Source organism: Stegostoma tigrinum, assembly GCF_030684315.1.
Source record: "Stegostoma tigrinum isolate sSteTig4 chromosome 24 unlocalized genomic scaffold, sSteTig4.hap1 SUPER_24_unloc_2, whole genome shotgun sequence".
NCBI lineage: Eukaryota > Metazoa > Chordata > Chondrichthyes > Orectolobiformes > Stegostomatidae > Stegostoma > Stegostoma tigrinum.
Window position 1 is genome coordinate 1 of NW_026728042.1, and position 67,500 is coordinate 67,500.

General features: G+C 47.8%; 1 protein-coding gene across 5 annotated transcripts; it reads left to right on the forward strand.

Annotated features, from left to right (window-relative positions):
• The first annotated feature begins 6,077 nt into the window (after positions 1 to 6,077).
• Positions 6,078 to 45,655, forward strand: LOC132207540 (utrophin-like). 5 transcript variants are annotated; one of them, XR_009443523.1, is made up of 5 exons: positions 6,078 to 6,235; positions 29,020 to 29,156; positions 30,934 to 31,092; positions 37,997 to 38,265; positions 42,372 to 45,655. XR_009443523.1 is itself a non-coding variant. In XM_059643496.1 (4 exons), the coding sequence occupies exons 2-4, from the start codon at positions 29,084 to 29,086 to the stop codon at positions 42,531 to 42,533; spliced, it is 504 nt and encodes a 167-aa protein (XP_059499479.1). In that variant the 5' UTR covers positions 6,078 to 6,235; positions 29,020 to 29,083; the 3' UTR covers positions 42,534 to 45,655. The 5 variants fall into 5 exon arrangements, 4 of the variants coding, with proteins under 4 accessions (XP_059499479.1, XP_059499478.1, XP_059499477.1 ...); XM_059643496.1 differs by lacking the exon at positions 30,934 to 31,092; XM_059643495.1 differs by lacking the exons at positions 6,078 to 6,235; positions 30,934 to 31,092 and adding an exon at positions 12,247 to 12,965 and having other exon boundaries at positions 37,997 to 38,269; positions 45,440 to 45,655.
• Positions 45,656 to 67,500: the final 21,845 nt, after the last annotated feature.

Consider the following 67,500-nt stretch of genomic DNA (forward strand, 5'->3'; position numbering starts at 1 on the left):
TCCTCCTCCTCTCCCCCCACCCTACAGCGACTGGCCCCCTGCAGGACTGTCGCGCTCACACGGACTGGCCCCCTGCCCCCCTGTCGCGCTCACAGGGACTGTCCCCCGCAGCCCTGTCTCGCTCACAGTGACTGGCCCCCGCAGCCCTGTCCCGCTGACAGCGTTTTGCCACCGCAGCCCTGACCTGCTGACAGGGACTGTCCCCCGCAGCCCTGACCCGCTGACAGCGATTTTTCCCCGCAGCCCTGTCCTGCTCACAGGGACTGTCACCCGCAGCCCTGACCCCCTGACAGGTATTTGCCACCGCAGCCCTGACCCGCTCAAAGGGACTGTCCCCCGCAGCCCTGACCCCCTTACAGGTACTGCCCCCCGCAGCCCTGACCCCCTTCCAGGGACTGTCCCTCGCAGCCCTGTCGCGCTCACCGGGACGTGCCCCCTGCAGCCCTGTCACTCTCACGGGGACTTGCCCCCTGCCGCCCTGTCGCGCTGACAGCGACTGACCCCCGCAGTCCTTTGTCGCTCACAGCGACTTGCCCCCCGCAGCGCTGACCCGCTCACAGCGACTTGCCCCCCGCAGCCCTGACCCGCTCAGAGCGACTTGCCCCCCGCAGCCCTGACCCGGTCACAGGGACTGTCCCCCGCAGCCCTGACCCGCTCACAGGGACTGTCCCCCGCAGCCCTGTCTCGCTCACAGTGACTATCCCCCGCAGCCCTGACGCGCTGACAGCGATTTGCCACCCCAGCCCTGACCCGCTGACAGGGACTGTTCCCCGCAGCCCTGTCGCGCTCACAGGGACTTGCCCCCCGCAGCCCTGTCGCGCTCACAGGGACTTGCCCCCCGCAGCCCTGTCGCGCTCACAGGGACTTGCCCCCCGCAGCCCTGTCGCGCTCACAGGGACTTGCCCCCCGCAGCCCTGTCGCGCTCACAGGGACTTGCCCCCCGCAGCCCTGTCGCGCTCACAGGGACTTGCCCCCCGCAGCCCTGTCGCGCTCACAGGGACTTGCCCCCCGCAGCCCTGTCGCGCTCACAGGGACTTGCCCCCCGCAGCCCTGTCGCGCTCACAGGGACTTGCCCCCCGCAGCCCTGTCGCGCTCACAGGGACTTGCCCCCCGCAGCCCTGTCGCGCTCACAGGGACTTGCCCCCCGCAGCCCTGTCGCGCTCACAGGGACTTGCCCCCCGCAGCCCTGTCGCGCTCACAGGGACTTGCCCCCCGCAGCCCTGTCGCGCTCACAGGGACTTGCCCCCCGCAGCCCTGTCGCGCTCACAGGGACTTGCCCCCCGCAGCCCTGTCGCGCTCACAGGGACTTGCCCCCCGCAGCCCTGTCGCGCTCACAGGGACTTGCCCCCCGCAGCCCTGTCGCGCTCACAGGGACTTGCCCCCCGCAGCCCTGTCGCGCTCACAGGGACTTGCCCCCCGCAGCCCTGTCGCGCTCACAGGGACTTGCCCCCCGCAGCCCTGTCGCGCTCACAGGGACTTGCCCCCCGCAGCCCTGTCGCGCTCACAGGGACTTGCCCCCCGCAGCCCTGTCGCGCTCACAGGGACTTGCCCCCCGCAGCCCTGTCGCGCTCACAGGGACTTGCCCCCCGCAGCCCTGTCGCGCTCACAGGGACTTGCCCCCCGCAGCCCTGTCGCGCTCACAGGGACTTGCCCCCCGCAGCCCTGTCGCGCTCACAGGGACTTGCCCCCCGCAGCCCTGTCGCGCTCACAGGGACTTGCCCCCCGCAGCCCTGTCGCGCTCACAGGGACTTGCCCCCCGCAGCCCTGTCGCGCTCACAGGGACTTGCCCCCCGCAGCCCTGTCGCGCTCACAGGGACTTGCCCCCCGCAGCCCTGTCGCGCTCACAGGGACTTGCCCCCCGCAGCCCTGTCGCGCTCACAGGGACTTGCCCCCCGCAGCCCTGTCGCGCTCACAGGGACTTGCCCCCCGCAGCCCTGTCGCGCTCACAGGGACTTGCCCCCCGCAGCCCTGTCGCGCTCACAGGGACTTGCCCCCCGCAGCCCTGTCGCGCTCACAGGGACTTGCCCCCCGCAGCCCTGTCGCGCTCACAGGGACTTGCCCCCCGCAGCCCTGTCGCGCTCACAGGGACTTGCCCCCCGCAGCCCTGTCGCGCTCACAGGGACTTGCCCCCCGCAGCCCTGTCGCGCTCACAGGGACTTGCCCCCCGCAGCCCTGTCGCGCTCACAGGGACTTGCCCCCCGCAGCCCTGTCGCGCTCACAGGGACTCCCCACCCCCCGCCCCTGCAGCCCTGACCCGCTCACAGCGATTTGCCCCCCCAGCCCTGACCCGCTCACAGCGATTTGCCCCCCCAGTCCTGACCCGCTCACAGCGATTTGCCCCCCCAGTCCTGACCCGCTCACAGCGATTTGCCCCCCCAGTCCTGACCCGCTCACAGCGATTTGCCCCCCCAGTCCTGACCCGCTCACAGTGACTTGTCCCCTCAGCCCTGTCCCGCTGACAGCGACTGGCCCCTGCCGCCCTGTCCCGCTGACAGCGACTGGCCCCTGCCGCCCTGTCCCGCTGACAGCGACTTGCCCCTTTGGTCCTGTCCCACCCACAGGGATTTGCCCCCGCACCCCTGTCCCGCTCACAGCGATTTGCCCCCGAATCCATGACCCGCTGACAGCGACTTGCCCCCGCAGCCCTGTCCCGCTGACAGCGACTTGCCCCCTGCAGTCCTGTCGCGCTCACAGCGACTTTGCCCCCGCAGCCCTGACCCGCTCACAGCGACTTGCCCCCTGCAGTCCTGTTGCGCTCACTGCGGCTGGCTCCCCGCAGCCCAGTCCCGCTGACAGCGACTTGCCCCTCCTTCCTGATCTGCTCACAGGCACTTGTCCCCTCCGTCGTAACCCGCTCACAACGACTTGTCCCCTCTGTCCTGTCCCACTCACAGCATCTTGCCTCCCATCCCTCTTGCACGGGTCACCCCTTGCTCAGAAACGGTCTCAATTATCCATGAGCCGGAAACCCTGCCCCCTGTGCCAGCTCGTTAACCATGCATTCGTCTCACCTATCTTTCTATGACAACTCTCTAACATGCGGCACTCGTGGCAACCCATAAGTTGTTACCCTCTGGGTCCTGCCTTTCAGCCTCTTTGCTAACTCCTTGTCCATAGTCCGCAGGATGTCTTCCCTCTTTCTGCCTAGGTCATTGGGACCAACGTGCACGGTGGCCTTTGGCTGCTCACCCTCCACCTTAAGAATTTGTTGCATCCACTCAGACATGTCCTTGACCTTGGCACCAGGGAAGCAACACACAGCCCTGGTGTCTCAAATATGGCGACAGAATCTATGCCCCCAATGAATGAGTCTCCAACCACGCTCGCTCACTTGGATTTGCCTGACCCTGTCCCACAGCAGGGTGGTTTGTACCATGGACCTGGCTACTGCTGGTTATATAACTGACCCCGTTTAGTTTTAGATCAGTGTTAACCTTGGTTTAGTGGATAGCCAAGCACCTCAGTAGTCTACAATACAGGAGATATACATTCTTAAGCTCACGGATTCTGTGACAGTCAAAGACAAGCACTGAATTGTTCTAACCTGATTTCCAACACCTGGCCCGTGGCCTTGCATGGCTTGCATAGCACTTGCACATTTGAAAAAAAAATAAATGTAAGGATGATGTGAGTGTAAGGACGTGGAAGTTTTTGGATATGGTCATATTCTCTCTTGTTGGAGCTGATTGCTGCTTAGCACTTGTATGGTGCCAATGTAACTTATCCTTTATCAGGCCAAGCCTGATCGTTGTCCAAGTGTCACTGGATTTTCTCATCGTTGACTTAATGTTGGGTCTAACCAACATTTACATACCCTGCCTATTCTGAAACTCTACCACTTAATATTAAGTCTAATAAAGACAAGTATCCAATGTGCCTTCCAAACCACTTCAACGACCTCGTCCATTACATTGGGGGATCAACAGGCATACACATCAAGATCCTGAGATCCCTCTGATCATTGGTGCTTGTGAGGTCCCTATGATTCATCATGGGCTCCAAAATCTGTTAGTGCTGTGTCACCTGATCCTTATCCCGTTTGTCCTTACATGAAATAATGTTCTCAAACGCTTCTCAAAAATTCTTCCCAATCCTACTTTTTGCAATCATGATACAAATGAGCATAAAACTTGGAACACTACAGCAACAGGAATGTGCCCTTTGGCCCACCATGTTGGGCCAAACATGACAACAAATGAAATAATCCCTTCTGCCTGTCCTTGATCCATAGTCCTCCATTCCTTGCATATTTGTGCACTTAACTAAAAGACCCTTTTAAATGCTTTCATCGTATCTGCATCCACTACCACCCCGGGCAATGTATTCCACACTTTTAACATGCTTAGTGTGAAATATTTGCCCCTCACATCTCGTTTGAACTCCCCCCCCCCCCCCCCCCCTCCTCCCCTCAGCGTAAATGCATGCCCCCTAATAGTGGACACTTCAACTCCGGGGGAGAAATTTTCTGACCGTTAGCTGTATTTATGTATCTCCTAATTTTATAGACTTCTATCAAGCCTGCCCTCAGCTTCTGCTGCTCTAGAGAAAACGAAGAGTTTTTCCAGCTCCTCCTTCTCGTTCATACCCTCTATTCCAGTCCGCATGCTGGTAAATCTCTTCTGCACCCTGTCCAAAGCCTGCACATCCTTAGTGTAATGTGGCGGCCAGAATTGAATGCAATACTCTGTGTGGTCTCAACAAAGTCTTGTAAAGCTGCAATGTGACATCCTGACTCTTGCACTGAGTTTCCCTCAGCATAAAGGCAAGCATGCGATATGCCTTTTTGACCACCCTATCTACTTGTGTGGCTACTGTCAGGGAGTTATGGTCTAGGACCCCAAGATCCCTCTGGACTTCACTGCTGTTTGGGGTCCTGCCATTAACTGTGTATCCCTTTCCTTAACACTTGGTCTCCTAAAATGCAACACCTCATGCCTGCCCAGATTAAATTCCATCGGCCACTTCTCCGCTCGAGTTTGCAATTGGTCTGTATCTTGCTGTGTCCTTTGACAACCTTCCATGCTGTCCACAAGTCCATTGGTCCTTATATCATCTGCAAACTTACTAATCCCCCGTCTACATTTGCCACCAAGTCATTTACATATATCACAAACAGCAGAAGTCACATAGATGCGGAACACCACTCGTCACTGAGCTGTAGCCAGAAAAAAAGCTTTCCACCACTGAGACGGCAAGAACTGTAGATGCTGGAATCAGAGTTCACCAAGTGTGGAGCTGGAGGAACGCAGCAGGTCAGGCAGCATCAGAGGAACAGGAAAGCTGACATTTTTGATGCTGCCTGGCCTGCTGTGTTCCTCCAGCCCTACACTGTGTTATCTTTGTTAGCCTTCCACCGCAACCGTCTGCCTTATATGGGCAGGCCAAGTCACCATGGATCTCATGGATCCTAATCTTCTGGATGAGCATACCATGAGGAACCTTGTTGAAAACTTTCGTAAAATCCATGCATATGTTATCAACTGTTCTACCCGAATTGATCACCCTTGTCACCTCCTTGAAAACTTCAACTGACTTGGTAAGACATAACCTGCCCCGTATAATGCCATGCTGGCTGTCCCTTATTAGCCCATACTTTTGAGACATGAGACACTCACCAGTCTGTAGTTTCTTGGAAGGTCCCTGTTTTCCTGCTTGAACAGAGGAACGACTTTATCCACTCACCAGTCTCCGCAACCCCTCCAGTGCCTGGCAAGGATATCAGATCCTACTGCAAGTAGTGTGTTGATGCATTTGTGTCATGATTGTGTTTTGTTTGAGCCCTAACATTGAAAGCAGTGTAAGAATGTCTTTGTGCAGCAGGCGAGGTGTGATGAGACTGAGCCTTCATACAATTGCAAGATGTTGAAAATATGCCATTATTTATGAAAACAGTGATAAATTTCCATGATCAACATTTCTGTTACACTGCAATGATTATCCCATGGCGTGTAAAATCAGAAAGATACGATAAAATGAGATTGGGTCATATGCAGGGAGAATGTTTGCCTTTCATGTCTACAGAAGTACTGAAATATTTCCATGAATCTAAGAGTCACTTTTCCGTTCATTGAAGGACACAATCATCGCCTTGGAAGCTTCATTACGATACTACTTTGCATTTCTGAAGAGGGAAGAAGAAATCAATGTGCAAATTCAATTCCATGGTTTTGGAAGTCCCATTGAGAACACGATTCATTTGCGCCGGCATAATGCTCTGACCGAGAAAGAATTGAAGGTGAGTTTGTAGTTTAGAAGATCGCAGCAATTTATGCATCAACTTCTTCATCGATAACGTTCCATTGCTTTCAAACTGCATTTTCCACTCTGCGAGATAATAACTGTTAGAACAAGCAACAGCATCGGTAGATGGTCTATGGGGAATGCAATGTTACAAAACCCGATCCATTCAACAACATATTTCAGATATGTCAACAAATTAAATATTCCAGCAGAGGGATAAAACAAGGAAGATGAGAGTGAGGAGGCAATAGTTCTGATGACAAAAGAACAGAAATTTACCTTTATCCATTCGAGCAAAAAAGCAGGCACCCAAATAAATAATCATCTAACAATGCACATGTGCAACGGAGGCTACAGGGGGACTAAAAATGCCGATTTGTTGTCATGCGTATTGCTGAAAGGGTGATTGAAACAGAATCTGTGGTAAATTTGAAGAAATACAGATAATGCATCTCAGGATGTTGGAGAAAGAACATTTACGGACTGAGGCAAATTGTATTGCCCTTTTCAGGAGTTAATAGGTTCATAATGAATTGAAACACTTCCTTCTGTGCTGAAAGCTTTAGTTGCAGCTGGATCACAATTTCTGTTCCTGGTAGTATTTAGCAAACTGTTAAAAGTGAATGTCACTGCACAGAATTCCAAACATAACTCCAATCAGGACAGAAAATATCCAAGGGGTATGATGCGCTGTATCCTCTCATGTTGAACAACGCAGCTACGGATACAATGGAGGCACTGATGATAATCTCCCAAGAATCCTTAGATTGTAAGATTGTGAACATAACACCATTATTACAAAGATCCTTCGACAAAATAGTAAGCAAGTATTGCCAATTTAGGTCAACCTGGGTAGATGTTCATGCCGGCAATGAAAGATGAAATAACAGGGTATTGAGTGTGCTATAACATCCTACAGAGTTAACATCCTTTCATAAAGGGGAAATAATACTTGACAAACTTGCTACAGTGCTTTGAGAAGGAAACAAACATTACTGATGAAGGACCACCAGTTGATGTAGTACATTGAGATTTCAACAAAGCATTTGATAAGGTTCAGCTCATAAGGTGTCTCAAAAGAAAAGAGTCCGTGTGTTCAAGGATAGTATGTTCGGATGGACAGAGGACTGCATCGTAAATAGAAGTAGAGTCGTAGCAGCAGGATGGTAACTTTACAAGTCATGTATGGCCACAGAGCGAGTGCTGCGGAGGCCGAACACCTCATGTTGACTGGGTTGATTTCGGAAATGGCGTAGGGAATTGCTATGCTTAGGAAAGTTGGGCTACATTCATTGGAGTTTATAAGATTATAAAAAAACTTATTTTTTCGACATTTAAGATTCTTAAGAGGCTTGATAGTGTATATCCATAGAGATTACTCCCATTTGTGAAAGATTTTACGACCAGAGGCCACATTTTCAAATTGGTTGCCTATTAATTCAGGGAAGAATTACTTCTTTCAGGTTGTCACAATTTATTGAACACTTAAACCAAGAGTTCAGGCAGACCCTCGAATAAGAAACACCACCTCTGTATTAATTCTCTAGATTTGACAGAAGATCGGCCCTGTGAGAGGGTCAGTACTGAGGTATTGAAGCTTTGTCAGAAGGCGAATAATGAGTGCGGGCACTGAAGAAGTGCCTCATTGACAGGGGTTCAGTCCTGACCCCTGTGAGAGTTCATCATTGTCAGGTGGTCAATACTGAGACAATGCTTCCTTGTAAAAGGATCAGCACTAAAGATCTGCCACACATTTTTAGTGTCAGTATTGAGGAAATGCAGCAATATGAGAGGGTCCGAACTGTGGGAGTGCATTATTGTCAGAAGGTCAAGACTGAGGCAGCACCTCATTCTAAGGTGAGGCAGTGCCATACAAATAGAAGGTCAGTCCTGAGATATTGCTACTGTGAGAGGGTCAGAAATAAAGGTGCCTCCTTGTCAGATGGTCAGAACTGAGGGATTGAAGCATTGTCAGAGCTTCAATACTGAGGCCTTGCTTCGTTGTCAAAGGGTCAAATCTGTGGGAGTGCGATATTGTCAGAGGATCAATGCTGAGGCAGTGCCTCATAATAATGGTGTGTTTTTGATGACAGCATGCATCGAAGTGGTTCTTTTGTGATTCTATCAAGTGCAGTTAAAGGAATGCTTGCCAATTTTCTGAAAGATGAACATTTATTGAGGAAATAAAAGATGGAGAAAGAGTAATTAAAAAGAGTAACAAGTAGAGAGTAAAAAAGAATAAGCCTCATGTTCTTGTGGCCGTGAGGGACCCCTCGATCAATGGCTGGCCTGGAGGCTGAGGTTGTTCCTGGCACCGTTCGCGGTCTCGTTCCGAGATGACGTCCAGTGCCGAGGAACAAAATGCTCCCTCTGCTCTGGTGTAACAAACAACTTGGCAAAGAAAAAAACCAGTTACAGAAATAAAATTAACTGTAAAACAGGAATGCTGACAGGACTCATTCAAAGTCAACCATTTCTCAAATATCAAGAAATTTTACCCTTCAGCCCATCCTATTCATGGGGTTGGAACTGCTAGTACCACACGAATGCAGCATCACGACTGAGGCAATGCAGCACTGTGCGAGGGTCAGTCTTAAGGGTCAGTTTTGAGGCAGTGCCTTGATGTTATGGAGTCAGAACATTATTGCCACATGTTCAATACAGACAGTGTGTTGACCCTCTGTCAATGCTTCAATGCCTCAGTGCCTACCCTCTGATAATGAATCACTCCAACAGTTCTGACCCTATCTTGCAAGACCTCAGTATGACCTTTCTGACCCTATTACAGTGGGCCACTGCTGCAGAATTGACCATCTGATAATGACGCAATACCTCAGTTCTGACCCTCTGACAGTTATACAACACCTCAGTCCGCACCCTTTCATCATTCGGCACTTCCTCAATTATGAGCCCTTTGTGAGTTAGTTGTGAGACAAGACTTCATTGCTGCAGTGTCAGTGCTGAGAGTGGGCCTTTTTATTAGCTCATCAGTACCTAATGCACTGGCTAATTGTCAGCAGGTCAGTTCTGAGGCAGCGACTCTTTGCCCGAACCCTGACTCTAAACCCAGGCTCAGCCCTAAACCCATACAAACGCTCGCCTCGGGCTAACCCTCACCTCAGCATTAACCCTAACCCTAACCCTATCCTCAGCGTAAACCCTCCCTACCCTCAGCCCTAATGCTGATCCTCAGACCGAACATCTAGTCTCAGCCCTAAAGTGAGCCTCAGCCCTACCACTAGCTATGGCTTCAGCCCTAAAATGAACCGTAACACACAGCCCCAATTAACGCTTAGCCTCAACCCCAACCCTCGCCTAAGCTCCAAGTCTAACCTCAGCTCTAATCTAACCCCCAATATTTGCCTGCCAGAGAGTTAGTACTGAGGAAGTGCTTTAGTTTCAGAGATTTAGTCCTGAGAATGCGCTTCGTTTTCAGAGTGACCATCTGAAACAGCGTCTCATTGAAATGGGGTCAGAATTGCTGGAATGCCACATGGAATGGTGACAGATTGTAGGACTGTCAGTGGGTCAGATCTGAGGTAGTGCACCAACGGTGGATGGTCAGTCTTGAGGGAGTTCAGAGGATCAACGAAGAGGGAATGCCTCAATGCAATGGTGACAGAACTGAGAGAGGGCCACAGGATTAGAGATATGCCACATGATTGGAGATGGTGGGAAGTGCCTCATTGTCAGCAGGTCCGTTTTGTGGCCGGTTGCCATAGCTGGAGAGTCAGTTCTGAGGCAGTGCGTCTTTGTCAGAGGGTCTGTACTGAAGCAGTGCCTCATTATTCGAGAGGGTTTGGTGTGAGGCAGTATCTGATTGGTGCAAGGTCAGCCCTAAGGGAGTGCCTCTTTGTCAGAGGGTCAATACTGAGTTAGCGACTCATTGTGAGGAGTTCAGAATTGAGGGACTGCCACGTGATGAGAGGGTCAAAACGGAGGTAGTGTGGCTGTATCTGACAGTCCGAAGGGAGTGCCATTGTGAGAAGGTCAGTTCTGAGAAACTGCCTCCATGTAATGGCATCAGCATTGAAGCTAACCACGTGACGAGCCGATAAATCTAAGTTATTGCAGTAGCATCAGAGGGCCAGATCTGTAGGAGTGCATTATTTTCAGAGGTGAATACTGAGGCACAGCCTCAGTGTAAGGGGGTCAAAATTAAGGGAGTGCCACACAATTACAGGGCAGTACGGAAGTATTACAGCACTGTGTGCGGCGCAGAATGGATGGAGTGCACCATTGTTATACAACCACAAGTGAGGCAGCGCCTCATTGTAATGGATCAGAATAGGGTCAGTACTGAGAGTCAGTACAGAGGTCGTGCAGAACTGTGGAGGTGTCAGAACTGAGGGAGAGCACCATTGTCAGCTGGTCAAAAGTGCCCCATTGTCGTAAGATCAGAACTGAGGGTGTGCCGCACGATGAGAGGGTCAATATAGAGGAAGTGACTCTTTGTCAGTGTTAATACCGAAGTATGACCTCATCTTGAGGGGATCAGGCTTCAGAGAATGCCCTGTTGTCAGAGGGTCGGGCTGTAGCAGGGCTATGTTGTAAGGGGGTCAGAATTGAAGGAGTGCCACCCATTTTAGAAGGTCAGTACAGAGGTAATCTAGCACTGTCAGAGGTAAGTCCTGATGGAGTGCCTCATTGTCATTGGGTCAGTTTTCAGGCAGTACCTCTTTGGCAGAGCGTCAGTACTGACTCAGTGCCTGATTGTAATGGGATCAGAATTCAAGGAGTGCCACTGCCTCACTGAGGTACTGCAGCTCTATCAGAGGGTCAGTGGCCTATTGTCAGAGGGTCTGTTTGAGCCAGTGCCTACTTGGCAGAGTGTCAGCAATTAGGGAGTTTGCCTTTATCAGAGGGTCAGAACGAGAGAGTGCATTTGTAGCAGAGTGTCAATACTCAGCCTTGTCCGCCCAAGTCCAACACCAGCACCTCCACATCATCCGCCCACCCTGAGGACTGACCCTCCACCAATGAGCTACTGCCTCACACTGGACTGACCAACAATGAGACACTATCCCTCCAGACCCCCTGACAAGAAGCAGTGCCTCAGTACTGACCGTCAGGCAAGGAAGGCTCTCTGTCAGTACTGACCCTCTCACAAGGAGACACTGCCTCAGATCATGACCCTCTGACAATAATGCACACCCACAGTTCAGATTCGATGACGCTGTTGCCGTACCTCAGTACTGAGTCTCTGTTAGCGTGGCAGTGCTTCAATTCTGACCCTTCTATAATGAGACACTGCCTCAGTATTGACAGTCTGACAATAGTTCACTCCCACTATTCTGATGCTCTGACAGTGCTGCTATACCTCAGTACTCACTAATTAACAATGAGGGTTAGCGTGAGAGGGTGGCGAGGGTTAGGGTTTGGGTTAGGACCAAGGCTAGGGTTAGGTGTGAGGATTGGACGAGGTTTTGGATGAGGGTGGAGTTAGGGTGAGGGATGAGACTTGTGTTAGGGTTACTAATGAGGTTCAGTTTGGAGTTCGGGGTAGGGCTCGGGAGAGGTTTTGGGTTAAGGCTGAGGTTAGGCTTAGGGCTGAGTCTATGGTTAGGGTTAGAGCTCAGACCACATTTAGGTTTGGGGCTGAGGCTTCTGCTTAGGTTGAGGGTGAGTGTTAGGCCTGAGGCTAGCCTTAGGCCTGAAGCCACGGTTAGGTTTGGGGTTGGACTGATTAGACCCACTCTGACCCATTACAATGAGGTACTACCACAGAACTGACTCTCTGTCGATAAAGAACATGAGATGCTGTCAGCTTGTCCAAACAGAGGTCCAATATTAAGGAAATAGTGCACTGTTGGAGGGTTGATAAATACAATATAATATGAATGGAGTGCTGCACTGTCAGAGGGTTAATGACGTGGGAGTGCTGAAATAGCGCAGAATCAGACCTGACAGAGTGCTGCACGTTCAGAGAGTTAGTACTGAGGGAGTGCTATAATGTCAGAGGATTGATATCAAGAGGCACCGCCGAAGGATCAGTAGCGCAGTACTGTCCGAAGGCCAATATTGAGAGAGTTCTGATGCGTCAGTGGGGGTCGATATTACAGAATTGTGACACTATCAGTGTATCGATGTCAGACGGTCAGTTCTGAGGGAGGGCTACGCTGTTGGAGGGTCAATATTGAGTGTGTGCGCGACACTCAGATGATCACTTTGTTGGAGTTCTGCACTGTAACGGAGTGCCACACTGGCAGCGGGTTAATATTAAGGGAGTGCTGCACTGTCAGAGGGTGAAAGATGAGGGAGGGCTTCTCCTTGTGGGGGTGGGTATGAAAGAGAACCTCCCGTTCGGGGATCAATATTAATGTTGTAGAGTCAGTAGAGAGGCAGTGCTGCACTGTGGAGGGTCAATAAGAAGCATGTAGCTCCACTGGCAAGGTGCCAATGATGACAGAATGCTGCACTGCCAGAGCATCAGCAATGAGGGAAAACTGTTTTGTCAGAGTGCCTTCGTCAAGAAAGTGCCACTCTGTCGGAAGGCCAATATTAAGGGAGTGCTGCACTGTCACAGGATCAATATTAGGGGTATACTGCACTAACAGAGGGTCAGTGTTGATTGAATGCTTGACTGTTGCAGAGCCAGGACTGAGGGAATCCTGCATCGTTACGGTGTCATCATTGAGGGAGTGCTGCACTGTTGAAGGGCCGATAGTAAGGGAGTGTGACACTGTCAGAGTGTCATTACCAAAGGTGGGCTACAGTATCAAAGGGTGAGTAATGAGGGAATGCTGCGCTGTCGGAGGGTCAGCACTGAGGTGGGCTGTACTGTCAGATCGTCAATATAAATAATAATGTTAGGGGAGTGCTGCATTGTGAGTTGGTCCATATGAAGGGAACGCTGAAACTGTCAGTGATGCTCAGGGTGTGCAACACTGTCAGAGGGAGTGTCAGCACGGAGGCTGACCTTCACTGTAATTGTGTCAGAATTAAAAGACCGGTCAGAGGATATAAACTGAGGCACTTCAGAGCCATCAGAAGGTCGAAACTGAGGTGTTTCAGATCAGTTTGAGGGTGCCTCATTTTAATGTGGTCAGACTTGAGCAAGTGCTTCATTGTCAGAGGCTCAGAACCAAGTGAGTGCCTCGTTATCAGACACTGTCCTAAAGAGGGCCTTGTTGTTCGTGGCTGTGTTGTCAGGCAATTCCTCATTGCTGCAGATCAGCCTTGAGAGTGTGCCAGTCTGGAAGGAGTGCCTAAAAACTGAGGGAGTGCTACACAATTAGAGATTCAGCGCTGAGTAAGTGCCTCATTGTCACAGAGTTAGTTCTGAGGCAGGGTCACATTGCCTTAGGGTCAATTCTGAGGGTGTATTAGGAGCAGACTGTAAATACTGAGTCAGTAGCTCAGTGCATTGGATTCAGAGTTGATGGAGTACAAGATGATTAGAAGTTCAGTCCTGAAGTATTGCAGCTCTGTCAGAGGGTCAGAACTGAGGGGGCAGTGCTTTACTGTCAGCGGATCTGAGGCAGTACCTCATTGCTGGAGGGTCAGATGTGGACGAGTGTCACATTGTCAGAAGGCCAGTTCTGAATAAGTGACTTTTTGTCAGAAGGCCAATACTCAGTCAGTGGCTCATTTTGAGCAAATCAGAATTGAGGGTTTGCAACACTTTTCGAGATTCAGTCTGGAGACATTACTGCTACACGCCTGAATTGAGGGAGTGCTGCAAGATTGGAGGGTGAAAATAAACCTGAAAACAGTGACCCCTTTCAATAACCTGTAAAACACAGGGATGACTGTAAATAATCCCTAAAACGAAGAGGCCTTTGTAGGAGTGCCTCAGTGTAATGTTTTCAGAATTGAGGGAGTGCCACGTGATTACAGATTCACTGCTGATGGAGTAGCTCATTGTCACAGGGTCAGTTCTGAGGCAGGGCTGCTTTGCTGGAGGGTCACTTCTGAGTGAGTGTATTAGTATCAGCCCAATGTTGTAGGGACTGTACTTTTCCAGGAACACAGTTAGAATAATCTTGAATTATAAACTAATCTAAAATACTGTTTGACTTGTTAAGGTTACAATACATCCTGAGTCACCTACAGAATACGCACTTGCTCTCCCTGTGTCTCTGCATGTTCTGTGTCCTTGTCCCTGTGCACAGCCCCGTCTCTGCTGGGCAGCTTTGAGAAGATGATATTGTCGTAGAGAAGGTCTTTATTTCCGTTTTGGTGTCTAGCATCTCCTACCACTGCACGAGCAAAGACAGCCCGGGGAGCTGGTGTCTCCCCAACTCTAGTGGTGTCCCGAGTTGTGTTCTGATGGTCAGTAACCACCAAGTTATCCTATGATCCCCTCAGAGAAATTGAAACAGGAGATGTTCTCACACCATTTACTGGCGTGGATAGGTTTAAATTATTGCACAACCTCATAAGAGTCAGTCGAGGATCAGGGGTTTAATCAGGGTTCACCCTTCTCTTTCTTACCTTGAAAACTGAAGCTCATTGTTCACAGAGACTGAACATCACAAATACTCCAAGTCACTGAAGGGCTTCATTTATTGAACTGTAGTCATTGATGTAATGTAGGAAGTATAGCAGTGAATTTGCACACAGCAAATCTCCCGACAACAGTATTAGAATAACTAACATCACATTTTTAATGGCTGTTTTGTTTGACGGAGATAGCGGAAGGCCCCAGACACTGAGGAGAACTGCTCCCTGCTTCTCTTTCAAATCATGGCCATGGGTCTTTTATCACCCTCCCAGAGGGCAGACGGTGCAGCTTAATGTGCCATCTGAAAAATGGCATCTTCGACACTGCAGAGTTCTGTTAAAGGAATGGAAATGAAGATATTCTCACAATTTGCTGGCACATTTGGGGGAACTTGCTGCGCAGCCTCATGAGTGTTATACACAGTTCAGTGAATTTAACTTTTTCCACCCACACCTCCCCTCTCCCTGTATCTGTCTGTCATACCGCGTGTCATTTCTCTCTCCACTTTCTAGTCTCTAACCTTTCTCACCCTTGAGTTACAGTGTCATAGTTTGTGTATCAAATTTGGATTTGAGTTCTCTTCTTGACTCAAATGGTACATTCCAAACACCTTCAGAGCCAGCATCTTTTAGAAGTGTATTCAATGCTATAGTGTAGGACGTGCAGCTGTGGATCATGCACAGAAAGATTCCACAGCAGCAACACAATAAACAGTTGACACCAAACTTATGAACAATAAAATAAAGAACTGGAGATGCTGTAATTCTGAAACAATAAAAGAAATTGCTCAAAACTCAGCGAGTCTGAGAGGCTCTGGGAAAAGAAAGCGGCTTACATTTTGAGTCCATGACCCTTACTCAGAATGGGGTCAGCACCCTCATTACTGCCCCTCCGAGTGTGCAGCACTCTCTCAGTCCTGACCTTCAACAGTGCAGCAGTCCCTCAGGACTGACCTTTCAACAGTGCAGCACTCCCTCAGAACTGACCCAATGAAAGCGTGGCATTCCCTCAGGACTGACCCTCCGAGATGATGGGACTGCCTCGGTTCTGACCTCTGACAGTGCAGCACTCCCTCAGCACTGACCCTCTGACAGTGCAGCAGTCCCTCAGCTCTGACCCTCCGACAGTGCAGCTCTCCCTCAGCTCTGACCCTCTGACAGTGCGGCGCTCCCTCAGCCCTGACCCTCCAACAGTGCAGCACTCTCTAACATCCCTCTTACTGTTTCTCTCACAGTTTGGACAGAATCTGATCTGTGCATATTCTGTGTCCTCGTCCCTGTGCACAGTCACATCACTGGGCACCTTCAAAATGGTGATGGTGGTGGGGAGAAAGGTCTTGGATTTGTAAATTGCAACATGTCTCACTGACTAAACGCTGAGCGTAAAGCTTTGGAGTGAGTGCAAACTGCTTCTGTACCTGGTGTCTCACAGAGAGTTGACTGTCGGTCGGTGCATTCTCATTGGTCTTTGCAGCTGCCTCCTCAGCCGCTGTCTTCCTCCTGCTATAACACAATATCACAGTGTGGTTATTGTAAATGAGGGAGTCAGTGCAGCGCAGATACAGTTACACGTCTGGACGTTCTGTTGAAATGTGCTTTCACTTCCCAAACAAGCTACATATTCCAGATCAAAACAAACCATGGTTTCTCATGTGGACACACAACAATGGAAGGCCCACTCTGGATCAGAGGGACATGGGGGCCACATACAGAAGTGTCTGGTGTCTAGCCCCAAAGGAGCAGTCACTAACTGAAGGAAGAAAAATGGGAGCAAATATTTCAAGCAAAATTGAATGAAGCATTCACACTTTCACGCACATAGCAAGATGAGGATTGCAGTTAGGAAAACACTCAACACGTTCCAGCAATGACCAAACTTGCTGACCATTTATTGGAGTCTCTCCCTGTAAATACAGCCATTAATTACTGTGCTACAGTTTTGGGTTGATGCTCTGATGTATATTGAGAAGCGATGCACTCCATTTATTTTCAGTGTCGACATTCATTGCCCCTCCCTCATTGCCCCTTGAAAAGATGGTGGGTGGCTTTTTTCCTGAGCCACTGACCGGACACAAACAGAGAGAGGAGTTCAGAGCGTAGTTAAGAATTAACCACATCAGTGTTTGAGACTGTAATCATGTATACACACAGACCAGGATAAAACAGCAGGTTTCCTTCACTAATGGGGCATTTGTGACCCACCTCACAATCTCTGTCTCTATATCAATTAAACTCAGTGAAGTGATCGATTCTCAGCTCATTGCCACATTGCTGTTTGTGGCATCTTGCTTTGCACAAATTGGCAGCAACTCTCCCCATGTTAGAGCGGGCACCACCTTCATGAAGTACACCATGAGGAGGAGGTGCCAGTGTTGGGCTGGAGTGGAGAAAGTCAGAAGTTACATGACACCAGGTTATGGTGTAACAGGTTTATTTCAAATCACAAGCCGTCATGTGGTTTTCCCACCAACCTCTGACCAACATTGAGATAATCTTCATGTCAGGCCATTCAAAGGAGAATGTCAGGAAGCACTTTCTTCATAAAGTGAGCTGGTAACCTGGTTCTTTCATGAACATACCCTGCCTGCCAAGAAAACTGTACTAGAAAATAAAATAAGACAACGCAGCAGTGGTGGCGTTGGGGCAGATTATAGGGGAGAGTGGTGTTAAGTTGGGAAGGTGTCCAACCCAATGGGTGGGGATCTCACTGCGGGCAATGAACAGAACAAGTTCCAACAATGAGCTGTGGTCGGAGATTCCTCACGTTACATACAGGAAGACTGGGTAGAAAATGAACATAGAGCAGTGGAGAGCTCCATAACCATCACTGTACAGTGTGGGACTACTGTTATATTTGTTCAGGGGCTGTCTGTGTCGGTGCGGCTTTCCCACTGTATTTTTCAAAAATGGGCTCCGAATTCCATGAGATACTTGAATTTGGGGAATATGGAGCAAAGAAAGAATTATCGATCAGACCTGAATCCCTCAAAATGTATTACAAAGGTAGCTTAGACCCTAACTTTTTCTTATTTTGCAGATAAATGTGAGGAACTGTGTTCCAGATGCAATTTGATTCATCAAAGTACTTTACATTAAGTAAACACTGCAGCTAAAATACAACAAAGAAAAGCGGAATTGGAATAACTTAACTGTATTGGAAAACTTAACAAAATAAGACTATTTAAGGCATTTGATAAGGTTCCCCATGGAAGGCTCATTCAGAAGGTCAGGAGGAATGGGATACAGGGGAACTTAGCTGCTTGGATACAGAATTGGCTGGCCAACAGAAGACAGCGTGTGGTAGTAGAAGGAAAATATTCTGCCTGGAAGTCAGTGGTGAGTGGGGTTCCACAGGGCTCTGTCCTTGGGCCTCTACTGTTTGTAATTTTTATTAATGACTTGGACGAGGGAATTGAAGGATGGGTCAGCAAGTTTGCAGACGACACAAAGGTCGGAGGTGTCGTTGACAGTGTAGAGGGCTGTTGCAGGCTGCAGCGGGACATTGACAGGATGCAGAGATGGGCTGAGAGGTGGCAGATGGAGTTCAACCTGGATAAATGCGAGGTGATGCATTTTGGAAGGTCGAATTTGAAAGCTGAGTACAGGATTAAGGATAGGATTCTTGGCAGCGTGGAGGAACAGAGGGATCTTGGTGTGCAGATACATAGATCCCTTAAAATGGCCACCCAAGTGGACAGGGTTGTTAAGAAAGCATATGGTGTTTTGGCTTTCATTAACAGGGGGATTGAGTTTAAGAGTCGTGAGATCTTGTTGCAGCTCTATAAAACTTTGGTTAGACCGCACTTGGAATACTGCGTCCAGTTCTGGGCGCCCTATTATAGGAAAGATGTGGATGCTTTGGAGAGGGTTCAGAGGAGGTTTACCAGGATGCTGCCTGGACTGGAGGGCTTATCTTATGAAGAGAGGTTGACTGAGCTCGGTCTCTTTTCATTGGAGAAAAGGAGGAGGAGAGGGGACCTAATTGAGGTATACAAGATAATGAGAGGCATAGATAGAGTCGATAGCCAGAGACTATTTCCCAGGGCAGAAATGGCTAGCACGAGGGGTCATAGTTTTAAGCTGGTTGGTGGAAAGTATAGAGGGGATGTCAGAGGCAGGTTCTTTACGCAGAGAGTTGTGAGAGCATGGAATGCGTTGCCAGCAGCAGTTGTGGAAGCAAGGTCATTGGGGTCATTTAAGAGACTGCTGGACATGCATATGGTCACAGAAATTTGAGGGTGCATCCATGAGGATCAATGGTCGGCACAACATTGTGGGCTGAAGGGCCTGTTCTGTGCTGTACTGTTCTATGTTCTATGTTCTATGTTCTATTTAATGTCTAATGTCTAATTCCCAAAGCCTTGCTAGCAATGAATCAGGGGTTCCAATTCCTCATTTGCTGAATTATTTGTGAACCCCTAACACCTTACAGCACCAAGTCCTGAGCCCTAACTTTGCCATTTCGATCTGTCCAGTGGCTCCGAGGGCTTCTCCTGTTTCCTGGACTTCATTCAGCTTTAAAATAGCTTCTGGGAACGAACAGAATCAGGACCCTTCAGCCAGTTCCTCAGCAGCACAGCTAACCGCACTGATCCTGCATGGAGCCAGCCCCTGTTTCTCATACACTCTCTTTCTCTCACTGAGTATTCAATTCTTTCAACCTTAAACAAATTCTGACCCTTGAACTAATCTGAGTGAAATATTGAAAATGTTACAACTAACCTCGCCCTTATGTCTTGGCAGGATTGAATGGAGGAACCATTGGAATTCTTGTTCCATGAATATCAGAATCTCGGTGCAAACTCGCCCCTCGTTGCTGAAACCCCCTTCATGGAGCACTTCCCCAGTGCTGACACCATCCCAGTGCTGAGGACCACTCAGTGCAGCACTCCCTCAGTGCTAACACCCCATCACTGCCTCAGTGCTGACCGCCTCTCCATGCTAACCCGACCTCAGTGCAGCACTCCCTCAGTGCTAACACCCCATCACTGCCTCAGTGCTGACCACCTCTCAATGCTAACCCGACCTCAGTGCAGCACTCCCTCAGTGTTGACCCTGCTCAGTGCAGCACTCTTTGGATGCTGTCCCTGCTCAGTGCAACACTCTCTCATTCTTTTCACCCACACCGCCCTCAGTGTCAACCCCACAATGAGGCACCACATTAGTATGGCCCTCTGACAAAGTAGCACAGCCTCAGAACTGACCCATTGACAATGAATCTTTCCCTGTGTACTGACCCTCAGAGTACTACTGTACCACAGCACTGACACTCGAATCCTGTCGCACTGCCTTGATTCTGTCTCCTTGACAAGGAGTGCGGTGTCAGAATTGAAAGTGGTCAGCACTGAGGGGGTACTGCACTGTGGGTTGTTAGCACTGAGGGGGAGTCAGCACAGTGGGAGAGCTGCACTAAGCGGGGATGTGCACTCAGTGGCCGGTCAACAATGAGCACTGTAGTGGTTCAGCTTACGGGAGGTCAGCACTCGGGGTGGGGGGGTTCAGCACTGAGTGCAGCTCAGCACTGATTAGGGGTCAGGCCGGGGGGGGAGCTCTTTACTACGGGAGTGCTGCACTGAGGGAGGGCCAGTTTTCAGGGAGCACTGCACTGTCAGAGCATCAATAAGAAGGGTCTGCTATGTTCTCATTGGGTCAATATTGAAGGAATTCTGCATTATCAGAGTGTTAAAATTCAGGGAATGCAACAATTTCAGAAAGATGATGTTGATGCGGTGGTGGGGGGGGGGGGGGGGGCACGGTAGCATAAGGTGGTGATGGGAAAGTGGTAAGTCATGCAACACCGCTGAAGGGTCAGCACTGAGAGAAAGTCACCCTCTCAGAGGGTCAATATTAAGGGAGAGCTTCACTGTCAGGAGGTCAATCTTCAGACAGTGCTCCAGGACTGAGGCTCAATATTAAGTGACTGCAATACTGTCAGAGGGTCAATGATGAGCACGTGCTGAAGTGTTGTAGAGTAAGTACTGAGGGAGTGCTGCATTGTCAGTGTCATCAATGAGTGAGCTCCACACTGTCGGAAGGCCAATTTTTAGCAAGTGCTGCACTGTCAGAGTGTCACTACTGAGGGAGAACTGCACTGTCAGAACAGTGAGTCATCACAGAGCACTGCACTGTCAGAGGGTCAATATTAATGGTATGCTACACAGAGTTGGGTTAGCAATGAGGGAGTGCTACACTGAGGGGAGTCAGTACGAAGGGAAACTGCCCTCTCAGAGGGTCAACAGTAAGAGTGTGCCAGCGGTTCAGTGCTGGGGAATTACAGCACTGAGAGACGGTCAGCAGTCCCTCAGTCCTGACTCTCTGACAGATTAGCCACTCCCAGAGATTCGGTACTCCGTCATAACTAGCCGCCTGGCAACAAGGTACAAACTCAGAACTGACCCTCTGGCCATTATGCCCTCTCTCTGTTTTGACATTTTAAACATGAGGGTCTTCCCTTAATCATGGGGATTTTCAGCACTTCCTCAGTACTCCTGGCCCCCTGACAGTGTTGCACTACCTCAAACTGACCATATTAAAATGAGGCATCATCTCAATTTGATCCTTTGACAATGATGCACTCCCTCAGCACGGACCCTCTAACAATAAGGCACTCCATCAGTAGTGACCCTCTGCTGATAGTGCTGCAGGACCTCAGTACTGATCCTCCGATTGTGCGATTCCCTCAATTCGTATCCCATTACAATGAGGCACTGCATTTGTATGGCCCTCCGACGAAGTAGCACAGCCTCAGAAGTGATCCATTGACAATGAAGCTTTCCCTCGGTACTGACCCTCTGAGTGCTACTCGACCACAGCAGTGACACTCTAATCCTGCATAACTGTCTCAATTCTGACCTCAATCCTGACCCTCTGATTGTGAGGCACTCGGTTCTGACCCTGTTACATTGACATTGCAGTTCTTCCTCATTGTTGACCCTCTTGCAGTGCAGAATTCGCTGATGCTCACGCACTCCCAATGCGGCATACCTTTAAGACTGAACATCTGATAGGACTGCAGGGAACTGACTCTGACAGTGCAGCATTCTCTCAGTATTGACCCTCTGACAGTATTTCGGGGAGTGCTGCACTGTCAGAGAGTCAGAACTGAGGAAGAGCTGCACTGTCAGTGGGCAAATATTCATGGATTGCTTGGGTCAATTTTAATGGAGTTGTGCAGTGTGACACATTCAATATTAAGAGAGTACTGCACTGTCAGAGGGTCAATGATGGGAGAGTGCTGTGGTGTTGGATGGTGTGTCCTGAAAGGGAGCCGCCCTGCCAGAGGGCCTATATTAAGGCAGTGCAGCATTGTGAGAGGGTCGATATTTAGTGCATGCTCCTGTCTCAGAGGGTCAATTTGATGGGACAACATGCCTCTGAAACTAACTTGTTGGAGTGCTGCACCGCCTGAGGGTTCGTCTGAAGGGAGTGATGCCCTATCAGATGATGAGCATTCCCTCATCTTTAACCGTCTGACAGTGCAGCACTCCCATAATATTAACCCGCTACCAGTGTGGCACTTGCTTACAATTGAACTTCTGACAGTGCACAAGTCCAACAAAATGATCCTCTTGAGTGTCGCGCACACTCAATATTGGCCCTCCAACAGTGCAGCACTCCCTCAGGACTGACCGTCTGACATTGATACGTGGATCGTGTAGCAATCCTGTAATATTGACCCACTGACACAGCAGAACTCCCTCAATATTGTTTTTCTGACAGTATTGCACTCCTGATCCTTCGGCAGTGCCCCTTGATATCAATCTTTTCACATTAGACCACTCCCTCAGCACTAACTCTCTGAATGTGCAGCACTTCTCAGGACTGATTCTGTGATATTTCAGCACTCCCACATCATTAACTGTCTGACAGTGCAGCCCTCCCTTTATATCAACCCTCCAACAGTGCATTGTTTCCTTAATATTGGACCTCTGATTGTGTGATACTCCCTCAGTGCGAAACTCTGACAATACAGCACTCTCTCTGAAATAACTCTCTGATTAAGCACTTCCTCTGTGCTAACCCTCTGAAAATGGAGCTTTCTCTCATGACTGACCCTTTGCAGTGCTGCACTGCCTCAGTACTCACTCACCACAAGTGCAGCACTCCATTAAGAGTGATCCTCTGACAGTGTGGCACTCCCCTAATATTGGTCCACTGACTGTGTGGCACTCCCTTAATACTGACCTGCTCGCAGTGCATCACTGCTCTAAAATCAAACCTTCAGCTCTATCAGAGGGTCTGTCCTGAGCAAGTGCCCCATCGTCAGCATGTCAATTCTGAGGCAGTGCCTCTATATCAGTGAGTCAACATTGAGGTAGCTCCTGACGGTCAGAATTACGGGAGTGCCTCATATTTAGAGGGTCATTAACTGAGGGACAGCCTCATGATCAGCGGGTCAGTCTTTACGGACTGCCTTATAGCCAGTGTGTCAGTTCTGAGGCAGTGCCCTCAATGTAACAGATTTAGAAATGGGGTAGGGGGCACATGATTAGAAGGTCAGTAGTAAGCTATTGGAACTTTGTCAGAGGGTCAGTACTCAGCGAGTGCCTCATTGACATGGGGTCCATACAGAAGGTTTGCACTGAGGGAATGCTTCCTTGTCAGAGATTCAGAACTGAGAAAGTGCCTCATTGTCAGAGGCTCATTCCTGAGGCAGTGCCTCATTGTCAGAGTGACATAGTCAGATAGCACTCCCTCAATTCTAAACCTTAATACTGACCCTCTGACAATGAATCACTGCCTCAGGACTGACCCTATGACAATGAAGTGTTCCTCAGGATTGAACCATTGACGATGTGACTCTCCATTTGTGTTGACCTTCTGATAATGGGGTTCTCCTTAAGTACTGACCCTCTGACGGTTGTGCACTGCCTCAGTACTGACCCTCTAAATATCTGCCACTCCATCAATTCTGACCTCCTTACGATGAGGCATTACCTCAATACTGACTGGGGTGCAGGTCTCTGGCACAGAGTCTGTTGCTCTTGCAACGAAGGGAAGGGGGTATAGGAGGAGAGTGTTAGTCATTGGGGACTGAATAGTTAGAGGGACAGATAGAAGGCTTGTTTGGAACCGAAGAGACTCACGATTGGTGCGTTGCCTCCAGGTGCTAGGGTCCGTGTTGTCTCGGATAGTGTCTTTGGAGTCCTGAAGGGAGAGGGTGACCAGCCCCAAGCCATGGTCCACATAGGTACCAACGACATAGGTAGAAAGAGGGATAGGGACGTCAGGCAGGATTTCAGGGAGCTCCGCTGGAAGCTGAGAGCTCAAACAAACGGAGTGGTTATCTCTGGTTTGTTACCCGTGCCAAGTGATAGCGAGGCAAAGAACAGGGAGAGATTTCAGCTGAACACGTGGCTGCAGGTGGGAGGGCTTCAGGTACATGGACAATTGGGGCTCATTCTGGGGAAGGTGGGACCTGTACAAACAGGACGGTATCCACTTGAACCAGAGGGGCACTAATATCCTGGGTGGGAAATTGGCTAGTGCCATTCGGGTGGGTTTAAACTAGCTTAGCAAGGGGATGGGGAACTGTGGTGTAGTTTCAGTACACAGGAGAAAGAGAATAGATAGGACATGGACAGGATCTCAGTGTCACAGGAGTGTGCTGGCAAACAGCAAGCTGAATTGAAGTGTGTCTACTTGACTGCCAGGAGTATCCGGAATAAGCGAGGTGAGCTTGCAGCATGGATAGGTACCTGGGGCTTCGATGTTGTGGCCATTACGGAGACATGGATAGAGCAGGGTCAGGAATGGATGTTGCAGGTTCCAGGGTTCAGATCTTTGAGTCAGATCAGGTAAGGTGGGAAAAGAGGGGGAGGTGTGGCTTTGTTTGTCGAGGACAGTGTAACGGAGGCTGAAAAAACTTTTGAGGAGGACTGGTCTACTGAGGTGGGATGGGCTGATGCCAGAAACAGGAGAGGGGAGGCCACACTGTTGGGAGTTTTTTAATAGGCCTCTGCAAAGTTCCAGGGATCTGAAGGAGAGGATTGGCAAAACGATTCTGGGCAGGAGTGAAAGGAACAGGGTGGTCATTATGGGAGACTTTAACTTCCTAAGCATTGACTGGAAATGCTGTAAATCTCGTACGTCGGATGGATGAGTTTTCGTCCAATGCACGCAGGAGCGTTTCCCGACACGGTACGTCGAAGGGCCGACAAGAGGGGAGGCCACGCTGGATCTGGTACTTGACAGTGAACCAGGCCAGGTGTTTGATTTCGTGGTCGATGAGCACTTTGGAGAGAGTGACCATAATTCGGTTACGTTTAGTTTAGCGATGGAGTGGGAGAGGAACATGCCACAGGGCAAGACTTAGAGATGGGGGAAGGCAATTATAATTGGGCAAGACTTAGGAGGCAAAGAATGGGGTAGCAAAATGCAGGGGATGGGGACAATCGAAATGGGGAGCTGGTTGAAGTAACAGATATTGCGTGTCCTTGATAGGTACGTCCCTGTCAGGCAGGGGTCAGTGATAAGGTAGGGGAACCGTGGTTTACGAAAGAAATTGTATCTCGCGTTAAGCAGAAGAGCGAGGTTTATGTGATGTTGAGATGAGATGGATCAGTTGATGCGATGGAGAGTTACAGATGAGCAAGGAAGGATTTAAAGAGAGAGTTAAGAAGAGCAAGGAGGGGTCCTGAGCAGTCATTCACAGGTAGAATAAAGGAGATCCGTAAAGTTTTCTCAAGGTATGTGAGGAATATAAGGATGACTGGGGTAGGAATAGGGCCAATCAAAGACAGAAGTGGGAAGTTGTGTGTGGACCGGGTAGAGATCGGAGAGGTGCTAAATGAATATTTCTCATCTGTTTTCACTGAGGAAGAGGAGAATATCGTCGAGACGACTGAGATACGTGCTATTAGACTTGAAAGGATTCAGGTTAGTAAGGAGGAGATGTTATCAATTCCAGAAGGTGTGAAGCTCGATAAATCCCCTGGGCCTGAGAGGATTTTTCCGAGAATTCTCTGGAAAGCTCGGGAGGAGGTGGCGGAGCCCTTGGCTTTGATCTTTGAGTCCTCATTGTCTGCAGGTTGAACACCAGAGGACTGGAGGATTGCAAATGTTGTGCCCTTGTACAAGAAGGGCAGTAGAGATGAGCCAGGCAATTACAGCCAGTGAGCCTTACGTCTGTTGCAGGAAAAGTTTTGGAAAGGGTTATAAGAGATCGGGTTTATAATCATCTCGGAAGCAACAATTTGATTGGAGATAGTCAACATGGATTTGTCAAGGGCAGGTCGTGTCTCACAAACCTCATGGAGATTTTGAGGAGGTGACCAAGCATGTGGATGAGAGAAGGCCAGTTGACGTAGTGTACGTGGACTTCAGTAAAGCCTTTGATAAGGTTCCACATGGTAGGCTATTGGAGAAAATACGGAGCCATGTGATTGAGGGAGATTGAGCAGTTTGGATTAGAAACTGGCTTTCGGTAAAAAGGCAACCAGTGGTGTTTGATGGAAAATATTCAGCCTGGAGTCCGGTTACTCGTGGTGTGCCTCAAGGATCTGTTTTTGGCCCACTGCTGTTTGTCATTTTTATAAATGACTCGGACGCAGGCATAGGTGGATGGGTTGCTAAGTTTGCAAATGACACTAAAGTCGGTGAAGTGGTGGACAATGTGGAAGAATGTCGCATGTTGCAGGGAGACTTGGATAAAGTGCAAAATTGGGCGGAAAGGTGGCAAATGGAGTTCAATGTGAGGTGATTCGCTTTGGGAGGAATAATAGGAAGGTACAATACTGGGCCAATGGAAAGATTCTTGGTAGTGCGGATGTGCAGAGGGACCTTGGCGTCCATGTACACAGATCTCTGAAAGTTGCCACCCATGTTGATCGTGCTGTGAAGAAGGCATACGGTGTGTTAGACTTTATTGGTAGAGGGATTGAGTTCCAGAGCCGTGATGTCATGCTGCAACTGCACAAAACGCTCGTGCGACCTGTTCTGGTCGCTCCATTGCGGGACGAATTCGGAAGCATTGGAAAAGGAGCAGAGGAGATTTACCAGGATGTTGCCTGGTCTGGAGTGAAGGTCTTATGAGAGAAGGCTGAGCGACTCGAGTCTGTCCTCATTGGGGAGAAGAAGGCTAAGAGGGCCTTTAATAGAAAGATACAAGACGATCAGAGAAAGATGAGTCAGGGTGGACGGTGAGAGTCTTTTTCCTAGGATGATGATGTTGGCTTGTACGAGGGGGCTGAGCTACAAATTGAGGGGTGATGGATTGAAGACAGAGTCAGAGGCAGGTTCTTTACCCAGAGAGTGGTAAGGGCGTGGAATGCCCTGCCTGCCAATGCAGTTAACTCAGCCACATTCAGGGCATTTGAACAGTCCTTGGATAAGCATATAGATGATGATGGGATAGTGTGAGGGAATGGGCTTAGATTAGTTCACAGGTTGGCGCAACATGGAGGGCCGAAGGACCTGTTCTGCACTGTATTTTTCTATGTTCACAGATGACACTAAAATGAGTGAGAGAGTAAAGTCTGAAGAGGACGATGAAAATCTGCGGAAGGATGCAGAAAGTTTAAGTGAATGGACAAGGGTCCAGCAGATGGAGTCCAATGATGGTAGATGTGAGGGTATCCATTTTGGTAGCAATTATGGAAAAATGGAGTCTTGCTAAAATGGTGAAAAATTGTAGCATGCTGCTCCGCAGAGGGAGCTGGGCAGCCTTGTGTCTGAATCAGGTAGTTTGCAGATGCGGCTGGTAATTGAGACGGCAAATGGAATAGTGTCCTTCATTGCGAGAGTGATGCAGTTTAAAAATCGGGAGGGTATGCTACAGTTGTTTTGGGTGCTGGTGAGGCTTGGTGTGGAGTAGTTTGTCCAGTTTTAGTCTCCTCACTTGAGCAAGGATGTACTGGCACCGGAGGGGGTGCAAAGGAGGTTCACGAGGTTGATTCCAGAATTAAAAATGTTGCTGTGTGGGGAGAGATTGAGTAGACTAGGCTTGCAGTCACTGGAATTTAGAAGAATGAGGGGTGATCTAATAGAAACTTTTAAAATTATGAAACAAATGGATCGGAAATTGTTTCCACTGATGGGCGAAATTCCAACTCGGGGGCACAGCCTCAAAATAAGTGTGAACATATTGAAAACTGAGTTGAGGATGAGCTTCTTCATCCAAAGGGTTGTGAATCTGTGGAATTCTCTGCCCACTGAAACAGTTGAGGTTCCCTTGTTGAATGTTTTGAAAGCCAAAACAGATAGATCTTTGAACAGGAAAGGAATTGAGGGTTATGGTGAATGGGAGGGTAAGTGGAGCTGAGTCCGCAAAAAAGATCAGCGGAACGAGCTGGAAGAGACAGATGGCCTACTCCTGTTTTATTTCTTATGTCCGTACGTCCTTAGATTGCCATCCTTGTCATTCCTCCTTCCCTGGAATAGGCCAGTTCTGAACTGAAGAGGAGGTCTTTAAATAACTCCCACTATTGAGCTTTTGTTCAATAAAAGCTCCTCCCAATTAATACTGCTCAGCTCCTACCTAACACTGATGTAATTTTCCCTCCCCGAATTTCGTCCCTTCCCACAAGGTCCTGATTATCCATGGCTGTCTTAAAATGTGAGGGGATGCGATCGCCCATTTAAGAAGCTCCTGGTTCACTGTTTTTCCCAAGTGGGAGTCAGCTACAGGCTTTCTTGTTCCACGATGGGGGAGGAAATGGCCTAGTGGTATTATTGCTGGACTGTTAATTCAGAGACTGAGATAACATTCTGGGGACCTGTGTTCAAATTCCAGCACAGCAGATGGTGGAATTTGAATTCAATATAAAAGAAAATCATGAATTAAGAATATAATGATGACCATGAATTCATTGCCAAATGTCAGAAAAACTCATCTGGTTCACTGATGTGCTTTAGGGAAGGAAACTGCCACCCTTACATGATCTGGCCTATATGTGACTGCAGACCCACAGCAATATGATTGACTTTGAACTGTCCCCTGGGCAATTAGGGATGGACAATAAACACTGCGTAGCTAGGGATGTCCTCCTCCCATGAACAAATAAATAAAATTGGATTCTACATCTTCCGATCCAAGATCGTTTCTTGCTCTCATACTAATTTCTTTGCTTACAGTTACTTTCCCTCCTGCCTGTCTTTTTGGAATGTCGTATAGCCCTGCGCACTTAGCTCCAGTGTTGATCTCCTTGTAACCATGTCTTTGTAATAGCTATAAAATCATGCCCGTCAACCTAGAAATGTGCTATTAATTTGTTGATTTTGTTCTGAATACAATGAGCACGCAAGCAAAGAGCCATGAATTTAGCTTTATCACTTGATTTCACCTCTTGACACTATTTACAGCTGTTTTCTGTTTGTACATGCTGTCTTTTCCAGTACCACGCTGAGTATTGTTGTCCCGATAGTTCTTTCGTATCAGTCCGTGTGTATTCCTGGGCGAATGTGCTCGTGTGGTCTCAGGAGTTGCGGAGGTCACGGCTCTGGGACAGCCGTTTCATCGCCCTATGCTGCAGGTAAGAAGAAAAGAAAATCTCTTGCTCTGAGCTCTGCAAACCTGGGCAATGTCAAAAGGGAAACAAGGTCAAAAGAATTTCAACAAGAATCTCAAAATGAACTGCTGAATTCATATCAACATCACGGGGATCGCCCAACTTAGTGGCCACAACATCCCACTTTCTATTCTTCACAAACAATCCAAAGGCTGAAGTATCCGTATCCCTCTTAACTTTTATGGTTTTTGAGCTAATTTCTTGTTTCTAACTTGTGCATATTTGTGGTGCCGTATGACTTGTTGCATTTAGCAATTGATAAACTCACTCTCTCACGAGTTCAGGGGAAGCTAGTTTTATCGAATCCCCAGTGTGGAAACAGGCCACTCAGTTCAAAAAGCTCACAGCAACCCTCCAAAGAGCATCCCACCTAGACCCATCCCCATTCCCCTACTCTATCCCTGTCAGCCTGCATTTCCCATGGCTAATGTACCTAACCTACACATCCGTGGGCACTGTGGGTAATTCAGCATTGCCAGTCCACCTAACCTGCACATCTCTGGACTGTGGGAGGAAACCAGAGCACCCAGCAGAAACCCACACAGACAAGGGGAGAATGTGCAAACTCCACACAGACAGTCATCCGAGGCTGGAATGGAACTCGGGTCCCTGGTGCTGTGAGGTAGCATTACTAACGACTGAGTCACCGTGTCACCCTGAGCTATCTTGACTCCTTCTGAAACATAGGAAGGTATCCACAAGACAAAGATCCTTTTTCATCAGCTTAATTCGTACCAACTGAGGTGGATCTAGTTGGGTGTGCAAAGAAGGGGAGTCTTTCACGAGGGAACTTAACAATTTGGGAGACTCAGTCACCGAGGGAGCCTGACCCGAAGACTGGTCAAAACAATAATGATTCGATATGAATTAGTTAGAATGCAGCTGTTAACAGTAATCCTCCATCCCTATGTGGGAGCGAGATTTAACATTCAAAATCAAAACTGAAACTCTTGAACAAGGTAGTTCAAAACAGCCAGTTCTCTGATTGAGGTTGTGAACTTGCTCGCCGAGCTGGCTTCTTCTCATTCAGACGTTTCGTCACCATGATCGATGACATCATCAGTACAGCCTCCAATGAAACGATGTTATTCTACTCTGTCTGGAATTGACACTGTCCAGTCTGTTACCATGAGTACTGTCATTTCCGGTTTTGATCTGTATGGGTTTGTGTGTGGGGGTCCAATTGAATCTGTTTGTTGGTTGCATGATGGGTGGAGAATCACGCCTCTCAGAGGACACTGCGACAAGGTAACCGTAGTAGCCCAAGCCAAGCATAGACACGCGCAGGAATTCCGAGAGGCATGGTTCTGCACCCGTTCTCCAGCCTCACATTCTTGGTCTCTTCAGTCTGAATATGATCACTCAACCATATCCTTGATGACAAACAATAGAGTCTTACTTCCCAAAATCTACAAACAGGACTGTCCAGGCAGATCCATTTGTTCTAATGATATCATCTTCTGCTGGAGGGATTCCAAAATGTCTGCATTCTTCCTCAACTGAGCATTCCTTGCATTCGTGGTTGACAGAGCTGTCAGCCATGTCCATGGTGCTGCAGGGTTCCCAAGCGGAATATGAGTTGCTGTTCCTGCAACTTTGGGGTGGCATCATTTGTAGCACTGCAGGAGGCCCATGTTCAGTTTGGTTATGACTTTTGAGGAACGGATGGTCCCTTTGAGATTGAAATTGGAGAAAGATTTCAGGATTTTTTCATGTTCTTGTCCTTCTGTTATGCCCCTAGGAAAAAAGCAATGAAAGTGCCGTTAATGTTTTGCACGGCGAGCTGCTGCATACTAACCGGTCTCACACCATTACCATCACCTTGCCCTTGTGAAGGCAGATATGGATAAGGTTCTCAAAGCTGATAGAAGATTGAAAGCACTCTAATCCTGTGACGATGGTAAGTTTCCCTTCTTTAAAAAAAAGTGCTTGCAGCTGAATTCGCTTAATATAAAGCACAGTGGCTCTGGTTAACACCACTGTCTCAATTCCACCCTTTGGTGACTTTGTGTGTGGAGTTTGCACATTCTCCATGTGCCTGCATGGGTTTTCTCCGGGTGCTCGAGTTTCCTCCCACAGTCAAAAGATGTGCAAGGTCGGTGGATTGGCCATGCTAAATTTCCCAAGGTGTTCAGTGATGTGTGGGTTAGGTGAGTTGTAGGTGGATGGGTCTGGGTGGGATGCTGTGAGGGGCAGTGTGGACATGTTGGGCTGACCGACCTGTTTCCACACAGTATGGATTCTCTGATTCATGATTCCATGATTTTACTGAGTGCAAAGGTCCAATATTGACTCGTCATATTTGTCTCACCTCTTTACACATTGACAAGAAAGCTTTAATGTCAGTTTCTATGCATTTGCAACTTGTCTGCTGTCTCTGACAAGGCTGACGATATCTCCTTCTCTAATGCACATCTCCTGTCCCCTAACACTGAGAGGTGACACTTGCTTTTCATTTAGTACAATCAAAAAAACAATAGCCTCCATATCACTTCCAGCGGCTTCTCTTAACACTCACACACTGTTCTTTTTTTCCTCCAGGTATTGACCACCCATTATTTCTAATTCCTCATCTCATCTCTCTCTCATGCGCTCTCTCTCTCTCTCTCTCTCTGTCTCTCTCTCTCTCTCTCTGTCTCTCTCTCTCTCTCTGTCTCTCTCTCTCTGTCTCTCTCTCTCTGTCTCTCTCTCTCTGTCTCTCTCTCTCTCTCTCTGTCTCTCTCTCTCTGTCTCTCTGTCTCTCTCTCTCTCTCTCTGTCTCTCTCTCTGTCTCTCTCTGTCTCTCTCTCTCTCAGTCTTTATCTCTCCTCTTCCTGTTCTCCCCCATCACTTCACTCACAGGCACCAACAGAGGTTCACAGTCACACTATGTTACACATGCATATTCTGTCCCTCATGCACAAACACACTACACACACACAAAAAAAAAAGTCAGGAACACAGTCTCTCACGAACACACTCTGTCACATTCTCACTCATTCATACTCCATACCGTCACACAGTCGTACACGGTCTTGCACACATTCTGTGGCACGCTTGCATGCACTGTCGCAGGATCTTTTGCCAATGCTCTTACTCTCAAGTACACACACACGACCACAAATCTCTCCCTCACACACTTAGGTTTGCAAATTCACTTGCTGTCAAGCTCACTCACACTTACAGACACACTCACTCCCTCATGCATGCTGTAACACTCCCTTCTTGTGCTAACTCCCTTTCACACACTCTCAAGCACAGTCACTGGCACACACATTCTGTCGTGCGCACACACACACTTTCATGCACTGTCTTTGCACTCTTGAGCACAATCATATGCTCACCTCTCTCTTGCACACAGTCAATTTGATTTGAGTCAGAGATAATGGGAGCTGCAGATGCTGGAGAATCCAAGATAATAAAATGTGAGGCTGGATGAACACAGCAGGCCAAGCAGCATCTCTGATGAAGGGTCTTGGCCCGAAACGTCAGCTTTTGTGCTCCTGAGATGCTGCTTGGCCTGCTGTGTTCATCCAGCCTCACATTTTATTATCTTGACTTGAGTCATCATTGTCACATGTGCCCAGGTACAGTGAAAAGTTTTCTTCTGCATGCAGTACAGACAGGTGATATCAAACAAGGCGCATTAGTGAAACGGAACATAGTGACAGCTACAGAGAAGATGCACAGAGAGCAAGATCAAAATTAGATTTAAGCTTTTCAGTGTCCTATTCAGATGTCCAATAACAGCGGTGAAGAAGCTGTTCTTGAATCTTTTCACGCATGTGGACAAACTTTTTTTACATCTTCCCTTCCGAAAAAGGGAGAAGAGAGTGTAATTGTGGGGTGAGAAGGGCCTTTCATTATGTCAGTTTCTTTCCCGAGGCAGCGGGAAGTAGAGGTGGAATCAACGAATGGAAGGCTGGTTTGCATGATGGACTATGCTGTGTTCATGACTCTGCAGTTTCTTGTGGTCTTCGGAAGAGCTGTTGCCAAACCATGCTGTGACATGCATCCAGATCGGATGCTTTCTCTGGTACATGAATGAAAGTTGACCTTGCGGACACTCCAAATTACCTTAGCCTGCTGGGGAAATAGAGACATTTGGTGTGCTTTTTTGCCCATTGCGACGATCTGGGTGGACCAGGAGAGATTGTTGGTGATCGACACTCTCAACTATCTCCACTTCAGCAACATCTCTCTGTGTCTGATGCAGGCGCTCACACACTCACATTCTGTCACCTATTCTGTCTATTTGTCTCTCCCTCTCTCCCTCATCGCCCATCTCTCTCTCTCGCTCTCTCTCTCGCTCTCTCTCTCGCTCTCTCGCTCGCTCGTGCTCTCTCTCTCTCGCGCTCTCTCTCTCTCGCGCTCTCTCTCTCGCGCTCTCTCTCTCTCGCGCTGTCTCTCTCTCTGGCGCTCTCTCTCTCTGGCGCTCTCTCTCTCTGGCGCTCTCTCTCTCTGGCGCTGTCTCTCTCTGGCGCTCTCTCTCTCTCGCGCTCTCTCTCTCGCTCTCTCTCTCTCTCTCGCGCTCTCTCTCTGTCTCGCGCTCTCTCTCTGTCTCGCGCTCTCTCTCTGTCTCGCGCTCTCTCTCTGTCTCGCGCTCTCTCTCTGTCTCGCGCTCTCTCTCTGTCTCGCGCTCTCTCTCTGTCTCGCGCTCTCTCTCTGTCTCGCGCTCTCTCTCTCTCTCGCGCTCTCTCTCTCTCTCTCGCGCTCTCTCTCTCTCTCTCTCGCGCTCTCTCTCTCTCTCTCGCGCTCTCTCTCTCTCTCTCGCGCTCTCTCTCCCTCCCCCGCTCCCCCAACCTCTCTGGCTTTCTCTCTCTCTCTCTCTCTCTCTCTCTCTCTCCCTCTCTCTCTCTCTCTCTCTCCCTCTCTCTCTCTCTCTCTTTTTCTCACACACCAACTCATTGCTCAGTATTCCATGGTATCTGAATTGTTGGAAGAATTAACTTAGACTGAGCGTGGATTTTCTCCCAAATTCGTTATGACAAAGCAGAACCAATTCTGCCTGGAAGAAGAAAGGCAGGAGCCATAATAATTAGGGATTGTTGTGATATGCATCCAGATAGGATGCTTTCTGTGGTACATCAATGAAAGTTGCCCTTGTGGGCACACGCAATTGCCTCAGCCTCCTGGGAAGTAGAGACAACGGTGTGCTTTTTGGCTCATTGCGAGGATGTGGATGGACCAGTGAACTAATCTAAGCCCATCCCCCTACACGATCCCATTATCATCCATATGCTTCTCCAAGGACTGTTGAAATGCCCCTAATGTGGCTGAGCTAACGGGGGTTCCACATCCTTACCACTCTCTGAGTAAAGAACCTGCCTCTGATATCTATCTCAAATCTATTATCCCTCACTGTTTAGCTGTGCCCCCTCATACAAGCTGACGTCATCATCCTCGGAAAAAGACCCACACTGTCCACCCTGTCTCATCCACTGATCATCTTGTATGTCTCTATTAAATCCCCTCTGAACCACCTTCTCTCCAATGAGTACAGACCCAAGTCCCTCTGCCTTTCTTCAGAAGACCTTCACTCCGGACCAGGCAACATCTCCTCTGCACCTTTTCCAATGCTTCCGCATCCTTCCTGTAATGGGCCGACCAGAACTGTCCGCAATATTCCCAATGAGACCGCACCAGTTTTTTGGACAGTTGCTCTGGATCTCAATCCCACTGCCAATAAAACCTAAAACACCGGAAGCCGCCTTCACAGCACTATCAACCTGGATGGCAATTTTCAGGAATCGACATAGATGGACACCCTCTGCACAGCAACACTACCAAGAATCTTTCCATTGACCCAATATTCTGCCTTCCTATTATTCATCCCAAAGTGAATCACCTCACATTTATCCGCATTGAACTCCATCTGCCACCTTTCCGCCCAATTCTGCAGTTCATCCAAGTCTACCTGTCACCTGCAACATTCTTCCACATTGTCCACCACTCCACCGACTTGAGTGTCATCTGCAAACTTACTAACCGATCTACCAATGCCTCCATCCAAGTCATTTCTAAAAATGACAAACAGCAGTGGTCCCAAAACAGATCCTTGAGACAAACCAGTAGTAACCAGACTCCAGGCTGAATATTTTCTATCAACCACCACTGGTTGCCCCCTTCGCCAAAGCCAGTTTCTAATCCGACCTGCTAAATCTCCCCCAATCCCATGTCTCCATGTTTTCTCCAATAGCCTACCATGTGGAACCTTATCGAAGGCTTTACTGAAGTCCATGTCCACCACGTCAACTGCCCGACCCTCATCCACGTGCTTGGTCACCTTCCAAAATTACTCAATGAGGCTTGTGAGACACGACCTGCCCTTGACAAATCCATGTCGACTATCTCCCATCAAATTGGTGCTTGCTCGATGATTATAAATCCTATCTCTTATAATCCTTTCCAAAACTTTTCCTGCAACAGACGGAAGGCTCACTGGGTTTATAATTACCTGGGTCATCTCTACTGCCCTCTTTGAACAAGGGCACAACATTTGCAACCCTCCAGCCTTCTGGTACTAAACCTGTAGACAATGAGGATTGAAAGATCAAGGCCAAAGGCTCTGCCACCTCCTCCGTGGCCTCCCAGAGAATCTGAAAGTTTCGAAGGATGATGCGTTGTATCTGGAGGTTGGTGGGGTGGTACGTTAGGATGAGGGAGACTTTGTTTTGGTTGTTGTCGCGGGGTGGGGTGAGAGGGATTTGTTGCAGGAAATGCTGGAGACACGGTCGAGGGCGTTATCAACCACAGAGCGGGGCAAGTTGTGGTCCTTGAAAAATGAGGACATCTGAGATATACGGGAATAGAATACCTCATCCTGTGAGTGCAGATGCAGAGGCAAAGGAATGGGGAATAGGGGATGAATTGTTGCAGGAATATGGTGGGAGGAGGTGTAATCTTGGTAGCTGTGGGAATTGGTGGAGTTGAAATGGATATTTGTTTCTCAGTGGTTGGAAATAGAGTGGTCCAGGTAGGAGAGACAGGTATCAGAGATTGTCCAGGTTAACTTCAAGTTGGGGAGGAAGGTGTTGGTGAAGTGGATGAACTGTTAGAGCCCCTTGTGGGAACACGAGGCGGTGCCGATACAGTCATCAATGTAACGGAGGAAGAGGTGGGGTTGAGGGCCAGTGTAGGTACGGAAGAGGGAGCGTTCCATGTAACCTACAAAGAGGCAGGCATAGCTTGGGCCCATTTGGCTACCCTGGCCACCCTCTTTGTCTGTAGGAAGTGGGAGGAATTGAAAGAGAAACTGTTGAGGGTTGTTCAAGGACCGGAACTTCCCCCTCCTCAGTGGTCAAAAACACCCTCGACCGTGTCACCCGCGTTTCCCGCAACTCATCCCTCTCACCCGCACCCCATAATAACTACCAAAACAGTGTCCTCGTCGCCCTCACGTACCACCCCACCAACATCTGGATTCAATGCGTCGTCCTCCGACCCTTCTGCCATCCGCAATCCGACCCCACCACCAAAGACGTTTTTCCCACCACCCTTAGGTGACCCCCTTATCCGTTCCACACTCCCCTCTAGCACTCCCGACACCCAGCACTTTTCCCTGCATATCCATAAATGTTGTCATCACAACGTTGAAAATTCACTGGTCCCGATACCTCCCCCACCATCCCAGGCCCCAGGAAGAATTTCCTCATCAAACAGATGTTTACCTGCACATCTGCTAATGTGGTAGACTGTATCCACTGTTGCCATTGTGGCCCCCTCTACATCGGGGAAACCAAACAGAGGTTTGGGGACCGCTTCACCTGTGCTCAGTTTGCACGAAAGAACTGCACCTCCCAGTCGTGAACTGTTTCGACTCTCCCTACCAATCCTCAGGTAACATGTCCATCCTGGGCCTCCTGCAGTGCCACAACGATGCCACCTGAAGGTTGCAGGAGCAGCACCTCATATTGCGCTTGGGAACCCTGCACTCCATGGTATCAATGTGGACTTCACAAGCTTCAAAATCACCCCTCCCCCTCCCGCATCCCAAAACCAGCCCACCTATCCCATCCTGCCACCTCAAACCCCACCCCCATTTCCTGCCTCCTAACCTCTTCCCGCCCCGGAGACCTGTTCGTCCTCCCCGGACTGACCTCTCCCCTCCCTACCTCCCCACCTACATTCACCTCTGCTGGCTCCATCCCCACCTCTTGAACTTGTCTGTCTCCTCTCCACCTATCTTCTCCTCTATCCATCTTTGATCCGCCTCCCCCTCTCTCACTATTTATTTCAGAACTCTCTCCCCCTACCCCTTTTCTGATGAAAGGTCTCGGCCCAACATGTCAGCTTTTGTGCTCCTCAGATGCTGCTTGGCCTGCTGTGTTCATCCAGCTGCACACTTTGTTATCTCTACATCTCTTAACAACCTCATTAAGTGAGTTCGAGAGAGAACTATGCAGGGTAGACTTTGGGTTTATCATTCTAACTTGCCAGTCCTGAAAGATGAAAGTTGGTTTGTGTTGGATGTTTGTCTCATAGCTACGAAAGATACACTGAAAGGATTTTTCAAATCTTTTGTTGAGAATTGTACCCATTTAGTCACTAATCCTTTTCCTTTTTTAAAGCTTCCTTGGTAGTGACAAATTTCAAATATCTGCGGAATTTTATTTGGCTTTGTATTGGTTCTCTGTGATTCTCTGTTCATGGCTCCACGACCTGCTAGCTAATTACAGAATTTATCATTGATGTGCTTCAGTCTTATATATCCCAATTTCAGGAGAAAGTCCAGAGAGACCTTTGAAAGGAAAGGGGTTTAGAAAGAAAATCTATCGATCAAAATCATGAACAGTTGATAAATTATTTGCACTTCATATTTCCAGAACCTACCCCGGAAGAGAGAGCCCAGAGAATTGCCAAAGCTGTCCGCAAACAGTCAACAGAAGTGAAGGAAAATTGGGAGCAATTGAAAACCCGTGCGAGCAACTGGCAGAAACAGGTGGAAAAGGCGTTGGAGAAACTTCAAGAACTGCAGAAAGCGCTGGATGATCTTGAGGCTCATGTGATAACAGCTGAGGGGGTCCACACTGATTGGCAACCTGTGGGTGACCTGCTTCTTGACTCATTGCAGGATCACATTGATAAAACCACAGTAAGTGCAATTACATTACACTTCACTTATGAACAGATGTAACCAGAATGTTGTATCGAGACGATCAGTAATATGAGTACTTCAGTAATATTGATTGAATGGTTGTTAACTGAATTTGCAAATTAAAACTTAGTTGAGCATGCCTTCTGATGGTATCACAACATGAATATCAGTATAATTGAGGATTCTGTTAGTCAGTGACATCAGCTGAGTTATCTGCTTGTTGCCATGTTATCAGGGTTAAAGGTCAAGTCTGAGCACGCCATTTGGCGACTCCTTAGAGAGAGACAACTGGTTATGATTTAACCTGAAGATCACCATGCCTCAGTCAAGTAGAGCGGTTGAGGCGAAGACCCTTTGTGGTAAGCTCACTGGTACGGCAATTGAGCCCTCTCTGCAGGGCATCACTCTGCATCACAAACCAACTGAATTTGAATAGAGTTGAGGATTGGAGAGCAATCCATGCAATTATTTTTTTTAATGAATGTTTCTCACTGGGACTCTCTCACTGGCAAACTTTTTAAAAGCCAGCTCAGCCATACAGGCGAGATCAGTTCCTGATCTCAGCTGAATTTTTTGACCTGGGGTGGGTCAGCGTTAGGAGTTCAGTGATTGGAATGAATTCTCATGAAGTTAGCGAGAGGGATACTACACGTGAATAGATCGATGTTTTGAGAAGAGGATGAGATATGAGCAAAAGTTTAATTGATGTGGAAGACCAGCCACAATCATCATCGACGGTGGAGCAGGCTTGAGCGGCCATGCAACATTGTGCTGCCGCTATTTGACTTGTTCTGTGGAAAGGAAGGAAAATGGTCCAAGTGTCAAAAATGATGAAGACCACATCATTCTACAACCTCAAAATTTAATTGTGTTTAGCATATTATCACTCCTAGTACCCCTAAATCCTGGTCTATCATCTCAGCAGCTCGACTCTGCCCAAAAGCTGGTTACTTGTGACATTTTTGAGGGATCTTCCCAAGTCTGAAAATCATTTTTGTTTTTGTAGAATCAGAGTTGGCCAGTGTGGAAGGAGGTCGTTTGGCATATCATAGCTCTTTGAAGTAACTCCCCAATTCGTCCCCCTCTGCTTGGCAATGACTTGAACCACTTATAAAATCTCTTTAATGGAGGGAAACTTTGAAGGCGTCTGAAAGGAGTATTCACAATCCCAGAATACAACTGAGCCTTATTAAGTTGTTAGTTCTGACGGTCAAGAGCTTGATGAAAGAGGATTGTTTTAAAAAGTGCCTTAAAAGAGAAAACGTACAGAGGCTAAGAGGTGTAGGAAGTTAGCGAGTTTTGAGAAGATTTGTTGCTCGGGTTGAGGTTCGGGATGTGAGTTTGCTCGCTGAAGGTGCAGGAAGTCTCTTCTTGGGTTTGAAGCCGACACAATTAAATGTTTGGCAACTAGTAGTGGGCCGTTTAAAATCAAGAGTGGGCAAGAGGACATAATTAGACGAGTGCAGATATCCTGAAGTATAGTTGGACTGGTGGAGATTACGAAAATAGCGATAGGCATAGCCAAGGAACGATTTGTAAACAAAAATGAGAATTTAATAAAATTACTGTTAATAGTATCAGTCAGGTAGAAAGTACAGAGAAGAGGATTTGGTTCAAGGTGAGACTCGGGCAGTGGAGTTTTAGACGACGTCAAGTTTTCAATGGGCAAATGTGGGACTCCAACAGGGAATGCATTGGAATTGTCAGGTCCAGAAGTGAAGTAGTTCCAGATGAAGGTTTCACTGCTAATGAGCCAAGACAAGAGACAGGTTGGCAGGATTGAAAAGATGTAAAGAGACAGCTTTAGGGATTGCATGAATGTGTGGTCGGACGTTCATCATGGGATAAACAAGATGCCAAGGTTGTGCTGAGACAAGCGTAATATTACATTGTTGCCAAGGCGGAGTAATGCAATCAGTAGGTAGTGAATAGAGATTGGTGTGGGGACCACAAAGTGGTCTTCCCAGTTTTAAATTGTTATCTCTACATAGTTGCGCAACTTAATGTTCTGTTCAAAAGGCATTACTGACAAGGAAACAGAAGTTAGCCATTTGTTTACTTGTCAATATATCTTGATTTTTCCACCATGTTCTCCAATTAATAACACAACATGTGCACTGTACGAACTGAACTGTTCAAACCTTAAAAGGAGATGTTAAAATTGTGGAATATAAAGTTAAATTTATTTCATTGAAAATTTGAATAAATTACATGAAGGTTTGACCAAGACTGCAAGGAATTAGATGGAACATCAGATGAATAAAACAAGCAGTCGTAAGGTGGTATGAGCTGGACGCTCCTGAAGAAAGAGAACGCAGCCAACCTTTCTTCCATCAGGGGGATTAATTGTGTGGTGTCAGACACAGTCGATTCAATCATTCCTTCTGTCTTTACTGTCTGACTGGACTGTGGTTGTAATATTTCCTTTTTTAAACGCTCAAGGTTAGACATACTTCACTTGACATTCTCATTTTATAAATTTTAAGAAGTTGACTTATTGTCAAGTCACGGTAGGATTGAAAACACATTCTATAAGTGTTTGAAGTCAGAAGTCAAATGACACCAGCTTATAGTCCAACAGGTTCATTTGAAATCACACAAGCTTTTGGAGTGCAGCCCCTTCATCAGGTGCAGTTCGTGAGGTGACCACAGAGAGACACAGCTTATAAGCAGAGAGATCAAAAGATCATAGAATTGGCGTGAGTGGAGTGTCAGATAATAACTCTATACAGGTGACCAAGAGTGTTAGAGGCAAGTAAAGCGTTTATAAAGTCAATGTCAGTGCTGTGTTGTCATGATAATCAGGCAGCGCAACAGGAATGTACAAAAGGTGACATCTCAGGTCAGACTCTGACTTGAAGTTTAGAGGCTTGTGTTCAGAATCTGTCTGAGAGTTTTAACCTTTGTTTCAAAAGCAAGAATTTATAAGATACCACACTGACTGCAACTACAAGTTGTGTGTTTCTTCAACAAAATATCTGCAAACAAACAAACATCCTGGATGAAGATTTATTATCTGACACTCCACTCACACCAGTTGCAGGATGTTTTGATCTGTCTGCTTATCAATTGTGTGTCTGTGTGTTTACCTCCCTGACCGCACCTGATGAAGGGACTGCACTCCCAAAGCTTGTGTGATTTCAAATAAACCTGTCAGATTATAACCTGATGTCATGTGAGCTCTGACTTTGTCTATCCTAGTCCAACACCAGCACCTCCACATTATAACTGTTTGGAACCAAGTCAGTGCAACAGGTACATATCGAACATTTGACTTCGGAAGAATGCCTAGTGCTGAAAAATTCATTAATAACAAAGGATTTCTTCATTGTGCCATCTATCGTAACATGCTGCGTCTCACAGTCAGAATGAAAGGATGGCCACTTGAATTTCGCAGGGCCAAGAACAGTTATGGACATTTTTAGCATGGGAGGAGGCCATTCAACCTATTTTATCTGTCCCAGCTCTCTCCCAGCACAAGAAAATTAATCCTTCTCTCGAACTCATTCCACATATTTCACAGAATTGAAATATATAGGTACATACTTAGGAGTTTTTAACATCAAGTGAGCAGTTCTCGCACTTCACCTTGTCACTAAAAATGGAAAACGTGACTTACAAAGAGTGGGTCTTTATTTTGTTCTGTTTTGATGATGAAGCAGATGCAAGTCGAAGTGCTGGAACTGGCCTCTTGAACTTACCAACTGTTCAACGTGTATAAAATGATTTCTGTGCGCATCTACTAAAAGCAGTTTTATGGAAGGAAAAGGAACCAAAGAAGATTTGGTGTATTGTGCTTGATGCTATTATACGCCAACCTGTGAAAACAGAACTCTACGACTGAGTGTTGAGTTCTGAGAGGGGGCTATCTTGTTTGAATTTACATTGCTAAGCCTAGGCCTATTTTCCCAACAGCAAAATTGGTAATCCAGCAAGAAATGGAAATTTCTCACATTTGTTGGCTGTAAGTGTCTGTTTAAAGTTTCCTTATATACAGGTGCTTAACCTGCTTTTACAGTTGGAACATTTGTTGTGCCAATGAAAATTTTTTGAATGGTTTCACCTCCAGTTTTCCTGTTTATACATATTTGGTATTTTTTCAGGGTGAGGACTATCTGCAAAATCTGAGATTGGGTTTTGAAAGACAGCAGCCTTTGTTTTGGAGAGATAATGGGAACTGCAGATGCTGGAGAATGCGAGATAACACCGTGTGGAACTGGATGAAGACAGCAGGCCAAGCAGCATCTCAGGAGCACAAAAGCTGACGTTTCGGGCCGAGAACCTTCTTCAGAAAATGGGGAGGGGGTGCGGGTTCTGGAATAAATAGGGAGAGAGGGGGAGGCGGATGGAAGATGGATGGAGGAGAAGATAGGTGGAGAGGAGAGTATGGGTAGGGAGGCAGGGAGGGGATAGGTCAGTCTGGGGAGGCCAGACAGGTCAAGGGAGCGGGATGAGGGGAAATAGGGGTGCGGCATGAGGTGGGAGGGGGGATGGGTGAGAGGAAGAATAGGTTTGGGAGGCAGGGACGAGCTGGGCTGGTTTTGGGATGCAGTGGCAGGACAGGAGATTTGGAAGCTTGTGAAATCCACACTGATACCATTGGGCTGCAGGGTTCCCAAGCAGAATATGAGTTGCTGTTCCTGCAACCTTCGGGTGGCGTCATTATGGCACTGCAGGAGGTCCAGGTTGGACATGTCCTCTCAGGAATGGGAGGGGGGAGTTGAAATGGTTCGTGACTGGGAGGTGCAGTTGTTTATTGCAAACTGAGCGTAGGTGTTCTGAAAAGCGGCCCCCAAGCCTCTGCATCGTTTCCCCAATGTGGAGGAAGCCACAACGGGGACAGCGGATGTTTTGGATATTTCTTAAGCATTGATTTTCATTCAGAGTTGGTTGGATTTTGCTGAAGCAATAGACATAACTCACTATGACATAGACAATGTCAGAGTTAATGTTTCGCGTCCTGTGACCCTTCCTCAGATCTCACTCTTCACTGATGCTGCCAGACCTGCTGAGCTTTTCCAGCAACTTCTGCTTTTGTTGCTGATTTACAGTGCCCACAGTTAGAACATAGAACAGTACAGCACAGAAAAGGCCCTTCAGCCCACAATGTTGTGCCGACCATTGATCCTCATGTATGCACCCTCAAATTTCTGTGACCATATACATGTCCAGCAGTCTCTCAAATGACCCCAATGACCTTGCTTCCACAACTGCTGCTGGCAACGCATTCCATGCTCTCACAACTCTCTGCGTAAAGAACCTGCCTCTGACATCCCCTCTTTCCTTTCCACCAACCAGCTTAAAACTATGACCCCTCGTGCTAGCCATTTCTGCCCTGGGAAATAGTCTCTGGCTATCAACTCTATCTATGCCTCTCGTTATCTTGTATACCTCAATTAGGTCCCCTCTCCTCCTCCTTTTCTCCCATGAAAAGAGACCGAGCTCAGTCAACCTCTCTTCATAAGATAAGCCCTCCAGTCCAGGCAGCATCCTGGTAAACCTCCTCTGAACCCTCTCCAAAGCATCCACATCTTTCCTATAATAGGGCGCCCAGAACTGGACGCAGTATTCCAAGTGCGGTCTAACCAAAGTTTTATAGAGCTGCAACAAGATCTCACGACTCTGAAACTCAATCCCCCTGTAACTGAAAGCCAAAACACCATATGCTTTCTTAACAACCCTGTCCACTTGGGTGGCCATTTTAAGGGATCTATGTATCTGCACACCAAGATCCCTCTGTTCCTCCACGCTGCCAAGAATCCTATCCTTAATCCTGTACTCAGCTTTCAAATTCGACCTTCCAAAATGCATCACCTCGCATTTATCCAGGTTGAACTCCATCTGCCACCTCTCAGCCCATCTCTGCATCCTGTCAATGTCCCGCTGCAGCCTACAGCAGCCCTCTACACTGCCAACGACACCTCCGACCTTTGTGTCGTCTGCGAACTTGCTGACCCATCCTTCAATTCCCTCGTCCAAGTCATTAATAAAAATTACAAACAGTAGAGGCCCAAGGACAGAGCCCTGTGGAACTCCACTCACCACTGACTTCCAGGCAGAATATTTTCCTTCTACTACCACTCGCTGTCTTCTGTTGGCCAGCCAATTCTGTATCCAAGCAGCTAAGTTCCCCTGTATCCCATTCCTCCTGACCTTCTGAATGAGCCTACCATGGGGAACCTTATCAAATGCCTTACTGAAGTCCATATACACCACATCCACAGCTCGACCCTCATCAACCTTTCTAGTCACATCCTCAAAAAACTCGATAAGGTTTGTAAGGCATGACCTACCCCTCACAAAGCCATGTTGACTGTATTTGATCAAACCATGCTCTTCCAGATGGTCATAAATCTTATCCCTCAGAATCCTTTCTAACACCTTGCAGACGACAGACGTGAGACTTAGCGGTCTATAATTGCCAGGGATTTCCCTATTTCCTTTCTTGAAGAGAGGAATTACATTTGCCTCTCTCCAGTCCTCAGGTACGACTCCAGTGGAGAGCGAGGATGCAAAGATCTTCGCAAGTGGCGAAGCAATTGCATTTCTCGCTTCCCAAAGCAGCCGAGGACAAATCTGAGCCGGGCCTGGCGACTTGTCAATCTTAATGTTTGACAAAATTTTCAGCACATCAGCTTCGTCTATCTCTATCCATTCCAGCATGCACACCTGCTCTTCAAAGGTTTCATTCACTACAAAGTTCGTTTCTTTCGTAAAGACAGAAGCAAAAAACTCATTTAGGGCTTCCCCTCCCTCCTCAGGCTCCACACACAAGTTCCCTATGCCATCCCTGATCGGCCCTATGACGCAGGCAAAACTCTATCTCTGCAGGTAGCATGATGCTGTGTTCTCAAACTTCCCTGCCTTTTTGTAATATAATATTGTCTTTTTAGGACAGAAGTGGCTTTTTTTTGTTTGTTTTAACTTCTGCACATACTTTCTATGCATGTTAAAATTCTACACCTTTTCAGTTCACTGCAGTGCTGCATAATGAAGACTTGGAACAATTTTTTTTATAAAGTAGAAAATCAGTGTGGTTTGTTTTCCAAAATGTGATGTGTAAGTGCAACACTTAACAGTGTGTTCATCAAACTATTGTTTCCTTTGATCTTTGTGTTGCAGAAATTTCTAGAATCATTTCATATATATTTTTCTTGATATATTTTAGCAGCTTTCCTGGAGCAAGTCTGGTTTCCTTCGGATGAGACGACTTTCAGACATACTCGCTTTATTATGAGATTTAATTGCGGTAAAATGAGGAGGATTTTTATTCACTGAGACACACGTGACTATATGTTTAAAGCATTGGAAAATGCGTTCTGTTCGGACTGTCATGTTATCTGGTGTTTGTACCAGGCTTTCCGATTAAATGCAAGTGATTAAGGATGCTAATGATGCCACATGTTATTACAAGAGGAAATGAACATTCAAGTCAGGATTTTATGCCACATTTATACATAGCATAGACCATGCAGCATGGATGCAGTGACTGAGTGAAATGGGATGCAGTGACTGAGTGAAATGGGATGCAGTGACTGAGTGAAATGCGATGCAGTGACTGAGTGAATTGGGATGCAGTGACTGAGTGAAATAGGGATGCAGTGTCGGAGGGAAATAGGGATGCAGTGACTGAGACAAATGGGATGCACTGACAGATGGAAATGGGAGACAGTGCCTCAGTGAAATGCTCACAACGAATTGCCCCCTCCAGTCCTGACCCGCTCTCAGCAACTTGCCCCCTCTGTCCTGCCCCGCTCACAGCGACTTTCCCCATCCGTCCTGACCCGCTAACAGCGAATTGTCCCCTCCGTTCTGACCCACTCGCAGCGACCTACCCCTGCAGTCGTGACCCGCTCACACCGACTAGCGCCTGCAGTCCTGACCCGCTCACACCTAAATCTTTTCTGAATCCTTTCCGGTTTCACAACATCTTTCCGACAGCAGGGAGACTGGAATTAGAAACAGTATTCCAATGGAGGCTGAATCAGTGTCCTTTACAGCTGCAGGTGACCTAATGAGATGTGTTCACATTCCTTCTTGAAGAGGCTCAAGGAGAGCTCTGTGCTCAGTAGCCTGAAGGATGAACATAGCTCGATAAGTTTGTCTCAATCTGACATCCTGAAGCTCAGCAAATCCTTTTAAGCCAGTCCCTTTGACACTCTGCCCACAGACAGTGCCGTGACTCCCAGTCATTCCTGTCCTCGATCCTGGGGGTCTTTGACAACACCAAGCAGGAGAGCCTGGACTGACCATTATCTCTGGATGAGCTGGGGAAGGCCTTCGAGTCCTTAGAAAAGAATAAAACTGTGGGAGGTGATGCCTTTCCAGCTGAGTTGTATTCAGCTCTTTGGGGGTTGAGTGGCCAGGGCCTGCTGGAGCTTGGTGTTGTCAGGATGTCAGATTGAGACAAACGTATCGAGCTCTGTTCATCCTTCAGGCTGCTGGAGCTGTACGACAGTATGCTTCTGTCAGGTACAATGCGCAAATCCATGAGGAATGGTATCATCACCCTGACCTACAAGTGGAAGGGAGTGAGGGAGGAAGTTAGAAATCAGCGACCAAGATAATTGGCGAGTGCAGCCTACAAAATCCTGTCTCAGTCATGTGTAACTGGGTCAGGTCTGCTCTGCGATTGGTGATTGACCCTGACCAAACCTGTGCTGCAGGGGACAGGACGATCTCTGAGAGCCTCGCGCTCCTAGGGATACGATCACCGGCAGGCAGAACAGAGGGGTGGATACCTGCCTCATCAGCCTGGACCAAGAGAAGGCCTTTGGCAGGATATTGCAGACCAACATGTGGGATGTGCTTTATAAAATGGGCTTTGGGGAGAGAATCTGCAATTGGGCCCGACAGATCTGCACCGACATCATTAGCGCAGTCTCAATCTGCGTATGGGAATCACAGAGCTTACCCATCAGATCCAGGGTCTGGCAGGGCTGCCCACTCTATCGAGCCCTTTGCTGAGTCCATCAGTAAGGATGTGAGCCTGAGAAGTGTGATTATTCCAGGTAGAGCGGGCCTGCAGGCCAAAGCGTCCCTGTAAGATAACAATGTCACCAAACTCTGCTCAGCCCCAGTGTCAGTGCGCAGGTTCATGAGCAGCTGTGACCCTTTCAAACTGGCCTCGGGAGCCACGGTAAATCGAGACAAGAGTGAGGCCATGTTCTTTGGGATCTGGCCTGAATGACCCTTCATTCCCTTCACCGTCAGGGCAGATTACCCAAAAGTGCTGGGCACACAGTTCAGAGAGCCTGGGGCGTGCAGAAAGCCTTGGGAGGTGCACATTGTGGGTCAAATCCTGGTCATCAGGTGTGAGGCACTCTGTTGTTGTGCATGGCACAGTTCTGGCCCATCACCCACACTGCACTGTTTCCCTCATCCGAGCCATCTTCCATTCCTACTGGAAGCCTAAGATAGACCGTGTCTGCAACAACTCCATGTACTAAGCTCTGGCTAAGTGGGGGAAGAACGTACCCAATGTCACCCTCATCCTGATGTCCACCTTGTTGTGCATTAAGCTGTGTGTAGACTCTCAGTACGCAAAGACCAAGTGTCACTATGTACTGAGTTCCGACCTGATCCCAGTGTTGCGAACGAAGGGACTGGCCTCTCTGCCACGGAAAGCTCCAAGTAGTTGGACCGTTCTATAACATATGTCCTTTGTTGTGAAATTTGCAAAGAAACAAACGTCTGACCGCCAGTCCATCAGGTCGTGGTCAGCACGCAGCATGCTCGAGATCCCGTGGGAAAAGGAGAGGCTGGATCCTGTCGTGTGGTTCCCAGAGCAGACTGACAAAGTCATTTGGTACAATGTCTCATCATCAGAACTTTCCAACAAACAACAAAACATAGATTGGCGGGTGGTGAGAATCCTGTCAGATTGTTTATGTGCGCCTTGTTGGCCTGTGCCACAGTGCACTGCCCTGGAAGTGGCTGTGGGTGAAACCCGAAACATCAGCTTTCCTGCTGCTCTGATGCTGGCTGTCGTGCTGTGTTCATCCAGCCCACACCCAGTTATCGCAGACTCCAGCATGAGCAGTTCCTACTCTCTCTCGGCTCAGTGTGAGACCTTTTACAGTTACCGTATAGCTACAGGGAGTGTGTGGATGAGGCCAGGCTCAATGTTTACCTTCAGCATATAGTTATTGGGAGGTGCACGGATGAGGACAGACTTGCTGTGAGACTGTTCACAGTCACCGTATAGTAAGTCGGAAGCATGGAGATGAGGCCAGGCCCACTGTGATACTGTTTACAATCACTGTTTAGTTTCTGGGAGGAGTGTAAATAAGGCCATGCTCGGTGTGAGACTGTTTTGTGTCCCTGTATAATTACTGGAGGTGTGTCAATGAGGTGAGGGCAATTGTCAGACCGTTTACAGTCAAGTAGGACTTCCTGTGAGTTGTGCGAATGAGGCCAGGGCCACTGTGAGACCATTTACAGTCACCGCATCATGACGCGGAAGCGTGTAGATGCTGCCAGGCTCCCTGTCAGTAACCAGGTGGTGTGTCCACGAGGCATAACTGGGATGCACTAAAAGCTTGGGGCATAACTGGGACGATGGGGCTGCTGCTGCCGAGGCACAGTCGGGAAGGACCACTGTCTGAGGTTTTCCTGCTGAAGGTAAATGAGGGTCCATTCAGTTGTCGGACCCTCCCCGTGTCTCACATGTATGTAAATATTTTTGTTGTATGTCTAAGAGAGGTCTTTGGTTCATTGGGTGGAGCCAAAGTCCAATGCTTTATTTGTTTATTTGATATGCAGCTGGACAGAACGCAACTGCAGTTGTGACATTGCACATATACAAAGAGATTTCTTGTGAAAAAGGTGTATTTTTCAAATCAGAAATGTGACTGGGAGGAGTGTGGATGAGCCCAGGCTCACTGTGGGTCTGGTTACGGTCACCACATTGTCACTAAGATGTGTGTATATGAGGCATGGCTGGCTGTGAGACTGTGAAAAATCACTAATTAATAAGAGTTTGTTTCTTCAATTATTTGTTGGATGTGTGTGTCACTGACTGGTCCAGCATTTATTGCCCATCCCTAATTGCCCTGGAGATGTTGGTGGTGAGCTGCCTTCTCGAACCGCTGCAGTTCGCCTGTTGTGGGTTGCCCCCACAGTGCCATGAGGGAGGGAATTCCCATCTTTTGAACAGTCGCAGTGAAGGATTCCGGATATATTTCTAAATCAGAATCACGAGTGGCTTGGAGTGGGATTGAAGGAGGTGTTCCCGTGTACTTGATGCCCTTGTCCTTCGAGATGGAAGCTGTCATGGGTTTGGAAGGGACTGCATGAGGAGCTTTGGCGAATTTCTGCCGTGCATCTTGTGGATCGTACACAGTGCTGCTGAGGCCGCTCATCATTGGTGGTGGAGGGAGTGGATGATTGTCGATATCGTGCCAGTCAACTGGGCTGCTTTGTCCTGGATGGAGTCAAGCTTCTTGCATGTTGTTACAGATGCAGCCATCCTGGTAAATCGGGAGCGTTCCATCACAGTCCTGAATTATGCCTTGCAGACAGTGGACACGTTCTGGGGAATCAGGAGGTGGGTTAGTCGCCGCAGCATTCCTCACCTCTGACCTGCTCTTGTAGTCACTGTGTTTATGTGGTGCGTCTGGTTCAGTTTTTGTTCAAAGCTCACCCCCATGACGGTGACAGTGTGGGATGCAGTGAATGTAACAAATTGTTTGTCAAGGGGTGGTTGTCTCTTGTTGGTGACGGTCATTGCCTGGTATTTCTGTGGTGTGAACGTAACTTCCACTTGTCTGACCAAGCCTGGGTATTGCCCAGATCGAGTTGCATTTGGACAAGGACTGCTTTAGGATCTGAGGAATCATGAATGATGCTGAACATTGTGCAATCATCAGGAACATCCCAACTTCTGGCCTTATGATGAACGCAAGTTCATTGATGAAGCAGCTGAAGATGGTTATATCTCGGACACTGCCACGAGAAACTCCTGCAGGGATCCCCTGGAGCTAAGATATCTGACCTCCAATAAGATCATTCATTTTTCTGCGTGCCAGGTATGACTCCAGCAAGTGGAGAATTTGTCCCCTTATACCCATTGAGTCCAGTTTTGCTCGGGCTTCTTGATGCCACATTTGGTCAAATGTAGTCTTGTTGTAAAGGGCTGGAGCTCTCACTTCCCCTCTGGAATGCAGCTGTATTGTCCATGTTTGAACCAAGGCTGTAATGAGGTCAGGAGCTGAGCTGCCCTGACGTAACCCAAACTGGCCGTCGCTGAGCAGGTGCTGCTTGAGAACAATGTTACTGACACCTTCTATCACTTTCCTGATGATTGAGTGCAGCCTGATAGGGCAGTATATGGCCAGGTTGGATTTGTCCTATGTTTTAAATACAGCACATACGTGGGCAATTTTCCACATTGTCGGGTAGATACCAGTGTTGAAACTGCACTGCAACAGCTTGGCACGGGGAGCGGCACGTTCTGGAGCACAAGTCTTCAGTATTATTGCCAGAATATTGTCAGGGCCTGTGACCTTTGCAGTATCCAGTGTCTCCAAGTGTTTCCTGACATCACGTGGGGTGAATTGAATTTACTGAAGACCGGTATCTGTGATGCTGGCGGAGCCCGAGATGAATCATCCACTTGGCCCTTCTGGCTGAAGATTGCTATGAATACTTCAGCCTTATCTTTTGCACTGATGTGCTGGGCTCTTCCATCATTGAGGATGGGGATATGTGTAGAGTCTTCACGTCCAATCAGTTGTTTAATTGTGCACCACAGTAAATGACGAGGTGTGGCAGGACTGCAGAGCTCAGATTTGATCCATTGATGGTGGGATCACTTTGCTGTGTCTATCACTTGCTGGCTATGCTGTTTGGCGGCTTCACCAGGTTTCTTTATTTATTCATTCACAGGACAAGGGCATCAGAGAATAGAATCAGAGAATCCCTACAGTGTTTTGGTATTTCCAGGGGGTCCCGGGAGGGGTGGTGTGTCGGTATTTCCAGGGGGTCTCAGGGAGTATGTCAAGACTTACAGTGGGTCGCAGGGAGTTTGTCTGTACAGGGATCTGGGGCTGTGTGTCCGTATTTCGAGGAGCTCCTGGGGAATGTGTCAGTGTTTAGAGGGGACCCTGGGAAATGTGTCATTATATACAGGGAGTCCCAGGGAGTTTCTCAGTACTAAAAGCGGGGACAGGGAATGTGTCAATATTTGCAGCTGGTCCCGGGGAATATATCAGTATTTACAAAGGGTCCTGGGGAGTGTGGCAGTATTTTCAGGTGTTCTCTGGGACTTTGCCAGTATTTAAAGGGTGTCGAGGGAATATGTCAGTATTTAGAGGGCTTCCCGAGGAGTGTGACAGAATTTACAGGGGTCCCGGTGATTGCATCAGTATTTGCAGGGTGTCCCAGGGAGAGTATCGGTATCCGGGGGTGGAGTGTGTCAGTGTTTACGGGAGTTCCGGGCTGTGTATCGGTATTTACAGGGGGAATGGGGAATGTGTAATTATTTCCAGGGGGTCGTGGGAGTTTATCAGTGTTTACGGGGGTTCCGTGGAATGTGTCAGTGTTTCGGTGAAGTCCCAGGGAATGTGTTCGTGTTTAGAGGGGTCCTTGGGAAATGTGTCCGTATTTACATGCAGCCCCAGGGAGTTTCTCAGTATTTACAGCGGATTCCAGGGAATGTGACAGTAGTTACAGTGTGTCGTGAGGTGTGTGTCGGTATTTACGGGATATCCCAGTATTTGTGGTTAGTTGCGCAGAGTGTGTCTACACGTACAAGGGTCCGGGTATGTGTGTCAGTATACAGAGGAGGCCGAGGGAATTTTTCAGTGTAATAAGCGGGCCCTGGGAAATGTGTCAGCGTTTACAGAGGGTCCCTGGGAGTGTGGTGGCATTTTCAGGGATTCTCAGGTACGATGTCAGTATTTACAGGGAGTCCTGCGGAGCGTGTCAGAATTTATAGGGGCTCGGTGCATACTGACACACTCCCCTGGAATCCCTGTAAACACTGGCACACTCCCTGGGACCACCGTGAAATACTGTAGCTCTCCCTAACACCCGCTGAAAAAACAAAGTCCACGGGCCCCCCTGGAACTACTGACGCTCTCCCCAAGTCTCCCTGTCAATCCTGACACAATCCCTGAGATGCCCTGTAAATACTGACCCTCCATGGGACCGCCTGTAACTACTGACACACTCCCGGGAGCACCTGTAAATAATTACAAATTCCCCGGAACACCCTGTAAATACTGACACTCTCACCAAGAGCCCCTGTCAATACTGACACAGTCCCTGAACCCCTGTAGGTCGCGGGAATTTTTCAGTATTTAAAGGAGGCCCCGGGAAATGCGTCAGTCTTTGCAGAGGGTCCCAGGGACTGTCAGTATTTTCAGGATTTGCTGGGACTGTGTCAATATTTCCAGGGGGTCCCACGGAGTGTGTCAGTTTTACAGGTGATTTCAGGGGCTTTGTCAGTATTTCCAGGGGGTCACACAGATGTGTCAATATTTACAGTGTGTCCCCGGGGACTCTGTTGGTCTTGACAGGGGATTACCAGGTCGTGTGTCAATATTTACAGGGTGTCACAGGTTGTGTGTGTGTGTCAATATTTACAGGGTGTCCCTGTGTATGTGTGTGTGTGTGTGTGTGTGTGTGGGTATTTACAAAGAGTCCCTGGGGAGTGTGTCAGTGTTCATTGTGGGTCCAGGAGAGACTGTCAGTATTTATAGGACGTCCAGGGAGACTGTCAGTCTTTACAGGGGGTCCTCAGGAGTTTGCCAGAGGGTGAACGCTGAGGCAGTGCCTCATTATGCAGGTGTCAGAATTCAGATAGTGTCCCTTGATGAGAGGGTCAGAACTGAGGTATTGCAGCTCTGTGAGCAGGTCAGTTCTTAACCAGTGTCTCGTTGTCAAGTAGTCAGTCCTGAGGCAGTGACTCCATGCTGGATGGTCAGTGTTGAGGAAGTGCCTCATTGTTAGAGGAACATTACGGAGGGTAAGTCTCAAGGTAATCGTGACAGAGCTGAGACAGAGCCACATGATCAGAGATTCAGGGCTAAGGGATTGACTCAATCACAGCATTGTCTTGAGGCAGTCCCTCTTTGTGAGAGGTTTCGTTCTGATGGAGCGCATTTGTCAGAGGCGATCCATACTGATCCAGTGCCTCATTGTCGTGGGGTCAGACTGAGGCTGCTAAACAATTATCAAGTCAGTTGTGACATATTACAGTTCTATCCTGGGGTCAGTCCTGACAGAGTGCCTCATTGCCAGAGTATCAGTCCTGAGGTATTGAAGCGCTGTCTGAGCATCAGGGGTAGGGAGTGCCTCATTGTCACAGGGTCAGAAATGTGGGAGTGCGTTATTGTCAAAGGGTCAATGCTGAGGGAGTGCTGCCATTTAAGGGGGACAGAATTAAGGAAGTTGCTCACATTTCAAGGGCCAGTACTGAAATAGTTTTGCACTGGGATGTCAGTGTGGAGGAAGGGCCTCAGAAGCAGTGGGTCAGTATGACGGTTTCCCTTATTGTCAGGGGGACAGTTCTGAGGCACTGACTCGTTGTCAGAGGGTCAGTACGGAGGTATTGAATCACTGTCAGCGTATCAGAACTGTGGGGCTGTTTTATTGTCACAGCGTCAAGACTGACGCAGTGCCTCATGAAAAATGGGTTCGAATTGCGAGAGACCCACACATTACACAATCAGTAATGATGTATTGCAGCATTGTGAGATGGTCAGAATGAGAGAGGGCCTCATTGTCACAGGGTCTGCACTGAGCGATTTCATCATTTTCAGGCACTCCGTAGGGGCAGAGCCTCATTGTGATCGGGTCAGAATTGAGGGAGTGCCACTTGATTACAGGGGCAATACTAAGGTATTGCAGTTCTGTCAGGTGGTCAAATCTGATGGAGCTCCTCATTGTCAGGAGATCAGCACTGTCAGAGCAGAAGGGCTGAGGTGTTACAGGTGTATGAGAGGTCAGTACTACGGGAGTGCCTCATTATCAGAGGTCCAGTACCGAGGGAGTGCACAATCGTCAGACTGTCAGTACTGAGGGAATGCCTGATTGTTCAAAGGGTCAGTACACAAGGAATGTCTCAATGTAATGAATGATTAGAGATGCAGTGCTGAAGGAGTGCCTCATTCTCAGTGTCAGTTCTGAGGCAGGGTCACATTGCTGGAGGGTTGTTCTGACTTGGTGCATGAGTAACAGAGGGTCAATACTGAGGCAGCATCTCATTTTAGGGGCTTAGAATTCATGGGTGCTACATAATTAGGAGGTTAGCCCCGAGGTATTGCAGCTCAGGTGCGGTCATTCGTGAGGGGGGAGTGCAACATTGTCAGGGGTCAATTCTGAGGTGTCAGAAAAAGTCCTCCCAGAAACATCAGCAGGACTTGACAAAATCTGCACAAGTGAAGCAATGCCTGGCCCGTTAAATAAGAGCAGGTTTGTTGGAGCCTATTTCAAGGATAGACCTCAGTGTAATGGAGGAAGCATTGAGGGAGTCCTGTACTGATAATACAAGATAATAATTCATACATAATTGCAGCATTGTCAGAGGATCAGAACAGCCAGAGTGCATTATTATGAGAGACTGAACACAGAGGAGGAGCTTCATTGGAACAGGTTCAGAATTAATGGTGAGCAACACATTCACAAGGTCAGTACGGAAGTATTGCATTTCTATTGGAGGCTCAATACTGAGGAATTACCTCTGTCAGAAGTTCGTACTTTGTCAGTAGTGAGGAATTGTGGCATTGTCACTGTGTTGGTCTGAGAAAGTGCCTCTTTATCAGAGGGTCAGAATTGATGGGAGTGCTGCATGATTAGATGCTCAGGACTAACAGATTGCAGGACTGTCGGCGGGTCAGATCTGTGGGAGTGATCATTGTGAGATGGTCGCTGATGTCCAACCCTAAAACATGGAGCGCCCTGTAAATAACTCCTTAAAAAAAAGGCCCCTTTCACTAAACCCGAAAACAGAGCCCCCGTATCTAAGTCCGAACACACAGAACCCACTAAATTACTCCTAAAACACGAAGCTCACTGTGAATAAACCCCAAACACAGATGGCCCTGCAAATGAACACTAAAGAATAGAGCCTCCGAAAACAAGCAGCACCCGTGAAATAAAGCCGAAAACACAGGAACCCCAGTGTATAAACCCTGACATTCAGAGCCCCCTGTAGATAAACACTAAAAAAAAGTAAAAACTAAAAGGAACTGTGGATACAGTAAAATCAGGAACAAGAACAAAATTGCTGGAAAAGCTCAGCCCTCACGCTAGCCCAATCCGGCACTCACCAGAGCCTCAGGCCCAAACTAAACCAAGCTTCAGCCGCACTCCTCGCCCTCACACACGGAGCCGCCTGCACAGAGGCCCTCAAACGCCTTTCTCTCATCCGTAAAAAGCGGGCTTCACTGTAAATAACCCCTAAAACACAGAGTCCTGTTTAAACAAACTTCTACAATATCAACTTCACCCCCTGTAATTATACGCTCAAATACAGAGACCCCTTTAAATGAACACGAACACATATCCCCCAGGAAGTAAAAGGTGAAATACCGGGCTCCTTCGAAACAAAGCCGAAGGCACAGAGCACCTGTCAATACACCCCAACATCGAGCCGACCTGTATATTATCCGTAAAACAGGGCCCCTTACAAATAAACCCTAAAAGACAGAGCTGGCTATAAGTAAAGAGCCCCTTGTAAATAAATACCAAAACACACAGTAAAAACCGGAAGAACTGCGGATGCTGCAAATCAGGGAAAATATCCAAAGTTGCTGGAAAAGCTCAGCAAGTCTGACAGCATCTGTGAGGGAAAAGAAAGAGTTAACGTTTTGGGTCAGGTGATCCTTCCTCAGAACCTCTGGCTGGCGCGTCTTCAGTTATGCAGGGTGAATTGCTTTAAAATATCCTTTTTCTGTGAGGCTCTATAACATTATAATAGAAAAACATCAGAACTAAGCAGGAGTAGGCCATCCGGCCCCTCGAGACTGCCCCGCTGTTCAAAAAGATCCTGGCTGATCTTTTTGAGACTCAGCTCCACTCACCCACTCGCTCACCATAAACCTAAATTCCTTTCATGTTCATAACGTGATCTGGTCTTGCCTTAAACACATTCAGCGAGGTAGTTTCAACTGCTTCACTGGGCAGGGTATTCCACAGATTGACAACCCTTTGGGTGAAGAAGTTCCTCCTGTCCTCAGTCTGACATCTGCTTCCTTTTATTTTGAGCTATACCCGCCTCGTCCTCGTTTCACCTGCCAGTGGAAACAACCTCCCTGTCTCCACCTTATCTATTCCCTTCATAATCTTGTATGTTTCTATAAACTCTCCCCTCATTCTTCTGAATTCCAATGAGTATCATCCCAGCCAACTCAGTCTCTCCTCATATTCCAACCCTCTCAACTCTTGAATCAACCAAGTCAGTCTCCTCTGTGCCCCCTCCAGTGAGAGTATATCCCTTCTCAAGTCAGGAGACCACAACTGCACACAGTAGTCCAGGTGGAGCTTCATCAGGACCCTATACAGATGCAGCATAGCCTCCCTGTTTTTAAACTCCATCCTTCGAGCAATGACAGACAAAATTCTACTTGCCTTTATAATTACCTGCTGCAATATTACTTTTAGCGATTCCTGCACAACGACACCCAAGTCACTTTGCACAGTAACATGCTGCAATTTTTTTACCATTTGAACCATAGCCTACTTTGTTGTTATTCCTATCAAAATGGATGACCTCACATTTATTGACATTGAACTCCATCTGCCAGACCATTGCCCACTCACTTAGACTGTATAACCATCTGCAGGCCTTCAGTTCTTCTGCACACTTTGCTCTACCGCTCATCTTAGTGTCATCTGCAAATGTTGACACACAACACTTCATCCCCGACTATAAATCATATGTATCAATTGTAAACAATTGCAGTCCCAACACTGATCCCTGAGACACACTACGAGCCACTGACCGCCAACCAGATAAACACCCATTTACCCCTACTCTTTGTTTTCTGCGAGTCAATCAATCCTCTGTCCATGCCAATACATTACCTGTAATGTCATGCAACTTTATCTCATGTTGCAGGCTTGGCATCTAGTCAAATGCCTTCTTGAAATCCAGATACATGATATCCACAGGTTCCCCATTGTCCACCATGCAAGTATGTCCTCAAAGAATTCCACCAAAGTAATTAAACACGACCTCCCCTTCATGAGCCCATGCTGGCTGTTCCCAATGAGACAATTTATATCCAGTTGTGTTGCTATTATCTTCCTTAATGATGGATTCACGCATTCTCCCAACAACCGAAATTAAGCTAACTGACCTATAGTTACGTGCTTTTTGGAAAACAGCCAATGTGACACCACTGTTTAAAAAGGAAGTTTACAATCTGCGGGAACCAGCCCAGATTCCAGTGAATTTTGGTAAATAATTACTGGTGCAAGCCTCTTCACTATACTGTTGTACGAAAGGTCCTCTTTACCAATGCGCCCACAAGCACTACATATTAGCGCTCTCACGCTCTCATTCATTCATAACTTTACTGACCTCTTACTGGCACAGCTTGTTTAATATTACCGCATTTCATTCATAAAATTGCCATCTTGTCATACCTTTCACTGTGAAAGGGAGACTGAATTAAAATGCTCCTTCCACCCCATTTACAGCCCTTTCACAGTTTTAATCCTCACGGCTTTATTTTGCTGACAGCTGCAAAACGTGTGTCTACATCAGTGTCTATCCCTGAGTACATGTTAATTTTCTAACCTATTCAGAACAATACCATCGTGTCATCGTTTGAAGAAGCATAATATTAATCAGCCCTCAGCAACCGTCTCCCAGGACTTGAATAGCTTGCAGGATATCAAACAAGTTTTCTGCATTAGCAGAGATAGTAGGAACAGCAGATGCTGGAGAATCTGAGATAACAAGGTGTAGAGGTGGATGAACACAGCAGGTCAAGCATCAGAGAAGCAGGAAGATTGATGTTTCAGGCCGAGATGCTTCTTCAGAAATTGGGAAGGGGAAGGAGGTTCTGAGATAATGAGAGAGAGAGGGGGAGACGGATAGAAGATGCATAGAGGAGAAGGTAGGTGGAGAGGAGACAGACAGGTCAAAGAGGTGGGGATGGAGCCAGTAAAGGTGAGTGTAGATGGGGATGTAGGAAGGAGCTGGGTCAGTCCAGGGAGGATGGACAGGTCAAGGGAGCGGGATGAGGTTAGTAGGTAGGAGACGGAGGTTGGGGCTTGAGGTAGGAGGAAGGACAAGGGTAGGGAGGCAAGGGCGAGCTGGGCTGGTTTTGGGATGCGGTGGGGGAGGAGAGATTTTGAAGCTTATGAAGCCCACATTGACACCATTGGGCCGCAGGGTTCCCAAGCGGAATATGAGATGCTGTTCCTGCAACCTTTGGGAGACATCGTAGTGGCAGTGCAGGAGGCTCAAGATGGACATGTCGTCTGAGGAATGGGAGGGGGTGTTGAAACAGTTCGCGACTGGGAGGCGCAGTTGTTCAGTGCGAACTAAGTGTAGGTATTCTGCAAAGCGGTCCCCAAGCCTCCACTTGGTTTCCCCAATGTAGAGGATGCCACAACGCGAGCAGTGGATGCAGGAGACCACATTGGCAGATGTGCAAGTGAACATCTGCTTGAGGTGGAAAGTGTTCTTAGGGCCTGGGATGGGGAGTGAGGGGAGTGGTGTAGGGGCAGGTGTAACACTTCTTGCAGTTGCAGGGAACAATGTGCCAGCTGTATTGGGGCTGGAGGGGAGTGCGGAGCAGACAAGGCAGTCACAGAGACAGTGGTCCCTCCAGAAAGCAGATAAGGGTGGGCAGGGAGATATGTATTTGGTGGAGTCGGATTGAAGATGATGGTTGGAGGATGATACGTTAGATCCAGAGGTTGGTGGCGTGGTACGTGAGGATGAGGGGGATTGTGTTTTGGTTGTTATTGCGGAGAGGGGGCATGAATTACGGGAAATGTGGGAGATGCGGTCAAGGGCGTTCTCGACCACTGTGGGGTCGGGGGGATGATTTGCGGTCCTTGAAATATTAGGAAACCTGAGATGTATTGGAGTGGAATGCCTCATCCTGGGAGCAGGTGTGGTGGAGGTGAAGGAATTGAGAACAGGGGATGTTATTTTTGCAGGAAGGTGGGTGGGAGGAGATGTATTCTAGGTAGCTGTGTGAATCGGTGAAATAGATATCAGTTTCTAGGTGGTTGCGGGCGATGGAAACAGAGAGGTCCAGGAAGGTGAGACAGGTATTAGAAACAGTCCAGGTGAACAGGTATTAGAAATAGTCCAGGTGAACAGGTATTAGAAACAGTCCAGGTGAACAGGTATTAGAAATAGTCCAGGTGAACTTATGGTTGGAGTGGAAGGTGTTGGTGAAGTGGATGAACTGTTCAAGCTCCTGGTGGGAGCACGAGGCGACGCCGATACAGTCGTTAAGTTATTGAGGAAGAGGTGGGTTTTTGGCCAGTGTCGCTACGGAAGAGGGACTGTTCCATGCAACCCACAAAAAGGCAGGCAAAGCTTGGGCCCATGCGCTGTTTCTTGTGACTGCAGCCCCCTGGCGGCCCGCCCGTGGTGGTGCTCATCTTTGCTGCGATCTGCCGGCTCGGTCCCCGAAAGGCAGCATCGGTTCCCCATCTCCGCCCTCCCGACAAACCAACCCTTTAAAGGCGGAAGGCACCCACCCCTTATCATAAAGGTCAGGTTGCGGGGTGGTGGGGGCATGGCGAGAGGGTGCCAGAGGCTGCTTTTATTTTGGCGCAACCCTAATCTGGGGGTTATCTAGCATTCCCGCACCCGCAGAAATAGAGATTATGGGTGCACACCGCTAATTTTGGATTCCTCTTTAGAATAAAAAGTAGAGGGGGAGTGTGAATAGGGTTTTGGGATGGGGGATGGGATAGGGTGTGGGTGTGGGGGTGGGGGTGTAGGTCGGGTTGGGGGAGAGGGGGAAGAAGGTGCCCCTCTCCTTCCATTTAAGGGTGCGTACTCACAATTTGGCCCCTTAGGCTCTTTCCTGTTCTGGTTAGGGTTAGGCCAATGGTGAAGGTGAGGGTTTGGGCTGAGGTTAGGGTGAGGGCTGATGCCTGGCACTCCCTCCATACTGACCCTCTAATATGTATGTACACCCTAAAACACAGAGTTTCCGGTAAATATGCCCTAAATCACAGAGTACCGTGTAAATCAGCCCAAAAAAGAGAGGGCCCTGAAGATAAGCCCTGTAACGCTGAGTTCACTGTAAATAAACCCTAAAACACAGATCACTGTAAACAAACCCAAAGACACAGAAAACCCTGTAAATAAACCATGAAATACAGAAAACCCTGTGAATAAACTCTAAAAACACAGATCTCACTGTAAATTAACCCTAAACACAGATCTCACTACCGACAAACCCTCAATCAGAGAGCTCCCTGTAAGTAAACCCTAACACAAAGCTAGCTGTAAATAAACCCTAAAACACAGTGCTCTCTGTAAACAAGCTCTAAATCAGAGCTCACTGTAAATATTCCCTAAAACACGGAGATCACTGTAAAAAAGAAACTCAGAACAAAGAGCCACTCGTAAATTTTCCTAAAACACAGAGTCCCTTGTAAAAAGCCCGAAAACACAGAACCTCCTGTAAATAAAACCTAGAGCACAGAACCTTCTGTAAATAAACTATTAAACACAGTAACAAAGTTGCTGGAAAAGCTCAGCAGGTCTGACAGCATCTGTGGAGGAGAAAAATGAGTTAACTTTTCGAGCCTGGGTACCCTTCCATTCTGAGGAAGGGTTGCTGGACCTGAAAAGTTAACTCGTTTTTCTCCTCCACAGATGCTGCCAGACCTGCTGAGCTTTTCCAGCAACTTTGTTTTTGTTCCTGATTTACAGCATCCACAGTTCTTTTGGTTCTTATTAAACACAGAACCCACGTTAGATAAAACCTAAAGCACAGAGCTCAAGTACATAAAGTACATAACCATAAACGCACAGCCCCCAGTAAATAAGATTTAGGGCTGAGGCTAGGTTTCATGTTTATGCAAGTGTGAACATTAGGGCTGAGGCTAGGCTTAGGTTTAAAGCTGGTGTTATCTCTGAGGGTAGCGTAGAAGAAAGCAGCTTTGCATTCCCAGAGACAGAGCTGAGGGAGAGCATCTGTGTATTCCATAGGAGGCACGGGAACCATTGTAACCTTAACAGATCAAATAATATGACAGATTAGTTTACAATTAAAGATCATTGTGACTGTGGTCACAAGGTGAAGAGCTGGATGAACGCAGCAGGAAAAGCAGCAACAGAGGAGCAGGAAAGCTGACGTTTCGGGCCGAGACCCTTCTTCAGAAATGGGGGAGGGGAAGAGGGTTGTGAAATAAATAGGGAGAGAGGAGAGGCCGATAGAAGACGGATAGAGGAGAAATTAAGTGGGAGGACGGGATAGGTGGGAGGAAGGACAGGTTAGGGAGGCAGGGACCAGCTGGGCTGGTTTTGGAATGCGGTCAGGGGAGGGGAGATTTTGAAGTTTGTCAAGTCCACATTGACACCATTGGGGTACAGGGTCCCTAACCTGTCATTCCTCCCACCTCAAAACCCAGCCCCATCTCCGACCTACTAACCTCATCCTGCCCCCTTGGCCTGTCCATCCTCCCTGGACTGACCTATTTCCTCCCTAACTCCCACCTACATTCACCTGTACTGGCTCCATCCCTGCCTCTTTGGCTGGTCTGTCTCCTCTCCACCGATCTTCTCCTCTATCCATTTTCTGTCTGCCTCCCCCCTCTCCCTATTTATTTCAGATCCCCCTCCCCCTACCATTTCTGAAGAAGGGTCTCGCCCAAAACGCCAGCCTTCCTGCTCATTTGCTGCTGCTTGGCCTGCTGTGTTTATCCAGCTCTACACCTTGTTAACCCTGTAAATATGCTCTCAAGCACAGACACCCCTTTCAATAAATCCTAAGAAGGGTCATTCAGGAAATAAAATGTAAAAGAAACCATAAAAGCCAGAGTCCCTGTAAATAAAGTGTAAAACATAGAGCTCCGAGTAAATAAATCCTGAAACACAGTGCCCCCTGCAAATCCTCCCTTAAACTAAGCCTCCTGCAAATAAACTCGCAGAGGCGACTGTAAACAAACCCCAAAACACAGGACCTCCAGTTAATAAAGCCTAAAACAGAAGGCCCACTGTAAATCAACATGAAAAAACACAGCTCCCACTGCAGCACTGCGAATTAGTCGGATTGAGTTAGTACCTCAGTCAGCAAGTCAGTTCTGAGGCAGGGCCTCTTTGTCAAAGAGTCAGATTTGAGGGAGTACCATTGGATGATGGTTATTGCAGCACTGTGAGAGTACTGGAGTGAGAGAGCACCTCACTGTCAGAGGGTCAGTACTGAGGGGGTACCTCACTGTCAGCGAATCAGTACTGAGGGAGTACGTCACTGTCAGACGGTCAGTACTGAGGGAGTACCTCACTGTCAGAGAATCAGTACCGAGGGAGTACCTCACTGTCAGATGGTCACTACTAAGGGAGTACCTCACTGTCAGAGAATCAGTACTGTGGGAGTACCTCACTGTCAGAGGGTCAGCATTGAGGGAGTTCCTCACTGTCAGACAATCAGTACTGAGGGAGTACCTCACTGTCAGAGGGTCAGTACCGAGGCAGTACCTCACTGTCAGAGAATCAGTACTGAGGGAGAACCTCACTGTCAGAGGGTCACTACTGAGGGAGAACCTCACTGTCAGAGGGTCACTAATGAGGGAGAACCTCACTGTCAGAGGGTCAGTACTGAGGGAGCACTTCATTATCAGAGGGTCAGAACTGATGGAGGACCTCACTGTCAGCGAATCAGTACTGTTGTCATGTTCGTTTTCGGAGACCCTCACGGATTTGTTGCAATAACAAGACACTGACCTGTTTCGGAAAACACGAATCCTTTTATTACCAAGCAAGTACAAGCTGTGGAGAATCACAGTACTTAACCCGGGACAGAGCGCAGAGTCTCGCAGGTAATTCTCCCCGAGCAGCGGACAGTCCCCGCTCTTCATACTTTACAAAATACATGATACATAAAATAATTACACATTTTACAATGACATGATACCTAAAATAATTACTACAACAGACAAAGACAGGATACCAAACAATTATTCCATCAAGAACGTGAAAGACCAGGATGTAGTCCCGAAGATAATAAAATGTGAGGCTGGATGAACACAGCACATCTCAGGATGCTGCTGGACTTTTATTATCTTGGATTCTCCAGCATCTGCAGTTCCCATTTTCACAGGATATAGTATCGATTGCTCTTGAAGTGGCTGCTGATGGCATGAGGCGATTTCAAGTTGTTATCCGGACAGATTGTTCTGGCCAGACACACTGGCAACTTGAAATCACAAATTCAGTGCCCTGGCCCCTTTGTCAGCGACAGAAATTGCATGCTTTAGAAGTTTCACACCTTTACAAATGTTCCCCACCGAACCCTATTTGACACAGTTTAATTCTAATTGTATTCAGTCAGGAAGCTTAAGACAGTGTCTGCATACCGATGTGTGGGAAGACAAAGAGTTATAGAAGTTTTACACTGAATTCCTAGCTGGGCAGGAAGCTTCAGGGCAGTGCCTGCATCCCTGTGCGTAGGCAGATGAAAGACTTTAATTTGCAGAAGTATCGAAATCAATGGGATGTTATACAATAACATCTCATTGTGAGAGTACCTCATGGTCAGAGGGTCAGTACCGTAGACGTGCAGTGTTGTCCGACGGCCAATCGGGTCAGGATTGAGGGCTATTACAGGGACAGGACTGAGGTATTTGAAATAGGGCAATGACTGGTGTGGATCCTTTTTATTTTTTTAAAATTAGACGACACCAGAAAGATTATCAACCCGATGTGATTTGATTGGGCTGACAATCAGTTGATGACAGCAGAAAGGTCAGTGGCCTGATTACCGCGGCCGGGACTTGAGATTTCACTCTTGCCGACCTTCTCATTCTTCTCACTCAATTTCACGGAAGAGCTGTTTTGAGAGAGAGTAGGAACTTTCTGAAAGTGATCGCGGGCCCCAGTCAATATGTATCTAACAGAGACGTGGTAAAGCAGAAACTTGTTTGATGTCCCGCCAGCTATTCAAGTCCTGGGAGACGTTTGTTGAGAGCTGATTAATATTATAATTATTCATAGTTTCGGGTGACACGATGGATGGGAAGATATTGTTCTGAATAGATTAGAAAATTAACATAGTCAGGGATTGACTCTGATGTAGACACAGGTTTGGACACTGTCAGCAACACGAGTTCAAACTGTGAAAAGGCAGTAATGCGTGGAAGGAACATTTTAATTTATAGTCTCCCTTTATTAGTGAAAAGTATAGCAAGATCATGAATGAATGAATGAAATGCGTAACAGTAAACAGAGGACCCTAGTGAGTGGTCAGTAAAGTTATGAATGAATGAGAGCGCGATAGTGGTCACATGGAGCGCTGTGGGTACTTCGGGAAAGAGGACCTTCAGTGCAACAGGAAAGAGGCTTATGATATAATGTCACAGAAAAACCACACAAAAGGATATTTGAAGGCGATTGGCCCTGTATCACTAAAGACACACCAGCCAACCTCCGGAAGCCTTGTTAAGTGCTAACCGATATGAGTAAACAGGGCAGACCACAGGATATTCAGGGCCAAAGGTTACAAGATTAACAAGTGACCACTTTTCTGAAGAAGGGTCTAGGCCCGAACCGTCGGCCTTCCTGCTGCTTGGCCTGCTGTGTTCATCCGGCTCGACACCTTGTTCTCTCAGACCACGTGAGCGAACGAGTTTGGCGTGTTTGAGTCTGACTGGTAAATATGTGATACACAACCATTTGATGTTACTGACTGCCTGGTGAATTGAAAACTGAAATAACTGCGGATGCTGCAAATCAGGAACAAAAACAAAGTTTCTGGAAAAGCCCAGCAGAACTGAGGGAGGTTCTGTGGAAGGGTCACCGAACCGGAACCGGTTAGCTCTGTTTTTCAGCTGCCAAATGCTGCCTGACCTGCTGAGCTTTTGCAGCAACTTTGTATTTGTTTTCTGATTTGCAACATCCGCAGTTCTTTGGGTTTTTACTCAGTGTTTTCGGGTTTATTTACAGGGCGCTCTTTATTTATCGCGAGCTCTGTCTTTTAGGGTTTATTTGTGAAGGGCCTTGTCTTTCAGATAGTTCACAGGTCGGCTCAGTATTCGGGTGCATGAAGAGGTGCGCTGTGTTTTCGGCTTTATTCAGCCCTGTCTTTTCCTGTCTACTTCCTGGGGGATGTGTGTTAGAGTTCATTTTAAAGGGGTCTGAGTATTTGAGTGTACAATTGTAGGGGGCTCTGTGTTTTACAGTGTCCTGTATGTTTTTGACTTAATTTACAGGGTAGATCTGTGATTTATGGCTTCTATACAGGGGGCTCTGTGTTGCAGTGCTTCTACACTGGCGGGGGGGAGTTCTCTGTTTTCGGGTTTATTTACAATGAGGCCTGTGTTTTAGGGTTATTTACAAAGAGCTCTGTGATTTAAGGTTTACATGAAAAGGCTGTATTCTAAGGTTTATTTTCAGAAGGCTGCCTGGTTTATTTACAGTGAGCAGCGTAGTTTAGGATTTATTTCCAGTGAGCTCTAGGTTTTAGCATTTATTTACAGGAGGATTTTCATTTCATGATTTTGTTACGGTTGGGTCTTTGTTTAAAAAAAACCCTGAAACAATGAGCTCCACGTCTCATGGTTTATTTACAGTCCCATCTGTGTTTTTGAGTTTATTTGCAGAGCATTCTGTGTTTTTGGGTTTACTTCCAGGAGGCTCTCTGTTTTAGCGTTTGTTTGCAGGATCCTCTGTGTTTTAAGATTTAATTTACATGGGTGTTTTTACTGCTTATTTGCATGGGTACTCTCTGTTTGAGGCACTGGCTGAGTACTGACCTTCTGACAATGTGGTACTCATTCAGATCTGACCCTCCAGCAATGAGGTACTGTGTCAGAACTGATCCACTGACAGTAAAGCACTGCCCCCTCAGTTCTGACCCTCTGACAGAGCTGCAATCGTTCAGGACTGAACTTCTGATCATGTTGTACTCCATCAACTCTGAACCCAATGCATTGAGGTACTGACTCAGTATTTACTGTGTACAACTAATATACTCACTCAGAACTAGCCCTCTAGCAATGTGAGCCTGCCTCAGAACTAACCCTGTAACAATGAGGCACTGACCTCAGCTCCAAATCTCTAATTACGTGACTCTCCCCAGTTTTGAGGCACTCCTTCCGTACTGACCCACGAACAATGCGGCACACACTCAAGAATGATCCTTCAATGAGGTATCACCTTATAACAGAGCTACTGACATCAAGGCCCTCTCTTTGGACTGTGTCTGATAATGAGGCACTGACTTGGCTCTGACCCTCTGACAATGAGGCATTCTGTCAAGTCTTACTGCATTAAAATGAGGCACCCTCTGACTGATCTGAAATGCCTCAGTATAGACCCTCTGACTGATCTGAAACACCACTTCTTAGACCCTCTGAATGACAATCTTTTAATTCTGACACCATTACAGTGAGGGTCTGCCTTGGTGCTGACACTCTGTCAAAGAGACGTTGCCTCAGAACTGAGCTACTGACAATTAGCCAGTGTCTTAGGTACTGATGAGTGAATAAAAAGGCCCGCTCTCAGCACTGACACTGCAGCAATGAGGTATTGCCACAGAACGAACCCACAAAGGGCTCATAATTGAGGGAGTGCCTCCTGATTGAAGGGTGCGGATTGAGGTGTTGCAGAACTGTCAGAGGGTCAGAACTGAGGTATTGCATCATTGTCAGATGGTCCATTCTGAGGCAGTGCCTCAGTGTCAGAATTGAGGGTATGCATGTGTTTAAATCATCAGGAATGAGCTTTATGCAGCTCTATCAGAGGCTCAGCACTGACTGCCTGCCTCATTCTCATAGGATCAACACTGATATATTGAAGCACTGTTAGATCTTCAGTGCTGAGTGGGTCAGAACTGAGGGAGTGCATTGCTGTCAGAGGCAGTGCCTCATTATGCAGGTGTCAGAATTCAAGGCATGCCCCATGAATGGAGGGTCAGGACTGAGGTATTGCAGCTCTATTCAGAACCAGTGGCTCGTTGTCAAGCGGTCAATGCTGAGGCAGCGACTCAATTCTGTATGGTCAGTCTTGAGGAAGTGCCCCATTATTAGAGGGCCATTACGAAGGGTAAGTCTCAATGCAATCGTGATAGAACTGAGACA

Bases quoted from the DNA above. Each gene is read 5' to 3' on its own strand.
- LOC132207540 (XM_059643494.1), top strand. From the start codon at position 12,640: ATGATGACAGAATGCTGCACTGCCAGAGCATCAGCAATGAGGGAAAAC. The intron at 12,966-29,019 runs GTGAGTAATGAG...TGTCTTTTCCAG, and splicing joins GTGGGCTACAGTATCAAAGG to TACCACGCTGAGTATTGTTG. The intron at 29,157-37,996 runs GTAAGAAGAAAA...TCATATTTCCAG, and splicing joins TTCATCGCCCTATGCTGCAG to AACCTACCCCGGAAGAGAGA.